Source organism: Centrocercus urophasianus, unplaced genomic scaffold, assembly GCF_019232065.1.
Source record: "Centrocercus urophasianus isolate 14NV4802_14NV808 unplaced genomic scaffold, USGS_Curo_1.0 seq_10, whole genome shotgun sequence".
NCBI classification, from domain to species: Eukaryota; Metazoa; Chordata; class Aves; order Galliformes; family Phasianidae; genus Centrocercus; species Centrocercus urophasianus.
In genome coordinates this window covers 57,731,090-57,803,178 of record NW_024884142.1, presented here as the reverse complement: position 1 = coordinate 57,803,178, position 72,089 = coordinate 57,731,090, and the positions used below count along the sequence as shown (strand labels likewise).

General features: G+C 38.7%; 1 protein-coding gene across 3 annotated transcripts; it reads right to left on the bottom strand.

Annotated features, from left to right (window-relative positions):
• Nucleotides 1–18,731: 18,731 nt before the first annotated feature.
• On the bottom strand, nt 18,732–65,619 carry SHPRH (SNF2 histone linker PHD RING helicase). Of its 3 annotated transcripts, XM_042814218.1 has the most exons (31): nt 65,484–65,619; nt 64,886–64,964; nt 63,259–63,932; nt 62,631–62,760; nt 60,766–60,981; nt 60,368–60,446; nt 59,085–59,235; nt 57,443–57,548; nt 56,606–56,862; nt 55,515–56,204; nt 51,892–52,143; nt 50,237–50,315; nt 48,158–48,321; nt 47,802–48,058; nt 44,934–45,055; nt 42,793–42,881; nt 41,077–41,166; nt 38,384–38,491; nt 37,454–37,596; nt 35,775–35,948; nt 35,163–35,225; nt 33,840–34,065; nt 32,437–32,580; nt 31,956–32,057; nt 31,089–31,160; nt 29,960–30,148; nt 24,871–24,963; nt 24,298–24,384; nt 23,653–23,831; nt 20,720–20,800; nt 18,732–19,459 (listed from the first exon to the last, which is right to left on the bottom strand). In XM_042814218.1, the coding sequence occupies exons 3-31, from the start codon at nt 63,898–63,900 to the stop codon at nt 19,363–19,365; spliced, it is 5,082 nt and encodes a 1,693-aa protein (XP_042670152.1). In that variant the 5' UTR covers nt 63,901–63,932; nt 64,886–64,964; nt 65,484–65,619; the 3' UTR covers nt 18,732–19,362. The 3 variants fall into 3 exon arrangements, with proteins under 3 accessions (XP_042670152.1, XP_042670144.1, XP_042670158.1); XM_042814210.1 differs by lacking the exon at nt 64,886–64,964 and having other exon boundaries at nt 65,484–65,618; XM_042814224.1 differs by lacking the exon at nt 64,886–64,964 and having other exon boundaries at nt 60,769–60,981; nt 65,484–65,618.
• Between the last annotated feature and the right edge of the window lie 6,470 nt (nt 65,620–72,089).

Genomic DNA, 72,089 nt, shown 5'->3' with positions numbered 1-72,089 from the left:
TAAATTAAAACCCAAATTCTACTCAGTTCATGAGGATGCTGGTGTGGGGGAGGGAGGCTTTATGGCTGGCTTAGGACTTGTCTGTCCTCCCCTGAGGGGCTACGTCTGTCCAGTGTTCATCATGCTCCCTGCAGCAATTCAAGAACTTTCTGACTTTGAGACTTTGATCTACAGGATCCTGGAAGAGTTACAGAAAATTTGTAGGTTTCTATGGCCTAAATTGAGGCCACAATGGAAGTTAAAATGTCAGCATGCTAAGTAACCTCAGAAGTGCATAAAGCAATTGAGAGATCTTACAATCTGAAACAGACCAAAGCAAACCCTGTTAGCCTCGCTCCTCATTACAGCAGATGATGCACAGCAGGATGAAGCCATTTGCTCAAAGCCAGACAGGAGGTGCAGAGCAGAGTCAGACAGCAGATGTGGGACTGAGTCAGTCCAAGCCTGAAAACCCAGCATCTGCCCTGGACAACATCAGCTGTCCATGGATGATGGACAGGTAGATCCAGATGGGCTCAGCTGGAAAGGCACTCTTCGGTCAGAAACATCACTTGGCTGCTCTTTTTGGATATCTTCAAGCAGAACAGTTCAATAGCACCAGTTAGGAAAAAAATTACCTGATGTCAACAGTGATCTTGTTCTCCCCATTAGGCCCTTACTCTATATAACTAGAAGATTATTGGCTGATAAAGGTTCTTGCAAGCACATTGGAGAAATTACTCTGTACTGTGTTTGCGAAGACAATATGTGCATCATCAGAAGTCTGAAGGTCAATAAAGAAACATTAGGAGACTTGCCAGCAGTTACTGTTTATGTGAAACCATCATAATGGGAACATTTGTATCACTGCGCTCTGCAGAGCTCCATTACAAGTAATCACCATTAATAACAATTATGTTTACTTTGTTAACGCTGAGATACAAAGAGAGAGCTCTTCTCCCACTGTGCAGAGCACAGACTGCAGACAGCCTGTGCTGGAAAGCTTCCCATCCTCATGTTCAGGTTTGGCTCTGTCTGCAGAAAGAGACAGCATTTTGTCATTTAAACCCCCCAGGAACCAGATAGCTAGAAGGGAACCTTAGGCCAATACTCCAGGCTTGCTTTTGTCCTCACACCAGCCCACCCGAGCACCTCAGCACATTACAGTGATGCACTCAAAGCAGCAGACAAGAGCCTTAGGGAGTAGAACTGCTTCAATCACACCACCTGTCTGCCAGTGTAGTCCTGGTTGCTTCTGAGCCAAGTTCAAGCCATGTCTGATAAAGGTATAGTTCCCAGAGACAGTGAGGTTTCACACATACTGAACATAAAACAGCAAGTAGGTGGAGAAGGAAGTGCTGACAGAGAGTAGTGCCACATCTCTCTTCTCTTTTCCATCTTGAGTGAACTGCTGGCCTGGTTAGCATTGGGCTCACCAGCTACAAGACCGACTGGCCATAGCCCATGGCAGGGTGTGTGGTAAATACTGGTGCAAGTTTTTGAGGGACCAAAAGAGATGTGAGGAAGAGTGGGGGGTATTGCACAGGGGCTGAAGGGAAAGGAGGCAGCAGCATTGGCTAGATGAGGACCCAGAGAACCTTATCTATGGGCTGACATTTAACACAAGTTAGGACCACTAGTCTCCACAGGCCCCACCAGCCCAGCTGCCCTGTGGTCAATTCAATAAATGCTTGGCAAAGGATGGAAGATGCAGAAGACTTGAAAGAAAACAGAACACTGTGGTGGGGGCAGCAACAGAAGCTGATAGTGCAGGAGTGGAGTGGAGGCAGGAGATAAGATGCAAATCCTGAAGGAGCCAGATGCAACTCAAGATGAAAAAATGAACATTCCTTAAAGTAATTTCAGGCTAACTGTTGGCTCCAGACATGATTAAAACCACACATCAGACTGGTTGTAGAGCCAGAAGAACTCAATGACCTTTTTGGTGATAGGTGCCTAAAACTCAGCAACTCTCAAAAAATCCTTTCTTTCTGCATGAAGGATTACCTACAAAGTGGCTTTTGAGAGAATATTTTTCTCTTCATTTCCTCAATATACACATCTGTTTATCCTGATTTTTTTTTTTTTTAAACATATTTCATTAATTTAGATTGCAAATTGTAATTATGGCTGTTAATTCAAGGAATGTAGCTGGAGAAAATGGCTGTTCTTCATTTTATTTTTCTATTTACCTATGGTAGACCTTCTGTATCTGACTTTTTTTGGCTGAGATTCCTTCTTTACTTGTATATTCTGAAGCAACATGTGAAACAAATACATGTTTGTAGAAAGATCAGCTCCCATGGACTGAACAACATCAGCTCTTTGATTATTGTCTGTCAGTACTTCAAAGAAAATTACAATTTCGCAGAATATGCATAATTGCTTTTGTTGCCTAATGCTTTCAGTATCTTACTAATGATGTTATTCAAACCATGCATTAAGTTTATGCGAACTTTTCCTTGTCACTGTACTTTCTGGTAATATCAGCAGTTCTCATGAATGTTAGGGTGAATAATAAGAAACTTTTGCAGAGCAGCAGCAGCAAGAGAAGACAGGAAAACCGCAGAACTGTTTGCTTCAGCATCAAACTGTCTAACAGCAGTCCTTTGTACACATTACCACTCTGCTTCTGCAGCCTGTCAGATTGGTTTTAATGCTGAACACATAAATGGTTCCTTTTTCAGTACCACAACATTCAGCACTGTTCAGGTATAAATCAAAGATCTGGAATAAAACGATCATTTTTAACAGCTTATTATGTTTTATCAGCTCATTTTATATCTAAATGGTCATTATCTTATTTATGCACGTTCCAACCTCTGAAACAGAGCACTTCATTGCTAAGAACGAGAGCAAACAAGGAGCTATTAATTCTAGCCAGGCATTTCAGCAAAAAGCCCCTCATCATTCCAGAATGTTGAAATGGGTGCTTGGGTCTTGTCTTTGTATCAAGTTCTAAACTACTGTGAGACAAAATGTGGCTTGCAGAACCAGAGGATGTACAGCTGATGATTTAGAGCTGCACGGGCAGAGAACAGCAAGTGAGAGGACTTCTGTGTTCCCATTCGCCCAGAACTCCTGCGGTAGTGGCACAGAGCACACAGTTAGGCTCAATGTACAGCCCTGGAGTACTGCAAGGAGAACTGTGATTTTTTTCTTGCAGAGGTTTGCTGTTGAATTGCAAAAAGAGAAGTTCTCATTTCTAATCATCTGCCTGGATTATCTGTACTGGAAGACAGCCATAACACAATCCTCTAAACTTGATTTAGGGAGCTCCAGCAAAAACCTTGCTCCTTTCTTTCTGTGAGGTTTATGCATCACAGCAGTTTTCTTAAATAACAGATGACTTTCCCAATAACTTCCATTTATCAGTACGTTTGGACAATTAAAGACCTTTTGTAATTGACTGCCAAACCCAAGAAAGAAAAAACACTATCAACAAAAAAAAAGCTGTCTGTATAGGAATTAAATTATTTCCTGACCAAAGAAGCAGAGCAACAAACAAGAATGTTTTGAACCAGTTCAAACGCTCACTTTTTCCTCAGGTCAACTCCAAAATAAGAAATCTGATTTTAAAGGCAACTAACATATTTCAGAAATAATCACACACACACATATATATATGTATATACGCTTATATATGGTATACATAGTATACATATCCTATATATGTTTACTTTTCCAGCATGAGACAGGTCATTAATAATGTGGAAGCAAAATATTTCAGTGTTACCATAATTCTGTTTTCTTTGGTTTTGACTGAAGTGCATGGTAAAATTCAGCTTAAACTTGCGTATAGGTCCCCCCCTTCTTTTTATGACACAAAATCCAAGCATATTTGATTGATAAAAGAATAATAAATTGCCCAGCACAAGGTAAGAGATTAAAGCAAGACAGTAAACACCATGTGAAGACAGTAAACACCACATAGGTGTTTACAGCTCCAGCAAAACGCGTGCAAAGAACAGATTTCACCAAATTTGTCATTTACACATCAGACCAGATGGCAAACTGGTCTCATTGTGCCCTATGAAGTCCCTGGAGAGACCAGTCTATATTAGGAGGTTTGCAGGTGAACTCAGGAGTGATGGGGCTGGTACTCTTTTATCACTTCTATTTTAACATCTTCTGTTCTTTCTCCAAGTTGATAGCCTGCAGTTATCTCCACACCACCACGTCCTATTTTTGTTTTCTTAATTACTGAAAAGGGAAGAACTCTAGAAAGAATTAAAGAGATGCTTGTTCATCCTTTTTGCCCATTCTTCTGATGCAAAGATTGCCAGTGAGACATCTACATCCAGATTAAAGTCTAGAGGGTACTGCAGAGCAAGGTCCCCCATGATTGCAGAAATGCCTTGCACAGCCTGTCAAAACTCAGGAGATTTTACACTATTACAGTAATTCCAACTATAGGAATATGCAATCATCACTGATACCAAATGAAAACATACTGATTATAAGGTAAAAGACAGTTGAAAGCATAAAAATACCTGATTTGTTTAATGTGGATGTGCTCATAGTATCATGGAATCATTAAGATTGGAAAAGGCTACTAAGATCACCCCATCCAGCTACCAGTCCACTCCCACCATGCCCACTGACCACATCTCTCAGTGCCACATCTACATGGTTCTCAAACACCCTCAGGGACAGTGACCTCACCACATCCCTGGACAGTTTTTGCCAATGCACCACTACTCTGAGAAAAACTTTTCCTTATATCCAACCTGAAGCTCCCCTATTGCAACTTGAGGCCATTACCTCTTGTCCAATCAAATGCCTCATAGTATATATGGGGTATTTAACCCAGCACTTTAAAGGAAAACAACTAAAAAAAAAAAAAAAAAACAAAAAAAAAACCAAGTAATAAAAATGAAATCCAAGAAACAAAATACCTTTTAGAAGGAACTGGGTGTTGTGTTGAAGATGTATTTAGCCTAGAAATTATACATCAGCTCTAGAAACAGCTCTAGTCTCAACTTACTGGTTATACCTTATGAGTCCCTAATGACATGTAATGTGTGTACAAGTGCAACTCAAGCACAGGTTTTACTTTGAGGAAATAATTCTTTGTATCCAGCCACGATAATCACATCTCTGGGCTAACTCCAGCTGTGGCAGCACCATTTCCTTGTGGTCTGCTTTGCCTCCTGGCAGTGGCCATGGCTCAGGCCGCTCACACAGCATGAGGCAGCTGAGTAGGACAGCACTGGTTTTGCAGCTGCAGACCCAGGTTGCTTGAGTGGGTGACTCAGATTGCCATCATGAAAACTCACCATGCTCTGCCCTAACCTAGCAGTTCCCTACCTTGGAGATTGCTGTCAGGAGATTGCTGCCACAACATGCCAGGAAAGCAGTAATTACTGCCTCACACCTTATTGCACTAAGGAGGTTAATGATCACTGAGACCTCACCGCAACCCACTGGTAGTCGTAGAGACAAAATAAACCTTTTATGTGTGACAGCAAATGACTTTCATCGTCAAAATGGTTCTGTTACTTCATCTTTTCCAAGGCCAGGTTAGATGGGGCCCAAGACAGCGAGATCTAGTGGATGGCAACCCTGCCCACGGCAGGAAGGTTGAAGCTTGAGAATCTTTGATGTCCCTTCCAACTCAAACCATTCTGTAGTTCTATGATCATTAGGCTAATTTTTACAATGCAAGATTTCTCTGATAACTGTTTATGAATCTTTTAGGCCTGATGTCCTCTTTCTCCTTACCCAAACCACTCAGGGTAAGTTCCTTAGCAAAGGATAGTCCATCAGATAGAAGTAACACAAACCTTCTTCGTTCAGACAGCAGTTACAGCACAGACAGCAAGACGCCAGCCTGGCCCTATGCTACAGCAGAGGAAGGTGGAATTGAGGATCAGAGTGGCAGCCAAGGAGTGGCTCAGCTGTTGAGTGGCCCCAGAGTGCAAGATGGAGACGTGTGGCAGCCTGAGGAGCGGCTAAAGGAAAAATATCATCATCTGCTAGATGTAAGCCAAGGTGTTTATTTTCAGTTTCATTAGCACTGCTAAATATACACTCTGGGGAACTGGAAATTAGCTCGGAGAGATCTGGTGTGTTTATGTTCAGTGAAAGAGTTACAAGCACTCGTGTGCCCACATCTGTGCCCAGCACAGGGACACTGTGTGCACCGAACATAGACAGGAATGTGGAGAGCATCCCATGGGTTTCCGGGTCAGACACAGGACATTTCTGTCCAGATCTCAGCAAATGGTGCAAGGAATTAATTGTAATGTGGAGTTCATAACAGGGGAATCATGGTTTGTTTTGCAGATTCTTCCTAGTAGCAATGCCATCAGTGCTGAAGGCAGCTCACACACCAACAGGGGTTTGACTAAAGTACATGAACAGGGGCCATGAGACCCAGAAAGTTCATAAGTACTTACAGCTTTGGCTGGCACAGAGAGCAGACTGTGCTGTTGAGGGGACATTCCTGCCCCTCAGCATGAGATGCTAATTTTGATCAAAGTCCAGTACGGGCAGAGGGGTTTGGAGGCATCCACTCTGACACTGAATGATATCTTGGCATCATTCCATGAGTGCTGCCCTGAAATGCCCTCTTCCAACCACGTGTCATCCTGCCTTACAGGTGAACCAGTAGAAAGGCCACTTGCAACCTACTACCAGAAAGCCTGCTCCGAAAAAGGGCTCCTGGAACAGGGAGGCACAGGCTTGTCCAGAGCAGACTGGAGGACTGTTCTAAATGTAGGAGGAGCAGCTCTTAAGCTGAAAAATAATCTGATAGTGGGAAGTTCCTCCACTAGTGTATACGTGAGTATGTAAGAAAAGCAACAATGAAATCATGCGTTGCATAGGCTGGTGAATAGATAGGTGATATTCAGTTTCATATCACTGTTGTGGCAAATCCAGTTGGTGCAAGAGATGATCTCCAGCAATGGGAGACTGTTACTCACGTTCTGCATCACAGGCTGGGAGGGCTGGTGAATTCAGCATTAAAGCTCTGCAGCCTTCCTCCCTCTAGCATTTATTAAAAAAAAAAAGGGGCAGATTATTTCTTCATTTACAGAATAAGCACCCCAGTCTCTGCTTAGCACTGAGTCACCCACCCAGCACTGACAGACAGCAGTGCACTCCATTCTGCCTCAGCAGGGCAGCTCCTACTTACTGCCAGCTCACCCCTGGCACAGAGCTACAGCACTTCTGCCACATCCTGCTGGTTTATGAGCAGCTCTTGCTGTAACTGAAGCAGCTCATGCAGGCCTTCAGGCATTGTCTTCCAGAATGACATGGTGGTTACTGGTTTTAGACCTGCGTTCTGGAGTTGTGGGAGGTAACTTGATCTGTAACTCAGAATGTCTCTGAACTTTAGACACACAGGAGATATGAAAGCCAGTGCTGACTTTCTAATCAGCATCACTGTCAGTTTTCATCGTAGCTCAGTTAGCCCTCTCTTAGGACAGAGACCCAGGTATTATCAAATCACACGTGCCCTGGTGTGGGACAGGCTCAGGCTGGAATTCCCAAAGCATGGGAGAAGGCTGCTCCACTCCCACTCCCATTTCAGACTTAAGTGTATTACTGCAATTAGAAAATGCAAGGCAGAGGAACTTCTCAAGCAGAGGTTTCTGTACAGGAATTAAGAGAAGCTAATTTTAAGCCTCCTGAATGTAGGTTTTCCTGCAGAACAGAACACTGAGAGCAGATGCTGTCCTCAGGTTCTCAGATGTTTTTCTTGGAAGAAACCCTATGCTCCTGTGAAATGGTCAGCAGGGGCCTGATTCTTCTCTCATTTCTATAAACATCCCAGTGTTTACAGCAACATCCCAATGTTAAGTGTTACTGCACCAAATCCAGATGTCCCAACTCATACAAAACTTTATGAAGTCAACAGGAATGCTTCTGTGGATAAAACAAGCTGCAGCTTGCTGTAGATGGATGTAACCAGAGCCAAAGTTTACTCTCACAGTTGTGCTGGCAGGAGGAGCACAGAAACTCCACAAAACCCCAGATTTAGAGTGGACTGACTGACAGCAAAACGTGTTCCCAGGGTACTGAAACATACTCAAAGGAACAAACTTGTTTTAAACATCCTGATGGAGCTGGCCAGTGGAACACCCTTACTTTCGATTTTTCTTGCCTCCTGAGACTCCTGTTCAGCTTTTATCTCTATCAGAAATGTAGGTCTTCACTTTTCCCACACCACATGAACACCTAACAACTTTTTGTTGTCAGGAGACTGTTGTCCCCTTTGTTTTCTCAGCCTCCAATCACAGCCTTTGCAGCAACACAGCCCCAGCCACTGACCCCTGGCCTGCATGTCTCCAATGCTGGAAGCACCTTCTGACTCAGAGCAAAACCTGGGTATGAAATGGATGTTTTCAGGGTGAACCACTGAAATCCTTTTCTCCCATTTCCATTTCTTCCATTTACATAATCCTTCAGTATTTAAGATTAAATGGACCTCTGAGAAAGTTTGGGCTTATTTAGCTTGGAGAAGAAAAGGCTCCAGGGAGACCTCATTGTGGCATTCTGGTACTTGAAGGGAGCATATAATCAGGAGGGGGAACGGCTGTTTACAAGGGTGGATAATGACAGGACAAGGGGGAATGGCCTTAAACTGATACAGGGGAGATTTAGGTTCGATACTAGGAGGAAGTTTTTCACACAAAGGGTGGTGACACACTGGAACAGGTTGCCCAAGGAGGTTGTGGATGCCCCAACCCTGGAGGCATTCAAGGCTGGGCTGGATGTGGCTCTGGGCAGCCTGGTCTGGTGGTTGGTGACCCTGCACACAGCAGGGGGGTTGAAACTGGATGATCTTGGTGGTCCTTTTCAACCCAGGCCATTCTACGAAAATTTAAAAAAAAAAAAAAAAAAAAAAAAAAAAGAGGGAGAAGAACTCACAACCCTCAATTCCTTAGTGCAAGTGCTGGTACAGACAGCTACCATAAGATACTGTCATCACACTGACAGCCTGTCACTCTCACCAATTATTTTCTTTTCAGTTCAAGGAGATCACCCAGCGTGAATTGTCTACAAGAACTTCTTTTCAACAACCAGACTCCAAAGAGCCTTAGAGCTTTCCTTTATCACATTTAACACTCAGTTACTTATTTAAGTGTCTATAAAATCCTGACCAGCGAATACAGTTGTTTTTGATTGCTGCAATCCTTTGACACAAAACCTTCATCTCCCACCTATTTACATCAGAACCATTTCAGCACATCACACTGTCAGACAGTCTGTTCTGTTAATAGATGTGTTTTTACCAAGTCATACCATCTGGTGAAAGCTGTAAACTAAAGCGTGGTGACACAGGACACAACCTAGCTCTGCCTGCACGCAACAGCAGGGAGCATTGTGAGGAACAACTGAGCGCCTTTGTGGAGTGGCATCCATAAACAATAACACAAACAGCAGGCACAGGGCCCCGCTGTGTGCCAGCAGGCACAGTGTGCAACAGCTCAAGCTGAACACCTCCAGCACTCACTGTGCCAGCAGCACTGTATGAGAGGCACCCCAACATCGATGCATCTGACCTGGCTTCCCATGGGTGAGGGGTCTCCTTCCTCTACAGCAAGAAGGGGCCAGGGCGCAGAGCTTCTCTGTCAGTGCCCATCTCTGGGTGAGTCCTTGAACTCCTTGTGTCCTTCACAGCTTCTGTGTGCTTTGCTCACAAGTCCTCCCTCAGGGGGGCAGATCCTGTAGATCTGTTGAGTCTGTAACTCAACAGAAAACATTCAATCTATCTTAGATTTGGAACATGGATGACAGTCCAAGCATTTGCATAGTGCCCACAGAAACAAGGACATGCTGGAGTGCTGACTTAATGCTACCTGGAGATACCTTACTGCCAATATAACTTTTCACGCTTTGTCAAAATTTTCTCTTTTTTGCAACATTCAGTTATTTTCCTCATTCTTCAGATTGTAACTAAAACAAATTATGCTGCTTTTTATTTTTCAATCATTTTTTAAAAATGTTCAGAGGAATTCGTAATACCTGAGCTGCAGTGCAGCAGTGGATCCAAGAGGACTATTACGACACTACAGTCTTTAAAAAGAAAAATGCTTTGTGCATTGGGATTGACCAAGGATGACTTAGAGTTCTAGGAAGGCAAACATGATACAGTGGATCCAACAGGCAGCTTAATGAAGATGTCTCAGCCCTGGTCTCTATAGAACAGGGGATCACACTGAAGGAACACTATAGAGAAACATTTGCTGCTTCCAGCAAGCAGGCAGCTGTGGTAGAGCTGGGTTACTGATGCTGAAAAACATGCTGAAAAACTATGGACTCTTGGGCTTCTACATACACAAGAACTGTAGTTCTGAAAAGCAATTATTTACATATGCAGAGCATTTTTATTAATTGGTATGCTTTAACAGGCAACATCTATCGCACAACTCAGTGACATACTAAGGAAAACACAGATTACTAAGCAGTCTCTCAGAAGAGGCACCAGCTACTTTCCCACAAATCAGAGAGGAGGAAAGAAAATGTTATTCAACAAATATTAACATGGTCATCAGTAGCATGATAATATAAGACAAAAATTTATGTTCACAAAGACTTTGGAAATAGCTGCAAATTGTAAGTGATGACGTGATGCAATTCTAAACTGAACGCAGAATGAAGGCTATTGGCAGGAATGTAAAATTATTCAGAGACAATAGGAAGATTAAGTTCTAGCTCTATTCATCACTGCTATGTTTCAAATTAAAAAAATACTTTTGCTACTTTGTAGATATATTATTTCCTTAAGTAAAACATTCTGTTGGATGCAAGGAAACAGGTCAGGTAATCCAAATAATCATTCTTGGCTCATCATCTAGGAATGCCAGTCTTGGAATACAATTGAAAATTGCTGCTTTCACTCTCATGGGTTGATTTCTAGAAGTCATTAACTCACCACTGCATAAGTGATGAATTTCACTACCCTAATGATAGAACAATTATACTCTGTTTCCACAAAGAACTCTGTAATTACCAGATAGAAAAATAGAGAAGTGCTTGTAATTACCAGGCAAAATATTTCATAACATTTATTTACATAGAACAAATATTTCCTGTCAAAAATTTATTGACTTTATAATAATCTGATGACTAAAAATATCTAACAAAAACAAAGAGTGTAACTTAAAGAAATATCTGAGGATTAATTTGCAAATACGCATTAAACTTAGCATTATTACAGTAATCAAATCATAACAAATAAATGAAGAACCAGCATAGCTGATACTTAAGACAACCAAACGTGGCACTTCAAAATCTGTTTCTACTTACATCTAAAACATTACAAAGGCCCCAGCTACCTTTCTAAAAGAAGTAGAAAAACTCAGAGGTTATGAAAGAAAATTTGTTTTGGTAATACCTAAAAATGTTCCACTTCCCACTGTACCAATGTGCCATCATTTTTTATCATTACACAATGATAACAGATTTCTATTTAAGTTTTAAACTGACATCTAGACCAGCATTCACTAAACAGCTGGCTCACAGGGCTTCTGCATTGCTACAGCTTCTCTCTCCTCCATGGTAACACCCTTTGTTGATAACCAATGATGGTGTTTCCTTCAAGAAAAATACACAAATCACTCCCTCATGCCTGCATAAGCTGCTGAAGTTAAAGGCATCAGTCCAGAGGCAGGCAGGACACCAAGCAAGCAACATCTGCTAAGCACACCCAGCATCGACCTTCCCTGTGGTTCAAAGCAATAAAGCTAGGACCAATTTGAAGACCTCCCTGTATCTTTGCCCTTCCAGCTGCTTTCATTGGTGGGAGTAAAAGTCAGGTTTGGGGCTTTTTTTCTTTCTTCTTTCTTTCCCCAGCAGAAAGCACCCCTCAAGACATTAAGTCCAGGGTCATCATTTTGGTCTTTAAAACCTCTGCACTGAATGAAACATCTCAAAAAAAAAAAAAAAAAAAAAAGAGCAATTGGTGTCCTGTGCCCTACTGGACTCCTAAAGCTCCTCATTAGGGGAGACCAAGCCTACTCAAAAAGCCTTTTCTAGAACTGATCCCCCAGGACAGAACTCACTTCCACTTGCATATTCTCCTCTTGTGCTACAGCAGCAGCACAGTGTGTTTGTTACTAGGCAAAAGAGAGTCTCCCTCACTTCACTCACCTTCTACCCCTTTTGGTGCTTTAAGCCGTGCAATTCTACCATGGAAGCTTTTCATGAGAGCTGTAAATGAGTCAGAGGCCACCTTGGTTAAGATTGAATAGAAAAAAGAAATACTCACAAGGGAAACAATTTACAGAAAACACATACTTACAAGATGACTGATGATTAGAGCATATAAAGAGGAAAGATTACCCCAAAACATCTTTGAGATGGCCCTCATTGACACAGCAAGCTCAAACCTTTGGCAAGATGCCTCTGCACCATCTCCCTGAAGATGACAGGGCGAAGACAGCTCTGCACTTACTGCCTCCCACATCCACTGCTGATATGGGGGATTGCAGGGCACAAAACTTCCCAAGTGTGGCAGTTACTTAGTCTGCTGTCTTGCCCCATCAGAGACACTTGCCCATTCACAGCAAAAGTGGTCAATTACCTTTCCTTTATTAAAGAGGATTCAGCAGTTTGTTCCAGGAAGCCCACGCACTCATGTGAATTTTAACTGTTATCCTTCACAAATCCATACCGTAAATTTTGCTACGATGTCCTAAAACCTTTCTTACATGCACATTAAATGTCAGGGCTACAACTTCTCAATATTCCTATTTTCTTAGTCACCACAAAGCTGTGTATACTGATATCCCAAGGTTTCAGTAGGAAAATGGCTATAACCTCCAGCCATGAACACACAGAAATGTACCACTGCATTAGATGAACGCTGACCTCCAGTGAATAAGTTACATACAGGATCTGTCACTGTTTATTTATTGCTCATATCAGTGACTCATTCCTCCCACACGAAAACCAGCAGAAGGGCACTCAGATTTTTTTTGTCTATTTGTTTCTGTTTGTTTTTATTCCTTAAAGCTCCCCCAGTCTCCTTTCTTCCCAGCTCCATCCAATCTAGATTCTTGCTCCACAGCAGCAGAGACAACCAGAGCAGCAAGTATGAATGAATCACCACGATTCACATACTTTGCTTTTCAGGCCAGCTGAAATGCTCTGAGATCCTCTGCAAGAGGAGCTATATGACAATGTCTTTTCATCAGATCTAACATTTTCAAGATCTAACAGTGGTGGCAGCAGTTAGTACAGTATAATCTATTTCCACAGAGTCATGTGTTGCTTTAGTAAGACTTTCAAGAACATCAGAAGAGACAATGCAGGTACATGCTCTCCTTGCTGCTGGCCCCTTTTCCTGTGGAAATACAGCCTGTCAAATTGACTTACTGTAAAACTTTAAGTGCATATGAAGGAAACAGTGAAGTAGTGGTTTCATATCAATGTACAATTTTGATAGCAAACATCTGATTACCCAAGACTATACGCTGAATATGTATATGAATATACATATGCTCTATTTGTGCAGAACAAGCCATAAAAAATGGCCAAATGTGCCTTGATGGCTAAGTGCCACTTTATGCTCAGAAACAGGACAAAACTCTACCAAGGTAACAAGAACAGCAGCCTAGATTTTCTTCCTTAACCTACTGACATAGTAAAAAAAAAAACCCAACCAAACAAAAAAACTAGGTACACTGGCAAGTTATTTGACAATTAATGGCAACTGGTTTGCATGCAAAGAGGGCACTTCCCAGTGACATAGTGTGAATCCTAACTCCCTACACCCATGACAGGATTGGAGGAAAAGCAGAAGGAAAAAAGCAATCTAAGACAGCTTACGTTAACAACCAGTCAGACTTTATACTTGGTTGGATAAATACATATAACTAAGGAACTGGGAACTCAAGACCTGGCAGGTTAACATCTTTTACATAAAACAGAAAATGAAGCCAGAAGTTGTCAGAAACAACAGTCAACTTTCAAAATAGTGTTATTCTACTTTTCATTTTCTTTCTCACCTGAGAAAACAGCCACAAGTTGCACCAGAGGAGATTTAGATTAGACATAAGGAAGAACTTTTTCTCTCAGAGAGTGGTCAGGCACTGGAATGGCTGCCCAGGGAGGTGGTGGAGTCGCTGTCCCTGGCAGTGTTCAAGAGGCGTCTGGATGAGGAGCTGCGAGGTATGGCTTAGTGCTTGTGGTAGCAATGGTAGTGGGAGGACGGTTGGACTAGATGATTTACAGGTCCTTTCCAACCTTGTGATTCTGTGATTCTTCCCAGATGACTTAATTTCAAAGCCACAAGTTCAGTTAACTGTGCTCTGTAAAGTGCAACAAATAAAATCACTGCCTAGAGCTGAATACAGTATTGCAGTGATTCAAGGAGTTCCCTATTCTTGGTCCTTCTCTGAAGAGAAAAGGAAAGAAAGGGGAAAAAAAAAACCCTGGATGCACATGGACTTGTGGTAATGGTTCATGCGCTCTATTTTAATCCCAAGCTTACAGATGTCACAACTAAAAACAAGTAAGCATCACTGATTGCTGAGTAATTAGATTACTGGAACTTTTTATATGCAAGTTGTACAACATAAATCCATAAATATAAAAATTCAGACACAAATTAAACATCTATAGTGAAGAACAGAGGTGAATAAAGACATCACAGCTAGCAAACAACCAAAAACCCCAGCAAAACTCCCCACAAAAACAAAACCCACCAGGCTGAAATTCCCTTCCTGCCTGACACTTCTCCTCTGACACAATCAGCCAGTTTTACTGCAGCCATTTCACGGATTGTGACTCACCTACTCTACTTCCACTGAACAAACGCATTGTGTGTAATAAGCAGAACAAGCTGTGAGAGAAAGAGAGGGATGGGATGGATTTCTTGGACCAACTTTTTTCCACAGTTTGAAATTCTTTTAACTTACATTCAAAGAACACAATCTTGTAAAGAACATCCTCGCTTCAGGCAACCAAAAAAGGAAGAAAAACACAACTACAGTAGCTTTGTAGCTGGCTTCAGTGTCTATAGCAAAGCTCCTCACATAGCTCCTAAGCAGAAGGTTTTTAGATTAAGCCTTAAAAAATAAGTTTATATATACTTATATACGTATGTATGGTTTTTTTTTTTTTAGAAACTCATCTAATTCCTTACTTTTAGGGCACAATACATTTTGATGTTAATTGACATTCTCCAATACAAGAATGACCTATAATTTTTCCCAACTCTGACTTACCTGAATAATAGCAGCTATTAAAGGAATAATTCTGAGTCACGTGGAAAGCATATGTAGTCATAAGGACTGCAGAAAGAGGCTGGAAAGAAGACAGCAGATATTCTTTCCAGTGTTTGCACTATTTGTGTTGGAAAAGACATTGGTAGAAAGTTGCCAAATGGTCCTTACCCACTAATTCATACAGAATCACACAGGGGAAAGTATGTCTAATAATGGTTTTAAGCAAGAAACACCTGTACAATTCCACTCACACTCATCTTGAAGTGCACTTTTAAAGCAGAACGCATTTTGCTGGCTGACAGTTTGTCAATATCCAAGTGGAGACTGGTGATGAGTGGCATTCCTCAGAGATTGGTACTGGAACCAGTGCTATTTAACATCTTTATGGGCAACACGGTGTGGGTAAACAGACAGTGGGATCGAGAGCACCCTCAGCAAGTTTGCAGATGACACCAAGCTGAATGCTGCATCTGACATGATAGAGAAAAGGGATGCCACCCAGAGGGACTTGGACAAGCTTAAGCAGCAGGCCCATGCCACCTTCATGAAGTTCACCAAGACCAAGTGCAAGGTCCTGCATCTGGGTAGGGGCAAATGGAAGCAGAAATACAAGCTGAGCAATGAATAGCTTAAAAGCAGTCCTGAAGAGAATGATTTGGGGATGTCGGTTGATGAAAGACTCAATGTGAGCCAGTAACACACGCTTGCAGCCCAGAAAGCCAACCATATGTTGGCTAAGTTGCATCAAGACAAGTGGAACCAGCAGGACAAGAGAGGCGATTCTGCTCCTTTACTCTGCTCACATGAGAACTCCCCTGGAGTACTGAGTCCTGTTCTGGGATCCCCAACACAAGAAGGACATGGAGCTGTTGGAACAGGTCCAGATGAGGTTCACAAAGATGATCAGAGGGCTGAAGCACATCCCCTACAGGGACAGGCTGAGAGAGTTGGGGCTCCTCAGCCTGGAGAAGACGTCATAGCAGCTTTCTTGTACCTGAGGGAGGCCTACAGGAAAGCTAGGGAGAGACTTTTTACAAGGACTTGTAGCAACAGAATGAGGGGAAATGGCTTTAAATTGGAAGAGAGTAGACTTAGACTAGACATTAAGAAGAAATTCTTTACTGTGGGGTGGTGAGACACCAGAACAAGTTGTTCAGTAAGACTATGGAGGCCCCCTCCCTGGAAGCATTTGAGGCCAGGCTGGATGGGGCTTTGAGCAACCTAGTGTAGAGGGAGGTGTCCCTGCCTATAGCAGTGTGCTGGAAGTAAATCATCTTAAAGGCCCCTTCCAACCCAAACTATTCCATGATTCTTTAGTCTTGAATGCATCTACAGACACTGGCAGAAAAATAGTTTTAGAAAACGCATCTCACTAGAAGCATCATCAAGTCCATAATAACAGCATACCACAGTCAGTATTTCCAGATTTCTGCCTTCTGTGGAAACACCATTTCTATTGGCATATTGGAGCTATTAAGACACGACAATGTTCATTTCCAATTAAGATGCTGTCTTTCAAGAGCATTTGCTCCTGACAGAGCGAAATCATCACAGCACCACGAAATGAAGCTTACTCTGTTGTTGTTAAGAGACTATCACTGCAGAGACACAAGCTGCAATCTTGGCAGAAAATTAGTTCATTTCATGAACCACCTTAAAAGCATCTGAAAAATCTTTGTTAAATAACTTAAAGGTTGCAAAAAGTAATTTAATTACATTTCAATCTCCTTTCCAATACTATTCTTTATATTTAATCTATGTACTTAATGTAATGGGACAATTGAAGACACTGTTTTCCTACTGACACTGACAGTATACTCCAATAATTGGGTTTTACAATTGCAAGATACAATGCTGTATCTCCAGACTGTGTGATCACACTCCAGTCCTCTGAAAAGCACTAAGAATTGGCATTGCATGCTGTTACAGAAGCATTAAAAACCACTCAGGATTAGAAAGTGTCATGCACCACTTCATGAAAAACTCTGCTTTTGGCTGGGAATTCCAGCCTCACGTTTTTGTAAATAAACATTCTAACAGCCATCTTTATACAAGCAACCCAAAAACTTGCAGAGCTTGGGAAGTCTCCCACAGAAGAATTATCACTTTGCTTCTTTGCCTTCACATTCACTGACAACTGTTATTCACATCCAGTTATTTAAAATGGAAGCTATGAATGTAAACATTGTTTCCACATTGTTTTAAACATAGATGTATCACTTCTCACAGTGAATAGCAGCTCTTTGTTCAGTCATGTTGCATAATAGATACTAAAATTCACTGAGGATGATGAGAAAATTGGAATGTTGCTGCACTTAGAGTTCCAGGAGTACGTGTACAACACAATATTCACTATACTGCAAAATAATTGAAGCTGAAAGGGATCCATGGAGGTCATCTGGTCCAACACACCACTGACAGTAGGGCCAACTCTGAAGTTATATCAGCTGGCTCAGACTCATTTGAGTTCCAAATACATTCAAGGATGGAGACATCACAGTCTCTGTGCAAACTCTTTGATCAATATCACTGAAAATATAAGTCTGTTACCTACTAGGTTCCCCTCATTACAAACTGTAACCTTCAAGACAAGTGATTTCCATAACAAAAATACATACACATATTCAGTACATGCTATAATACAGGAAATAATAATATACTGTCTGTAAATTTACAGAAATTTAGAACAAGTAATCTTGATTGTTCATCTGGGCCAGTGAGAATGCCAAAGATGGATTTCTTGATATAACATTTTCACGTAATTCAGTTCACTTGCCAGCAGAGAAAAATCTGTCTGCCATGCAGACAGGCCTAACAAAGGGCAGCACTGCGCAACTTAAAACATCGCATACTTGAATACAGTAAGCAAGAATTATATGGCAAGTTTCTCAGCGGACAAATAACAAAAATTTAACATTAATTAACATAAATTTCTTAAGGAATTTTTAATTTCAGTCCCAAGTACACAAAAACCAGTGTCTGGTGAAACAGTAAATATTTTAATCTGAGGCAAGTAGCCTGTTGCTTACGCACAGTTTTCCCAGTTTCTAAACATAAAATGGTGCTACCACTGCGTAACTGAGCTTCCTTGATGGTAAGCAAATGCGTGTCCATAATCTCTGCCAAGAAGTTGGCAATTCAGCTTCCCTACCTTTAGTAGTCTAAAAGTCAATCTTGATTTGTTTTCTAAATCTCTAATAAAGTAAATTGAGGTTGGCTGGAGTGATCTCACATCTAAGAATGAAAAGTTTCATAATAGTTTTAATTTCTTTTCACTGATTACCTAACTTAGACTAGGCACCTACTACTTAGACTGCCTAACAATCTCAAGTATTTTGAATACTTAGATTGCTGCATCTTTGAGGGGTTAAAACAGACAGAAATCAGGATGAGTAAATGTACACAAACACCAAATCATTAAGTTATCAGCAGCTTAATTACTTCTCTAAAATTCCTCAACAAATGATTAAAAAACCCCACAGCACTAAATTAGTAATGGTTTCAAGAGTAAGTGAAAAATATGTACATTAAGCTCACGTGTTTAACTGATTTCCAGACCAACACACATCCAAAAAGCATAATTTAATTTAACATGATTTTGCAGTGAGTGAGCATTAACAATGAAATTTAATCGTCACACAAATCTTTATGAATATCTAAAAGTCTAATACAAATATCCAAATAATTAGTAAAGATTAATTAAAAGTGTTACCAGTAAGACATTCAAGAACATGGCAATAAATGCTAACAACCTTAGAAGCCCTTTCTAGAATATTAATTTATAGTCATTCTTCCTAATAATTCTTTGTGCAGTAAAAAAAAGTATATTTCTGTTTTTCTGCTTCTCTTTTCCACCCCACCACCACAGTTTTGACCTCAGACTGAACCACCAGCCAATCACACCTGATGGTAAAAATCCAGCAGTCCAAGATCTCAGTGTCAGCATCCAGCTCAAATGTTCTTTGGGAATAAAATCCACATTTTTGTTTTAAGTGTAAAGTGCAAGTTTTCTCCAGTGCTATCAGAAAAGCGTGCTGCTAAGAATGTCACCACAGAATATTAACAATTAAAAGACTTATCTACATCCAGTAGCTCTCTTTAGGGCAGTTATTAGATAGTGTTTAAAGGAATAGCAGGTCAGTATTATATACAGGACAGTATTATGTAAGGTACTTTCTCATTTCATGAGCCGATGTCTTCACTCAAGTTCTTCAGTTTCCTCTGTAAAAAGGTCAGCCAGGTCCGCCACCGTCAGAACTGAAGCTTCTGACTGTTTCATGGAAGAGCTTGTGTGGCTGTAGGAGAAAGTTACATTCAGACATTAAAGAAACAATCAACTTAAGTAACAAGCAGTATGCATTGAAGACAGGCCACATGGTTTAGAGGCCAATAACTGGCTATGAGCTAAGCAGAAGAAAACCCTTCTTACTAGGGCAAGTACATACACTGAACAGACACTTCTCTTGCACAGATTGAGTCCATCTACTATCCTTAACTGTGGTGAACACGAAACACTTCAGAGGCAGCAGAAGATGGGATAATCCACTTTGTCGTCTTAACATCTGAGGTGCTGACTTCAGATTCCAAGCATATGTTTGGTACTACTTTCAGAACATCAACTCTCACTAAATCATTACATCACAGTATATTCATCTGAAGTTTATGTGCAAAAGTAGGGCCGCTTCACAGATATGGAAACTGAAAACCATTCTTCCAGGGCTAAAGCTGAAATCTTTCGAAAGTAAAGCCACAGATTTGCATGAATATTTTTTTGGTCTCATCATTTTGGCAGCAAAAAAAAAAAAACAAAAAACAGCACACTGGAAAAGTGACTCATTTTCCCTCTTCCTGGATTTTTTTTTTTTTTAATGTATATACAGCAATGTGTATAGTTAGTGACATACAAAATTCTTACATTATCTGCACAAAGAATGTGAATGCTGCTTTGTTTCAGACTTGGTATTTGTTACTTTGTTTTCAGAAAAATACAATAGTGGAAACTGCTTTCCATCTGCACACCCAACTGATGTATGAGCTGGCATCTGAGCAACACTTATAGTGACTGCAAAAAATCAACCTATCTAACATAGAAGTGTCAGTCGAGGTTTGTTGAGTTTAAAAATAAAGAAATAATAAGGTCAGACATTAGAGCTTACAATACATGCCGTTGGTCCATTGGCACACTTAGTAATATTTCATCTGTATCAATGCTTTTATAGTAACAAATAGGTAAGCTGAAAAGGCAAATCACAATACAACATGTATCAACTAAGACAACTGCTCTTGTCTGAAGTACAATACGCAAAATGTAAACAAAATATTCTTCAGAGAAGTGGGTTACTCTAAGCTTCCAGGTTTCCCAAATTAAGTTAAAAAAAAAAACAACAACAATTTTTCAAGCTCTAAAACTTTGTTTCAATCAAAAGAATCTGAAGGAAAATGAGTGTTCGTTTCTAAGACAAAGAAAAAAGTATCTAATTGTAACATAGGTACGTCCAAGAATCACTTTTTCAATTTCATTGCAATAATAATGTTTCAAAAATTTACACACATACCTCCTATCTACAGTTTTTAGCATAGTCTGCATTCTTTCTTCTATTGTTGCTTTTATCAGGAACCTATGGACAATGGTAGACCTGAATGTGTTTAATAAAAAAAAAATGAAACAAAGCTAAAGTTGTTACTCTCAAAAGTTCAAGATCACTTTTTCTCATACTAATTATTTTTAAGACTTCCCCCCCCCCCCCGGCTGCATTTTTTTATTGTAGAACAAAGACACGGTAGTTTAAGACAGAAATTGTACAAGGTAATTAATAATATCCACTGACATTTAAAGTCCATCTAAGGTCACATGCTTTCACCTGGCTGAATCACATACTAAATTAATATACACTGCACTAACTAAAGTGTTAAAGTAGATGCTGGGCAAAGTTTTACTTTCTGTGTCCCTATTTCTAACAAACAGCCCTAGAGAGTCTCCTGTGTGGTTTAGAGTAATGGCTTGGGCTCACTTTCTATAGGCAGTGTTTAAACTGCATTGTCAGAATTCACTCCAAGAGATGGAGCTCAGTGTAATTACTGAAGCTAGCTTTAATAGCATTGTTCTTGAACACAGCAACATTACATAAAAATTTGAAAGACTCAGTAATTGAAGTCAGTAATCATGACACAGTAAACACCAGAAAAATGCCAAAAGTAAAACGTCAGTATGCAGAGCCCTCCAGAGGAGGGCCTTAAAGATGATCAGAGGGCTGGAACACCTCCCCTATGAAGACAGGCTGAGAGAGCTGGGGCTTCTCAACCTAGAGAAGGTTCTGAGGGGACCTTCTAGCAGCCTTCCAGTACCTGAAGGAGACCTACAGAAAAGCTGGAGATGGACTTTTTAATAAGGTCATGTATCAAGGATGTGAGGGGAAATGGCTTCAAACTGGAAGACAGTAGATCTTGATTGGGTATCAAGAAAAAATTACTTACTGTGAGGGTGGTGAGTCACTGGAACAGGTTGCCCAGAGAGGCTGTGGATGCCCTTCCCTGGAAGCATTCAAGGACAGGCTAGAGGGGACTCTGAGCAACCTGGTCTAGAGGGAGGAATCCCTGCCCATAGCAGGAAGGTTGGAACTAAAAGGTCAACTTTAAGGTCTCTTCCAACCCAAACCATTCTGATTCTACAATCATGTTTCTCTTAAGCATTGGGACATAAAACTAGTAGAGAGCATCCAAAACAGGCTAAGATTGCAAAGGGTCTGGAGGGCAAGGTGTATGAAGAGGCCCCTGGGTTGGCCCAGAGCTGAGAAGAGGCCTCATGGCAGCTGCAGCTCCTCACAAGGAATGGAGGGGCAGTGCTGAGCTCTGCTCTCTGTGACAGCAACAGGGCCTGAGGGAATGGCATGGAGCTGTGTCAGGGGAGGGGCAGCTGGGGGTGAGGGACAGGTTCTTCATCGGAGAGCAGCGGGCATGGAACGGGCTGCCCAGGGCAGTGGGCATGGCCCCATGCTGACCGAATTCAAGGAACATTTGGACTATGCTCTTAGACATAGGATGTGGATAATCTTGTATGGAGTCTGGAGTTAGATATAATGATCCTTGTGGGTCCTTTCCAACTTGAGATAGTCTGATTCTGTGAACTTTCCATTAATTACAATAAGATGACTAGTACTCTAAAGCAATAAAGTGAGAAAGCTATTTTATAGAAATGGTAACTTGCATTATTCAAATAAGATAAACTTCCTTTTAAAAGAAATTATATTACCTTTTCCAGTTGCAGACAAGATATTCACAAAATACCTCCCATATCAGCTCTAAAATACCTCTCCCTGCTTTCAAACTACCAGGAAATATTTTACTCAACAGAACAGGGCAGCTCAAAGTTATAATCATAGCATGACTTCTTAAAATATCTCCTTAAAATAAACCACAGTACAATCATAAGGAGTTCTCTGCATGGAAAAACTATTTCCTATTGTGATTTACTCTTTTGATCCTCATTCGCACACCTCTGAACTTATGCATCCTGTGTTGTTTGCAAAACTACTTCCACAAAAGTGTGAACACTGAATGCTGTTTCCATCTTGCAAGCTTTCTGCAACTCTCAGATAGTTTTTCTATTTTTTTTTTAAACATAAAAGAAAATCTTTCAATTTTATTATACTCTTTTATTAAATTATTTTGAATTTGTATCTATCTATACACAAACACACACATACTGACACACAAACAGTTTGAGCCATTCTCTAATCATATAAAATGAAGATAAATACTTGGAAAAAATACAGTGACAGACACTCTGAGTTGGAACAATTCCTATCTAGTCTACTAATCTGTCTTTGATGGGAGCCAAAGCCAGCAAAAGACTATTTAAAATGTACAGAGAAGGTGTAAAAGACTATTTTTCCCCTAATACTTTCTACTCTATAGCCATAGCCATTTGCTAATCAAGTACTTGAACCAGATGCGGTATTTAGGGATTTCTCTTCTGAATTTTCTCAGTCCCTACTAACTAAGATAAGTAGGGACAGGGTACTAAGCTAAGACAATGATTAGGGCATTCTCCTAAGTGGAAAGCACACTTGAATACCGAGGCAACAAAGGCTGGAATGTTAGCTTCAGATACCCTGGTGAACGCTGCATTTTCTATCAAGAGATTATTCTCACTATAACACCATCAATTGCAAAACAAACGTTATGCAGCTTGTAATCTGGTGCTGGGAATGACCAGACAGAATGAGCTTCTCAAGGAAACCTGAAAGGGCAATTCCTGAACACAGCCCCATATGACAGAAACATTGAGTTGCGCCGACCTGCAAATCTGAGATGTTTCTGGACACGTCTAGAAGTACAACTTCAAAGTTAAAATCTAAGGCTTCAAAGGCAAACAAATTTCCACTATCTCCAAAACTGAGAAATTCAGAGAACTAGATTTATTCTGACTACAGTACATGGCTCTATTCTGAACCATATCTAAACCTCTTAAAGCAATTTTAATTCTTACTTTGTCTGGCCAATACGATGAACTCTGCCAATGGCCTGAAGCTCATGTGCAGGATTCAGAATAGGTTCCACAAGGAGAACGTGAGTTGCTTCTATTATGTTTAATCCATTGGAACCAGTGTGAAGAGGTAGCAGCAAAATATTTATCTTGGGATCATATTTAAATGCAGAGAGATTTTCCTGAAAGGCAAAGATCACAGTGTGATAAAAACTGCACAATAAAGACCGTGGAGGACAGCTTTATATTTTCAAATAATTATAGCAGATATGACAAACCCCATACTGACAGCCTTGCAGCATGACTGATTGAAGACCAGTCATCACCAAACAGATGCAGGCAGGTTATCAGGAAGGCAAGCAACACTGACCAGCATCTCATCCTTAACATTTCAACACCAGCATGAATATGCCAACATTACTTTTCAGGAGATAACTTAAAGTTTTTATCTCCAAAGGCTTTCAATTGTGTTTTTTGGTAAATACAATTTTTAGAATTAACTATTTGGAGATAAAAGATTCTGCTAAACACATTTCCTGCTCTTTCAGTTTCCAAAGTGAAACAATGAAGTAGAAGGATCAAATTGATTTCTGTGACTTGCAATTTTCTCCCACTGAAATAATCTAAAGAAAAATATCCTTTATGTACCTGAAATTTACTAATTCCATTGATTTGAGAAAAAGTCATATTGTTGTCGTACAAAGCTTTAGCAATTATGTCCAACACATCTTGCCACTGTAAAAAAAAAAAACAAACACAACAGAAGTAACTCTATTACAAACAGTAGGGACAGCTTAAATATACTAAGTCTATTAAAAGTACTAACATTTAAGGTTCAAAAAAAAAATAAAAAGTTGTGTGGGAGAAACCATATCTTTCCTAAATCAAAATAAGAAAGGTAACTAAAATTCAGCTTGAATAAAAGAAACTGTCAGTCTCAAAAATGGTCTTACGATCTATCAAAAATATACGAACGTCAAATTTAAAGACATACAGAATTTATAATTTCTAAACTTCTCCCATTCAAGTGTTTGTTGACAAGGATTATTGATCATGCTTCAGGAAAACGAATAGTTCTACAAATTCTCAAAACCATCAAGAGGCTGCAGAGAATGACACAGTGTTCTGGTACCTAAAACCAAATCCCTGAGAACATTATGACTGTTTTAAACTCACAGAAAACACATACACAAAGACAATATAGAAAATGATAATCAATACCGTTGAGAAAACCAAAGACTTAGCCCCTGGATCTTTAAATTGAATTCTCTTCAGTGTTCGAACCACAGCTTCCACTTTGGTGGAATGACTTCCCTTCGAAAACAAAAGAACAACATTAGCAGAGTAGTATGTTAAAAAGCACCTTCTAAATCCATTCTTTTATTAAATAATTCTGTATTAGGACTCTTACATCTCAGAAAGAGATTGGCAAACTGTTCCATAAAGCTGTGCTTTTTAAAAGAGAAAAAAGATAATACTTAAGTTTTGAAGATTCCTGACCCATCTAGATGACAACCCTCCCAGTCAGAAACAGGAAACAAATTTAAACGTTGCCAATCACAGAATCACCAAGTTGGATAAGACCTTCAAGATGACCCTGCCCACCTCCGTGAGCAGCCCATTCTAGTGCTTGACCACTCTTTCAGAAAAGTAGTATTTCCTAACATCCAGCCTAAATCTCCCCTGAAGCAGCTTGAAGCCATTCCCTCTGGTCCTATCACCAGTTACACGAGAGAAGAGGCCAACCCTCAGCTCACTACAGCCTCCCTTCAGGTAGTTGTAGAGAGCAATAAGGTCTCCCCTGAGCCTCCTCCTCTTCAACTTGGAAGAAGGATAGGTTAAGCAGCACTGAACAGCTTTTAAACCTTTCATGTAATACACTGTTATAGGATCAGTGATGTATTACAGTACAAGCAGTAGCTAGAAGAAGGCCTACAGATGTATGTGCCTAATTCTGGATGAGACAGAACAGACAGCCCAGGTAAAATAACCGCACTAAACATGACAGCTAGGCTTGCTGAGGTTTAAATTACCAGCACGTTCTTTACAAAGTGTTCCAAACTGACCTCCCCCTCCCTTCAAACTTATGGAAAGGTTTTCACAAAAACAACCTGCATGAACCTTTTCTCTGTTGCTTTTGTTTCTCACTCTGGCAACACTAAAGTTACACTCAATACTATAACGCTGTCTAATTATCTCAAAATATTAAGAAATGAGTATGCATGATGAATGTAATTATTGAAAGATTGCGCACTGCCATGAAAACAGATTCTGCATTTGTAAGTAGTTCAGTGCTTAAGGAACTCAATACTACATTCTTCTCCTTGTTCACTTTTGCTTCTGTAATCTTCCCTTTCCCAATAAGCTGGGAAAAGGATTCTAAAAAAGTACAAGGAGTTCTTTAGTATCCCCCTGTATTTCTTTCAGCATGCATTTTGTATTACTGTTATTTTACCATATAAATATATGCAATGTAAAAAAATAAATATTAAGCAGCCCTTATTTAATTGCTTATTTGTCCTTACACGCATAGCAATTTTGAGTTGAACAAGATTCAACTTGACGAATAATGTTTTATTTCTGTCTGCACCTGTCCTCTCAACATTGAATTAACTATGTTGGCTTGCTACAATGATGGATCAAGTTTACTTAAGTTATGCTGCTCACAGAACTGGTGGGGAAGGATGACAGCAGTCTAAGTACAAGTTGGAAGCCAATGTTTGCCTGTGTGGTCATTCATGTGTTATGCAGTTAAGTGAATGCTCCTGAAGACCTTCTGTAGGCTGATTTATCAAGAACTGCAATAAACAATACCACTGTCCTTCTGAAGGTCTTCCATAATGATTGCAGCTCTGTGTCAGAGACACAGTAGCAAACTATTTTCTTCATGACACCTCTGTTACTCCTGGCAGACATGAACACTGTTTTCAAAAATTGAACAGACAATTAACAAGGCTTAGGTATTATGATCTGCAAGGATGAAAGACATTTGCAGTCTTACAGCTGCTGCATAGCATAACCATCTTCAGTTTGAAGATCTGAAGCTAACTTTAGGCAATTCCAATAGTCTGCAGGATGATTTTTGTGTTTTTCTGAAACTATCTGTATGTAATTCACTGATGACAATTCTAGCTAATCTACTCCAAATAGGTTTTCCACAGGTACATGAAAGAAAAATGAAACAGAAGGAAAGGGCAACCTCTTCATCTTCAGACCACATTTTATTTTATCCTGTTCATGTAAAACCTTTCACACAATTAATGAAGTTTGTATAAACTTAGTGAACAATATAGTGAAGTTTACTCTAACAGCATCTAACTCAATTTTAACAAATGGCTAAGTTAACCACTTATCCTTACCCCAGTATGTTTCTGTAAATTAGTATAGTTTTGTTACTTCACATCACTTTACTTTGCAGAAACTGCATTTATATTATTCAGAATCTTCCACTGTTTGTAAAGCAATTATTTTTTTTACATACAACATCAAATCTGCTGAGAAATGAAAAGCAATTCACTAACCATAAACTTCTGTTAGTAAGAAAACTACTTGCTGGAAGCCAATCCATGGCTTCCAAATCAAACCAAATCAATGCCTTCTGTGCTCAACCTGCATACCTGTGTAGACAGAGCAACCTTCACACTCTTCAAGTATCAATCTTTCCTGCTGATATTCTTCATTAGGATTACTTGCCTCAGCATTCAAAGCTAGACACTGATGGCGAATACATTTCACAGGCTTGAATTCCTACAATACTGAAGTCCTGTGCCCTCTCCACAGGCAGGGCACGAACTAAATTTCAGCTAGTCATTATTTAAGTGTGTAAATAATCTTTCCAAGCTTTTAATACTCCAGTTTCTTTTGTTCATTTTGGCAAAAATACAAGTCAGCTTACACTGTTTTTTCTGGCAGTTTCTTGCTGCCTGTAAGTTCTACCCCTTCCTCTAAAGAACTCCCACAACCTTATCAAGTCCAATTTTTCCTTTCTAGAAGACACAGTAGCTGTAGCCACTGTTGATTTTTCCACCCATTAAACTTCCTGTGACTCACATGTTACAAATCTGACTTTGTACACGATCAGTTACAGGAACTATGATGGAGAAAAAAGCCAACACAGTACAACACTCTAAGTGCTTACACTTTTTGCTCTATTTTTTAAAACATAATAGCAAAGTACAGAAAGCTTTTCGCCCCACTGCTTACATCATACTAGAAAATTTTAGACCTGTCATGGAACCAACAACTGACCAAAGCTTTGGTTCACAGCACACACACACAAAATGAATTTTGTTCTCAATATTTACAGTGAGGTGATAGTAATAGAAGAACCCTATTACAAGCACTTTGTAAAGGCTAACTGAAAAACAAAAGTTACCCAACTCATTAATCATGCACCTTGAAGTTTGTTATTTTCTTGAATATCCAGGTAAGAATACATAAATAGATGAGCCAGTTCTAGTTATCAAACAGGACCCATTAGAGTCAAAACTACAATGTCTCAGGTGACAGACTAGCAATACCCACTGTAACACTAACCAGAGAGTGGAAAGAGAGTAGCAAAACATACAGTAAAGCTTTTTCTCAGTATAAAACATTTGCTTTCACAGTAGTCCTTTCAGGTCTAATTTAGTAACTTCACATGGCTAATGACAGCAGAAAGTATCAAGATGTATATGGCAAAAAGGAAAAAGAAGTACTGAATGTTGAAAGAGATCAGTGACTGAGAACCTCCAGATGAAAGCGTCAGTGCTGAATAAATGACAATTGTTATACACTGCAGCTGAAGATATTAATCACAGCCTCAACATTTGACAGTAACCATGAGTTAGTTATCTTTTGTCAACAACTGTCCTTAGAGGAATACAAAGTGAAAAGTTAAAAATAATTCTGTCTGATTTGATAGTAGATACGGTTAAGCTACAATACAAATTGTTCCTCTTTAAATGAGGTAATACAAAATGCAAATTCATATACCTCAAGTTTCTGATGCAAACATTTTATGTTTTATGTATTGCAGCAGATGACATGCTCCTTCTGCATTTTGCTCTAGAAATTTAGTTATTTCACTTTAAGTTGGTTATTTTACTTTAAGTAACTTACCAAACATATTTGAAGTTTTCTTGTTAGAATCAAGATACTGTATCAAGACACTCAATAAACAGTATTTTCAAACATGTCTAAAGTGAGGTCTTCAGAAGCAGCACTTCAAAAATGCAGTCTATTTACTCCCCCTGGTGCCACATGCTGTCAACTACCTTAACTCTAATAATTTCATTTATGAAGTATCTACTTAAAAAGAAATTCTAGTTCAGCATGAAGGCTGACATAGAAAGCACGAGTACGGCAGCGTTAACTTCAGCAGAAGTCAGCAACTCTAGTATACCCACAGGCTTCAATGAAGAGTTGCATAGGTAACATGGAAGTCTCTCAGCACGTTATTACTTTTAACTATACTAACCAAATAAAAACTATGATTGTTACATCCAGATGTATTATAATCACATTTCAGAAAAGACAGCAGTATCCAGTATCACCTAAATCAAAATATTAGTGTCTTTTACCTTTGCATTTTTAATCCAGCACAGCCAGAGTCTCCCTTCATGCTTTCAGTTTACATTTGCCCACATTTAAAGAGTTGCATTTTTTCCCCCCGTATGATGGTTTGTATAGCAGACATTTCATTGGTAATCAAAATGCAAAACAACTACTGTATGCAGGAAGCTCAAGAAGCATTTCAGATGACTTATCTTTGGTTCAGAAACAGGATTTATATCCTCTGGCTAACTATGAAGTTTTAATCAATTAACCTAAATATTTTTATTTTAATAGTCTCATCACAGAATCATAGAATGGCCTGGGTTGAAAAGGACCACAAAGATCATCGAGTTTCAACCCCCTGCTGTGTGCAGGGTCACCAACCACCAGACCAGGCTCCCATATCCAGCCTGGCCTTGAATGCCTCCAGGGATGGGGCATCCACAACCTCCTTCCTCGGGCAGCCTGTTCCTGTGCGTCACCACCTTCTGAGTGAAAAACTTCCTCCTAATATCTAACCTAAACCTACTCTGTATCAGTTTAAAACCATTTCCCCTTGTCCCATCACTATCCAACCACGTGGACAGTGGCACATATAGCAAGAAGCTAGGTGAGAAGCTTTATTTTAATTAGCATGTAATTTTTAATCCATTTACCAGGCACGCTTAAAAGACTATGCATCCAAAATATATCCTCTTTCACCTCACTTCATGTTTTGCGCAATAAAACATTTCAATGCTAAGTTTGGCTTTGCGAGCTTACATAAACGTTTTACCTTTACAGGAATATCATCATCTTGATTTGCAGTTTCAGCAGTAAAGACATATGATATTTCTTTATGAGATGTTGTCTGCCTGCAAATGGCGCACTTAATTGAGCTCCGGCGGGTGCCAACACTGTACTGCTCTATGATGATAGCTATACACTCATTACAAAAACAATGCCCACACGTCAGCACAGCCCACTGTACAGGGAACAGAAAAAAAGAGCAACAGTTTCACCTCAACGTGAAGGAAAAGCAGTTCCTTAATACATATTAAATTACATTTTCATAGCAAAATTATTTCCATTGAAGTCATCAGATTAAAAATGAAGAATTTTAGAAATGTTTTCAGGATTTTAAATTAGAAGACATTACAGTCTCATTTTCATAAATGGTCACCTCTAATGCATAGGCAGAACAAGAATTTACAACCTTTTTAAAAAAGATCATGCAAATGTTAACACAGTAAAAGTCACAGTGGTTTGGGTTGGAACCTTTCAAGGTGCCACAGGCAGGACATCTTTCACCAGATCAGGCTGTCCAAAGACTCATTCAGCTTGACTTTGAGCACTTTCAGAAATGGGGCAACCATGATTTCCTTGGGTAACTTATTCCAATGTCTTCAACTATACTTTTTTTTTTTTTTAAATAATAAAGATACAAAAGAAATTAGAACATCTTTGGATTTTAAGATTTTGAACAGAGAATATAAACCTTTTATTGACAACCTTTTATTTCTAATGCAGAAACTGTTTTTCACTTGAGTGATTAGATCTACATCTCATCTCTGACCTTCCTCATCAGAGAAGTAATTTGTAAAACAACCTTTTTGTGCTACGAATTAGAGTCTGAACAATTTTTGTGAGTCCAGGAAGCAGAGGGAACTAACAGAATGACTGACAAGCAAGAAAGTTACATCTGAAGCTTTGCGAGGTTTTTCCAATTAAGTGAATGGAATTAGGACTGCTCACAAATGAGAAAGATGTTATTTCAGGGGAAAGGATGGCACATTAGAAGAAGGGTTTAATTCCCATTCCAACACCACATTCAGTTAAAACTATATGTTGAAAAATTGACATATAACTGATTCAGCTCCAGGTAGTCTTTATAAAAGCAAAAACTGCTGTCTGAAGTACCTTACCTGTTTTCCCAGTTGACGTGCACAGATAGGACACGGTTCTGGATTAACTCCCCCAGTAGTTTTATGTTGAGACTAGAGTACAAAAAATAGACTTTATGAATTGAAACACAAAAAGTTAGTCTATACTTACAAGTTTCTAGAAAAAATGAATGCTGAAATCCTTAAAGTGCATACATACATTCAAAAATTTCACTCATGAAGAACTAACTCTATTTTGAATTAAAAAAAAAACAACACAGTTCACAGTAAATAAATGAAGTGCTGCTCATGCAGCAGTCTTGCAGATGGCATTCTGCATCTCTACTGCAGCTTTAAAAAAATCTGAGCACAATGGAAGCTTTAAATGAGATGCTCCTCGTACTTTGCATCAGTTTGATAGTGTGAGAAAACAAACATACTTGATCATGCTTCCTTAAGCAAAAATTGTACATACTTGAACAGTAAGATTAACACTGCAACACACATGGAGTTTGATTTGTCTTTTTTTATATTCATTTGATATATGAAGCTGCTTTTCCTGTTTAAGGAGATAAGCTCTTGGTAAAATAGAAAGAGTACTTGACGAGGCATGTAATTTTACAAGGCTTCTACTGAACATAGTCCAGTTAATTTAGAGTATTTTAACTGTAAATATTTCATAGTTTTATGTTTGTGTAAGTAAGTGAATGGTCAAAACATACAATGTAATAACTACGACAATACAGTAACGTGGAGAATAGCACATTTTTGACACATACCGAAGCACTTTCAAAAAAAGTTTTCTGTAAAGAAAGTTTTAAATGAAAATTTTAAATGAAAAGTTTCTTCAGCTAGGAAAATACAATGCATCGGTTTAATTTGGTAAAGAGCAAGAGCCATAAACCTTACTTTCTCCAGATTAGTGAGATATAGAAGTTGTCCCAGTTTCTTTTGAAGCTGTGATTTAGCAACTGCCTTATCGTTCAGAAGTTTCACGCGGTTTTGCTCCACCTACGGAAACAGTTTTAAACATGTATAAAAAATTGGAAAGAACACACAGATGGAATGTCTAATTTCCAGCAGAGAAAAGAAGCTTTTTTTTATCTAACACTAAGAAAGAAAAAAGGAAAATTTCTATTTTTGCAAAAATAATAATAAAAAAAATAGGAGGTTGAATTAACCCATCATTTTCTTTATGTTCATGAATGGAAAACTGCCCGTACATTTCATGTAAAACAGTATTTTTCTTTGCTCCTCTCAAACATCCCAAAATTGAAACAGAGACATGCTATAGGCCTTACGTACAGATCTTGATACATTTTGCTGCTGTTTAAGAAAGTCTTCATTTATTCTATAAAATATATATATTTTTTCCTGTCAATGTGTTTACCTCATGCGGCTCTATGATGTGGAGAACTGGTGGATTTGGTTTTGGCTCATCAGGATGACGCACCCTCAGCCGTTCTGTAGCCATTGCTAGTTCATCAATAGCAGATACGTGATCCCTTAGTACCATCCAATATTCATGAAGTAACTATAAGAAAAGCCTAAACAAATTAGCAGCAGAACTGAGTTGAGATCCCTTTATACGAGTCCACCATACAATACATATTATGAAAATATTTTTGGAGTAAGAGATGATATTTCTTTACAGAAATTCAGAGACCACAACAAAATATGAAGGAAGACAAGATTATCCCTATATCTTTTGCTTGCTTCTCCGGTTTACTTATAAAACAAGTATCTCTTATTTCTTCTATGACTACTACTACAATAGGTAATACAATGAAAAATGCAGAAACAAAAAAGCAAACAAAAAGCATTGCAGGACTAAGCAAATACTGAATAAGGGGAAATTTTTGAAGAGTTAGCTATTACAGTACAAAGATCAAAGGCAAAGCGGAGAAGTACGTTAACAGTGGTCTCGATGAAAGAACAGACAAGCAAAAGGTGAAGATTAAATCAGACTCAGACCTCTCAAGCAAAAGGAAGTGCTGACTTCCTATAAAAGAATTACTAGGAAAATCAGAAAATCTACCAGTTTACAAATTACTGGTAATACTGTAAAACTTATTCCCAAGCTTTTCATAATTTATGTACTATATCAACTTGTCCTTATTGACCTTACTGAAATTACAAGATTTTTTGCAAATGCCAAAAATTACTTTTTATTGATCAAAAATGAGAAGAGGAAACATTCAAAAGAAACACTTTTCATTGCATCTAGTTAATGACACCTCTGTGAACAAAAGCTCACCCCCTTACTCTATCACTTATTTACTGCAAGGAAACCCAGTCATTCAAGCAAGCGTGAATAGAGCCATAGAATCCTCCAGTAGTTCCCTCTAGAAGAGGGAACATGAGACCAAAGGCTTTAGGTTATACTGTTTGGCAAACAACATCTAGGAAAAAAAGCAGTAGTGATGGGACATCTGTAAGCAGAAGACAACTGAAGTTGAATTAAAGAACTGAAAAACATCTGATTTGTGAGCCTCACTACAGTCTGATTTAACTAAATATAAAAATGCATTTAATTATATCTGTGTACACTGTCCTAGGAGCAACAACAAAAGCACTTACTAAATTGCTTAGCTACCAGTATGGCTCTTTTAAAAATCCTTAAATCAGATCTATATCATCAATTCAAACTGTGTAATAAGCACCATGAAAATGCTTTGTGAAGACAGACTTTCAGGAGCACAACTTAGATAATTGTTCATCCACAGCTTAAATTTGTTTATATTATATAAAATGGACTATACAACTGTTTCTTTGCCATCTCATTTACTATACCTTATATTCCTTTTTCCATGCTTCAAAGAGTTCCAGAAATATGCTACCTTCTTCAGTTAGCTTAACATCCAGCCGGTGTGCTTTGGCAAAGGAGAGAATAGCTTTCAAGGCACGCTCAGTTTCACTAGCTGCCCACAGTCCTCTACTTGTGGTGGGCAAACGATCATCAACAAGCCCTTCTTCATCTTCTATCATCTCTTCAAATATAGCCATTTGGCCTTTAACACTTAAAAAAAAAATCAAACCAGCAAGTTAGCACTGATACAGAACTCCATATCAGTTTCTAACTATTTATCATATATTTCAACCTTCTAATATTTGATTAAAGGAAAAAGCAAACCAAACAAGTATAGACATCTATTTCACTACTTGATATCTCAAAAAACTTACTTCCAACACAGCAAATCCAGCACCAGCAATTAAATCACTGTATGTGCTATTTCTCAACTCAGATTCATTAATGGCTTTTTGTAAATGCTTAGACATCTTAATTACCTTCATTAGTTAAGAATGATTCTAGAATACCACATTAAAAGAAAACCAACTGACTTCTTTAATCAGCAGCAGAAGCAAATTCTGAAGCAAAATAAAATGCTGCGCACTGCACAAGAACAGCATAGCTTCTCTGTTCCCTCCTTAACAAGCAAGGCCTATTCAGAAAACACCCTAATGTTTCTTAATGATCCCACTGATCATAACAGAACTCCCACTAGCGCAGCAATCTCAAGATATTTGACTTTGGTTTTGTCATTGCGAGGGATATAAGAGAGAAAAGTTAAAAAGGACTCAGAGGGCTGTAATCCACATCTCTGCACTGCTGACTATGTCAATTTCTTTCAGACCACAGACTGGTGTAACCTTTCCTTCAGGTCACAGCTGCATTCAGACCTTTGAGGTTTTAGTAAAATCGTGTTGAGTTTGTACAGAGTAATAAAAAAAATAAAAATCAGAAAGGATATGGTATTACATGATTTATAACCAAACTGCAGACAAATACTTGTACAAACAGGAAAACCTTAATTTAGTATATCTGCAGTTACAACATCCACTTTCTGAATACTTCAACACTGCGTTTCAAATACACTACCAAATTATAGCAGTCTAAGAAAAAGTGGCATGTATTTGCTCTATCTACACAACTTTTTCTAATCAATTTTTTTTACACAAAAAAATAAATCTGAATAAAAAGAAATTGCTATTGAGACAACAGGCAAGGAGTTGCCATAACCTGTTCATAAAGTATCCCACAAAACGTAAAGCAGAAAAATAAGACAATCCAGTTCACTTCTGTTTGTAATGAGAAATTTATAGTTATGTACTTACGTATGAGAAAAGAGTTTTGACTCATATTCTGTGAACAACTCATCAGCCTTACAAAAGACACAGCTGCAATACAGAAGATTGGAAAAACCCACTCAATTTGATCAATTCTGCAATTTCTTATTCCAAAATAAAAAAACCCACAGAGGGCCCTCAAAAAAAAAAAAAAAAGCAAATTAAGTCTTATCTTTACACAGTATAGCATCTGATGAGAAAGCATTTCACAGGCATAGCATTATTCTATCATTCTATAAAGTTCTCAACTGATAGGGTGGCCAAGTACAGGAACAAGCTACCCAGGGAAGTGGTCATGGCCCCAAGCTTTTATGTGTTCCAGAAGCATTTTGACAATGCTCTTGAATATATGATTTAACTCTTAGGCTGCCCTGTGTGAAGACTGAAGCTAGATTTGATGACCATCACGGGTTTCTTCCAGCTTCAGATATTCTATGACTCTATAAAGACAACATGATTCTAACAGTTAGACCTGTGATGTCTATGTACGTAAAAATCCTGAATACAAAATGAAAACTTGAATCTTTTTTCTCATTTCAAATAAAGGAAAAAAAATCATTAAAACATCTCTAAAATGTATTTTACATTTCCTAGACATACTTGTTAAGTGGAAGTCTAACAGGTCGCAAGTGGCAAATAGTGGCAGCCTCAATAACCTCCTTTGAGGGAGGGCCTTCTAAATTTTTCACTGCTTCTCTTACAATCTTCTGGAACTTCTTCACTTCATCCATCTGGGTTGTGAGCAGGTATTGAAGGCCTCTACAGTCTCTGAATCTGATACAAAGAAAAAGGGAACTAATAGCACACAGTCACCTAATCCAAATTTATTTCAGTATTTTGAAGAAGGTAAGTAATAATATTTGACAACATATCAAGTTCAAACAAATGCTTACTGCTAATGTGATGCTAGCTGTTAGGAATCATTCTGTTGCATCCCTTGAGATGATGCCTGGTGTTTATTGAATAGAAAGACTCTTCCCAAGGCTCAAGTGAGACCAAATGTTAGTAGCCAACACTAACCAGCAACATTCTGAACCACACTACAAATCTACTGAATGCGAGCAACTATGCATTCTCATATGTCTTGTTTGCATCTGTTGGCCAAACTTATTTTCAATAAGCTGTGTAGTTCGCAGCGAACACATGCGTTCATTGCAAGAAGTACACTGCTCATTAAGTAGTTGACTTACAAAGAAAATCATTAAAAATGGACATTAAAGTGAAACATTTTCCTGGAAACATTCCATTTTCCATGCAACATGAACACCAGTAAAGTACTTCCTATACTGCGTTTTTCCTGTGGGCTCCTTTACTGAGGGTTCACAATGTCTGACACTCATAAGCAAGACAGTTTTGCAAGACCGTGCTTCTGTGCCTTAAGGAAAGTTTGATCAAAAACATCCTTTTTGTAAAGCGAGGAGAGAAAAGCAAAATGTTTGCCAGCACTACTGAAGTTTGGATTTCAAAACAACCTAGTTAAGCAAATATGAGTTTGCTTAACCAAGTAGCCTAAAATTATACATACAGTGGAATCACAGGTCTACTGTTAATAAAATCAGCTATTTAATATTCCAGATTTACCACATGGGAGAAATCTCCATACAAGTTGATGAACATAAATCTCTGAGCAAGAGTTGGAATCTATAAGCAAGGAGGAGTTCTGCTAGGTGACCTCCAGATGTCATTCCAATCCATTATTACATAATTTCACAAAAACTGGAATTGCTTCAGAGTATCACACAAATACTACTAACTGCTTGACCTGATTTTCCATATCAGAAGTTCCATTCTGTACAAGTACAATAAAGAGTACCCGGTAAGATAATTTGTTTACATAACATGAGCTAGTAAAGCACTGCTTCCCAAGTTCAGATTCTTTCTAACATAGTGATGCTATTTTATGTTGTTAAAGACTTTCTGATACAGTCTGTTCGCTTCCCATTTCTGTGAGTCCGATTCTTCTAGACGTCATCCAACTTTAATGTAATGAACATTCAATCTCTCATCCAGCAGTTGCTATAAAAACTATAAAACCACAGTATGATAATACAGAGGAACACTTTAAAGAATGCTTATCTAGGAAAAAAGTGTAATTCTCCTGTTTTTCTTTCCAAGCCTAGGTAGTTATGATTTTTTGGACAGTAATTGAAACTTAATTACAGCCTAGATGCTCTGAAGCCTAAGTGCCTGCTATTTAACTGCAACTGTTAGCAAAAACTGATTAGAAGACTTGAGCAGACATAACTGTATTCATTAGCCTAATTCAGCTATTATCTTACTTATCTGCCATGGAGAGTTTATTTGTCTGTTGTTTGTAGTTGCAGGTTATTTCATTTTGCACACGCTGAACAAGCTCTTCATCAATGGCGTACTGTATTGCTGTCTGGATGACATCCAACCACCAAGGAGAACTAGAATGTATCTGTCCACAAACAAACATTTATCTGTGAGCATTCAACAATCAATTTACACCTTGTGGCAGAGGCTTATACTGCTCTTTAAGCTACACTTCAACACAGAATCGTATATTCCCACTCTGATATATACGTGGCAGAGAGGCTAGCGCCATGGTAGGAAATCTGGCTTCTTTGACCCTGGGGTGATTTGCTCGGTGCCTGTCCTGAAGGCTGCTGATGGGGCCCACCTAGGTCATAGGGGGAAAGAATTTAGGCCCAGGAAATGTCTGGGCTCACTGACAGGGCTTTAAACTAGGTTTGAAGTGAGAAGGGGTGATAGTAGGGTCACCACTCAGTCACCTTAACTAAAAGTAATCAAGCCTTCAGGATAACAACTAAACGCACATCAGAAAAGAGAGTTCCTTTAGAAATAACTGAAATACCATCTGACACGTCACAGAAATGTTTCAAGGGCAAAACCTGCAACATACTGACTAAAACTGTATGTGAAACACAAAATTAAAAAAAAAAAAAAAACCAAAAAAAACCCAGCATGGTATTAAACTTTACTAGAATCATCTCACCACTACCCCGTGTTTCTTTCCTAAGCCATCTTTTCGTCAAGCATTGTGAACCTCTTTGTGCAGTCAACAGAATATTTTGAAGCTCTGTGTATATGCACATACTGCCTAAGTCTCACTACAAACACAGCTTCAGAGAACTGTTATGGACAATAAGAGACTGGAATTCTGGATAAACTAATTTAAATAGTTATAAGAATATCCAGTGACTAAATATGTACAAGGTACCTGCCTTTCTCTGGAGCTCCCGAATGGTCTGTAGAACTGGCTGTAAAGCCTGATGGGCTTCTGCAACTTCTGCATTGGATTTACTCATATAATGCTGTCGAAGTTGTTCTGCCTGTATGGAAATGAGAGTTTAACTTACTTATCCACAACTCATATTTATGTAGTAGAAAAACGCAGAAACTCCCATGTTTCTTTCTCCAGCAATATTTAAGTTTTTTCTCCCCCCTCTAGAATCAAGCATTTACTAGTAAGTCCAAAGAAAACACTTGAGAAGTAAAATTATTGCAAATATACTATGCCATTTTGCTTTTGGACTAGCCCTAATAATACACTAAGAATACAGTGAATTATAAAAGGAATGGGAATTTAACTCATAATTCTTACTTCTCTGTATATTAAAATACATTCCGTTGAAGCCAAACAATAAAGAGATCCTAGAATAATGAGAACCACACAATTTAACTTCACTGACATACAGAACACTTACATACAGGTTTAAATTAACGGTTTAAATTTTATTATTTTTAGGTGCATTTGATTTTTTTTTTGTAAATAAGTTACTTTTGACAGTGAAAACCTGTTGCGATATGCATGATACTCTGCATGCTATCATCTCTGTGATATTTTCAGTACCAGCTTACTTAATATCTTACTTAAAATCTGATGAACAGAAAACTCTGCATTGAAAAGAAAAAAAAAAAAAAAAAAAAAAAAAAAAAATCAGAAGATATCCAAATACAGAAAACTGATCACCGTGACACAAATGGAGATGCTGAAAGAACTGGACTTGTGTGATCTAGAGCAGGAGGACTCAGAGGGTACAAAATAGCAGATTTCAAAAAGCAAAACGGGCGTCACCAACAACAGGGGGCCCGTCACATTAATGAAGTACACTGAAGTGCCACAGGGAAAGTGAGGATTCAGGATAGCATAGGTTGTGTATAATCAATGAATATACAGATGTTATAATTATGAAATAAACAAGAGAGTTTGGCTAAGCAGGTTATTATACCAAAAAGAGAATAAATAGAGCGCTTACCCTTCTCTTGGGCTCACTGTAAAACTCCAAAGGAGAGATCTCCAGAAGAGATCCTTCCCCACTGGTAGCCAGCTCTTAAATGGGTCTAGGAGAGATGGAGCCAGGCTCCACCCTTTCCAGCAGTACAGGTGAATTGCCTTCACCTGTGCTCCCATGGCTGACTCATGGCTCGCCTCAGGTGATCAATCAGAGGTTCAGGCCGTGACTCAGCAGTTCCCATACAGCCCATCAGGAAGAATCTACCTCTGAGGTGCCCTCAAAGCATCCTTGGGCATATCACAGTTGAATTACTGCACCACATAGGTTGACCAGGCTGCAGCCTGGTGGTCTCCCTGCTCCATGAACTTTATGCAACTTACACTGGCACCACAAACTCTCACAGACAAACACAAAGGAAGCAAAGGAGTGCAAGTGCTGCATGAATTCAAGGATGATGACATATGCTAGAAACTAACTGGAACATAAGCTGACTGTGAGCTCATCACAAGCACCAGATTTAGTTAGTTTGAAAGGACTGAGTACATAGCATAAGAAAAGGCACAATAAGAAGGAGCCACATATTCTCAGTGTGGATTCAGACTCGCACTCAGTTGGCCTCCAGATCAACAGCCCACCCACCATCAGTAGGGAGGACCCTTCTGCCAAATGCCAGGGGATAAACGAACACAGCAGGGCTGTTTTCCCAGAGGAAAACCAATACCAGCAGGATGGCTTACAGGACGTGGGTAAGAGCAATAATTTTTGCATCTGTGTAATCTGGAGAAAGGCCTTGAAGAATTAATTGTAAATACCCATCCAGCTTCATCAAAGAAGAACTAAACTTCTCCTTTTTCCCCACCATCTCTCCTTGTTTCCTTTGTTTTTACTTGGCCTACATTGATGGGGCGTGATTAGACCCAGAACCAAAAGAAACCCTGAGCATCTCTTTATTATTTGTGAGTCATACAGGGCAAAAAAACAGCCATAAGTTGATATGGGAGGATCCCACACCAGCACACAATACCAGCTATTTCACCAGAGATTTCCCTGATAAGGATACAGTTTAAAAAAGCTTATATAGGATGATTTTCATGTGATTGTCATGCAGTGACTTGCTTGTCTGGCCAAAGATGGTCAATTTTTCTGGACAGGGAAGAACTTGCTACAGCAGGATGTGTAAGTACAACGTAAATAATACAGGGAATAAGAAAGCAGTAGATTTTATTTACTATAAGACAGGGAAGCTTTTTTTGGAATTGAGGGGACCTGTACAGGAAAAATAAACTTCATCTACATAGAAAAGACCGACTACCTGCATTTAAAATTACAAAAATTAAGTGTAAGGAAAAAAATCAGGAGTCACTCTTCATCAGTAACATCTGTGCAAGTTATTTACATGTGAATATTGTAGGGGTGGGGGAAAATCATAATTCAGAAGGGTCAGAACTTCTATAAAACACACTCACAACATAATAAGTAATGAAGCATTAAGAATAGTGTCATTTTGCTGGTCATTTCTGTTCATATCTCACACATCAAATATCATTTGATTTTACCAACCTGAAAAGGAATGCATGCAGTTAATTTGAAAGTTTTGGTTAGAGAAAATATTTAAGGATAAAAAAAAAATAGAAAGGTGCTCTTCAAAATGTATTTATATAAAAACGAACGAGATTTACCTCTGCTGAAAGCTGACTGTCACGCAAAGTTGGAGGAATTCCTGTGTGCTTTGCCAACAACTCCATCAAGTTGTGTGTGGAATGAAGTCTCTAAACAAACAAAAAAGTCACAGTAGTAATGGAAAGATACATTGCAATAACAATGACAGGAGATGCTTAATCAGTAATTAAATGTAACAGCAAGAAATCAGTATTCATTTAAATGATTTCTCTCCCCCCCTCATGAAAGTGTATTATAACAAACACTGTTTTTCTCATTTTACTAAAGATGGAATGAAAGTAGCAAATCAATAGGCAAGTCTTCAGACTGTGTCCTGTACTCATCCTCTGAATTAAAACTGCCTTTGACTATTAAGGAAAACAAGTTATTTATTTATCTTACAGCACATTCTTGGTAAATTATTCAGAAGTTTATATGTAGATGTCACACGATCTACTAAAACAAACAAAATATAAGGGAAAAAAAGCTCCAGAAAATTTTAACCATTTTTTGTAAATAAAAGGTGACTGCATAAAACAAATCTTTTTGCTTACTTTTCAAGGAAGGAGGAAACTACATTATTTCAAGACCACTCTCTTCCCTCTTATCCCAGATTCATCCTATCTGTCCCAAATCAGACTCCTAATGTTATGCTGCCTGTATATTCTGTAAACTTCAAATAACCTCCACATATTCTTGTTCCCTTCTCACCCCCTGGATTCACTTCATTTTTGCCTTATTACTGCATTAAGCCATTGAAGAACACCAGCCAGCACAGCAGTGGCTTGCTATTTTCCTAGAGTCAAAGCTGGGAAGCACTCAATAGAAGGAGAATTTTATTACACAGAGTCAATAATACTACGCAATGTACATTAAAAAAAATAAAGTTACTTCATATTCACTCCTGTAAAACAGATTCATTAACAACCTTGTTACAGGTTACTTAAATTTATGCTGATATGGTTACATTAGCTGAAAAGAAAAAAAAAAAGCCTCAATTTTACAGAGATCGAAGAAGTACAATGCAAGCATCAAATAACCAGATAAAGTCACTGAAAGACTGATTGAGTTGCTTAATGGAGTAAGCAAAGTAAAGAAAATAGATAACTGATCACACTTGAAATCTGTCATACTGAAAAGAATTTTGGTCAATTTAGAACTGATAATTCTTGAAATATATAGCTGTTACTAACATAACTGTTTATTGATCATTAGCATATATTCATATTTTTATATTGTATTCAAAGCATTTCGTGTTTTAACTGAAAATTGATTTCTCCATGTTTCAGTACAATTTCAGAGAACATCTTGTACAGTGCAATAATTTTATTGCCTACCATTTGGGACATTAATATCATTCTTAATGTCATCCCAGCATCCTATATTTGCACTAGTATGTAAAATAACACCATTAATGGGAGCAGTCATGGTCACATACACAAGTCTGGGAATTCAGCTTGTTAAGTTTATTACAGAACAGCAGGTGGAGATCACACACTGCTTTTGGGATATCATTAAGACTGAGAAGCAAGAGCTTTTTAGAAATACAACAGCTTTTAAAAAAAGACAACTGAAGGTCACTAGAGAGATTCCTAGCTAAAGACCACGATAATGACAGCTGGCTGTAAGAGTCAATCAGTACATCGCTTGGGAAAAAGAAAGGCATAACCTGTTAAATTAAATCTAGAGTATTCCAATTATTAACCATGTCTTTCTATGTCATAATGTTCACTCACTTGCAAGGAATCTGTTTTGAGCTTTTCTTTGTGCTCTTCAGAAGAACGTAACACTTCTCGGTACAGCTCTGCAGCTAATGTGTATTCTCCTGGATTAAAAAAAATAATAATAATCAAAACAAAAACATCTATATACACACACTGTGTCATCTTTAAATATCCTGGCTGCCAGGACTGACTATCCATCATCCAAAATTAACTAAGATATTTTCAGAGAGACTGTATAACAAACAGCTTGCTGTCAAACAATCCATGCTCATTCTGCTTGCCCCAAAACTAGAAAAGACAAACAGCACTGTATCTCACACAGAGCAAGGAAGTTTCTAAGCTAAGTATCATTTGTGACTGCAAGCTTTTAAACTTCGTGATCTTAAAATATTAATCCACAGTTGCCTACAAAAAAAAAATCTTACACATCACACTGAAAAAAAAAAAATCCACCATCTACAACTCACTGCAGGTATTTAGTTATAAATGTGCATTACACGTGTTAGTCTTTCAGAGTAGTAACTACAATTGGTCATGCTTCAGAAACAGAAATAATTACATAAATGCTTACACCGTAACTGCAGATGGAGCCAGCATCACAATCACTTCTCAGAAGACAAATTAGATAAACTCATTTAAGAAAAAATACAAAATTAATGCTGTGTACATAAAACTGGAAACATTAAAGAAAGTGGAAACTGACAATCAGCACAATACAGCCATAGTCTGATACAGAATACTGGCTTGTTACTGATGTCTATGTAAATAGCTCATTCTACAACTGAAATCATATACAGAGAGAAATGCAGGCCTAGCACAATAGCAGAGGCTTCGTAAAGATACAGGGTGCAGAATAGAAGAGCACAACAGCCATGGCATAATGCACAGGCTTGGCAGAGAATAAGGAAACCACGGCTATGAAAAAAATTCACAAGCAGTTGCAAAAAATGCAGACCTAGAAGTGGGCAAAACTGTTTTTAGGGACAACAAAGATAAGGAGAAATAGTGCATTACATTAACGAAAGGCATTAGCATTTACTATAAATTTGGTACTGAAGTGAAGCTACAGGCAAATGAAGAAAAAGAAAAGTGCAGAAGCATGACAGCAGACAAAAAAGACCCTAACTGCATCCTTGAGAAATCAATACACTACATTCCTTCCATGGAGAACTTCATATGCTGACAACTAGCCTCACACCTCTCTTCCCACCAGTATGAAACCACCACCAGCGCTGCAACATAGAGAAACAGCGGGAACCAAGTGTGACTACAGCAATTTTAACTACATTACTCTTTTTTCTGCCCGTAACAATTCAAATTAATAATCATTAGATTCATAAGATCACAGTTACACTAATAATCAATGCTTAAGTAAAAAGGTATGCTTCCTCCTTGCTGATCAAGAAGACAGCATAACAGCAATTCTGGGGAAAAAAAAAAAAGACACTAGAATAGAGCTGTCTGACTTCTGTTTCCAATTAATGCTTTTTTTTTTTTTTTTTTTTTTTTTTTTTTTTTAAATCAATTTGCTCCTCAAAGAAAGTGAGCTGGGAAAAATTCAAGCATCTTCTCAATTTTAGAGTAGTAAGTACTAGGCAGAGGGGCATTTCTTTTACATCCATGCCACTCTAATTTATTATTATTTTTGTTTTCTAGGACATTTAAAAATAATACAATTGTTTTTGTTTTTCATTCAAAGCTTTTTTCCTCCTAACTCACATTAAACACATTGACAAAGCTGAACAGCAGGCAGCACAAATTTAACTGCTAGGCAAAAGCACAGACTTTGAAATGCAGCAAGTAGCCTCCAGAGTTTATTAAGACTTGCATGTGGTAAGGGGCACATAAGAAGCCAAGAAAGAAGGGTGCTGATAAAACATAAGCAACTTAAGCAGAGTTATACATGTGATTTATTTTATTCTCCCAATACATGTAAAAATGACAGAAAGATAGAAATAAAGAGGAAATAAACAGGAAAATCAGAAGTAGTTTGCTCTGTCATCTAGGAATGTTGGTTTTGTTACAAACTCTTTAATAAGACTCCATACTTTTCCCAGGGTTTCACACATGAAAAAGCCCCAATTTCAAAAATGCTATCAAAACCATTATTGGCCACTAAAAGACTTAAACACAGAACAGATATCCAGTCTTACCTTTAATGATATGGATACCGGCTAAGCCATTAAGAGCACACACCAGCTGTCGGTGAGCCTCCTCACACTCCGTTCTACATTTCTTCTGCAGAGATGTAAGCAGCTCTTCCATGGTCATGGTGCTGGAACAGAGACCAAGTGACTCAAGTTTGAAACTAAGCCACACGTATGGGAACTGTTGAGTCACAGCCTGAACCACTGGTTGAGCACCAGGGGAAAGGACCTGGTCAGCCCTGGGAGCACAGGTGAAGGCAATCCAGTTGTGGGACCAGAAGGCACGGAGCCTGGCTGCACCTCTCTTAGGCTTCATTTAAGGGCTGACAGACACTGAGGAAGGATCTCTTTCTGGAGAAAGCTTTCCTGTAAACCTGGAATTTTCTGATATCGGAGAGCAACCTTCTTCCATTCCTTCATAGTACCTTTCTTTTATGCTAGTTCTTCCATCATCACACCTTTGTTGTTATGTCTTTCTCATTATATTGATCTGTCCAACTGCTACACCACAATAATACAGAATTATAATTGCCATGCTGTGTAGCATGAGATACTACATTACGTACAACAGTGGCTGCGCAAATATTAATTAGAGACCAAACATTAACAAATTTTTTATCAGCTGTTCTTTCAGATATAATTTTCCCCTAAACTGAATATGTCAAGAGATTGAAATCTAGTAAAAATAGGCAGAATTACGACAAGAAAAAACATCAGAACCAGGTAAAATAATTTAAGAGTGCAAAATATGTTGCTCTGTTATAGTAGAGAACTGGAAACAGTCAAAAATAGATCTCATTTTGCTAGAAGATGAGAGAACAAAATGAGAAATGAAAACAGTCATGAGAAACTATATTTCCCTCTCCATCAGCAATTAAATATACAAAACGTATTAAATATTGAGGTAACGTACATGTGGAAAGAAAACAGCAATGATTAGCAAGTACCATTACAGACTTCCTTTTCTACATTTGTTTGTAATTGTATTTCTTCAGAGGAATTCAGTTAGAAGTGAATTAGCTGAAAAGAAAAATGAAGGAAAGGGAGAGATAAGAACAACAAGTAAGAAAAGAAGAAGTGAGAGGGAAGCATAAAGAATAGCTTGAAGCAAGGCCAAGGGACAAATTCAGATGGGAAGAAGAATTATGTGAAGAGACGAGAAAGTAAAATGAAACAACAGTTTACTACATCTGACCTGAGGCTGCTTCTATGACCAACTAACTACTGCTAAAACACCCTTCTACCCTCCTAGAGATCTGCTTCTCACTTCGTTCACTTTATGGAGAAATATTTACTATTTGATGTATGTTGTTACAGAAGAGTAAGGATGACACCACTTGTGTGCAGTCTCTGCCCAAGCATGCAGGAAGGGTATCCCTGACCATGACTTTAAGTGACTTTTCTTGCAACATCGTTCTATTTACGTAATTGGTTCCCCGAGTTCCTATTCTGGTATAATAGCAGAGCAGGCTTTAGATTACTATAATCATAATTTACAGTTAGCATAATTCTACAGATGTACTAATAAAGACACAACACACGCACTTCTCACAGTCTGATCCTTCTACCACTACTGCCTCCCTTTCGTTCTCAAAACCATCGGAGGCTTCAAGAAAAATTACAAAAACAACGATAATAGCAATAGATTTGGTTCACCAATACATGCAAATAGTGCTTGGAAACAAGTTTTCATAGTATATATCATCCTGAGATAGATTTAATTTAATTTTCATTGTTAGCTTTTTTTTTTTTTTTTTTTTAAACCCACAGTTACTACGCAGCTGTCATTCCTGAGGCTTGCCACTAGAATCACTACAGCTCCTAAGCCATTTCCAACACGCAGTTTTACACATTTCTTTTACACTCCACTGGCACATCTGAATACAGATTATGTTGCAGGGACATTGATTTTTCTCTTGTTCTCTTCTCTTGCTTCCACATTAGTAGAATGCGAGACAAAGTGGCACAGCACAGTCACTACTGTTGGTTCCTGGTGAAATAGCTGTGAAGTCAGTTAGAGCTGCTTAGACACTGAAGGTGCCCTGTATGAGGAACAGGAAGGAAGAGACACAACACTTCACAAGAGGATGGAAAGAAATTGAAAAGATGACCAAACACAGGAAATAGTAGAAATAATATTGCTAGTAATGAATACATGTTCTTCCTTGCTTGTAGCTTAAAAATGAAACAGTGTAAGGAGTGCTCTAATATTTTAAAATAGAAACACCTTGTTCTCAAAAGCCTCCTCCAAAGGCATAAAAAAAAAAAAAAGTAGCCATGTTTTTCAGAAAGCGCTAGCAACATAGTTTAGGTCTAATAAAGACTAACACACAGCTGGACGCTATTTGCAGAGCACCTATGAAAAGGGTGATCATAAAAGCATGCAAAAAAAAAAGCAGCTTTCACATTCTGATCTACATTTACTAGTTGTGCAACCTCACATTGAAAAAAAAAATTGATTAAAAGAACTAATCCTGCTTATTCATTTTCTTGGTCTCATTCTCAATGAAAGCTAGCTTTGTAGGAAAGAAGAAAATTGGTGTTCTAGTTTAAAACTGAAAAAGAATGTTTCGTTTCACACTGTGTCACCTGCAACATCCTAGTATGCAATAGCATCATAAGCCTAACTTGTTACTGCACAGTCAAGTGTCTCTCAGTACCATTCATGTTCTTTAGCACAAGAATTACACTAACTACTCTACTGTCTTCAATTCAACCTCTGATGTCAGTTAGCTGGACACTGACATAGTTGCATAGTTAACTAAAGAAGCTTATTAGGCTTGTTTAAAAGCTGTACAAGATAATGCATTGTTAGGGACAACTGAAGTTTTGCTTTAGATAAAGCAAACCATTTAGGAACTGACAAAAACTCACCTCTTCTGTAAGGGCAAGAACTCTCCTCGAACAGCTTGTGGATGACAGCAGGCCTGCCTCAGCCGCAACAAAGGGTACAGAATGGATGTCACAGTCCTTCTATCTAGGCTACTAAGCTTAAGAGTCCAATCCGAAATCTTCCTGAGTTTTGCCAATGCATCCTGGCAGCACACCTCATGCTGGCGATGGTAGAAGTGTCTCTCCACAGGAGAAAAGTGAAGCCAGTGTATATTTTCTGTCTGAGGGGGAATTTGAATCTGCAATTAAAAAGAAAAAAAAAAAGAAATTTGTAAATAAAGCTGTAAGTCATCTTTATAAATTTTAAAACAAACAAACAAAAAAAATCTCATTCTTACTTGGTCAATCACATCTTTCTTTGCTGATCTCCACATTATCTTGGCAATCAGACTATAGAGAGGCTGGGAATTTTTCCTACAATAAGGTCGATACAAAAGTTGGTCCCACCAATGTTTGACCCAGTAAGGATCAATTCCAAGGAAAAGGACTAATCCATATAGATCTGCCAAGAAAAGGAAGTTTTACATGTTTTTAGTATTTCAGAATATGCTTTCAAAAAAAAAAAAAAAAAAAAAGTCAATTTTCACAGACAGTTTACTATACCTGAAGCAAATATATTTTTTTAGCCATCACCTTTTCCAGTTATTCCCTCAAAAAAATAGTTCCCAATAGGAGGTAGAGGACTAGGTGTGGAAGAGGAGCCTCTTCTCTGGTTAGCTGTTGATTTTTATACAACTTGTTGGAATATGGCTGTTTGTGAGACAGCTCCCTAACTTCAAGTTCAGCTGAACAGACTGATGAATCTAAATCTACTCAAAGTACAGGTGAGAGGCAGAAATTACATGATGGCATATGGTTAGCTAAGTTTGCCAGCTTTTTCTCAAACAATATTGCTCAGTATTATTACTTTACAGCCTGCTGTGCGCCAACTGTCTGCTCACCCTCCTAAAGTGGCTGTAATTCAGGAGACGTTCACTCTTCAACTATAGCAGCAGAAATTAACAAAATACATTACTATTGTTTTCTTACCTTGACAGAACAGAACTTGCTAATTCTGCCTAATTCAGAAGTCCATCATTTTGAGAGGAAAAACTTTTAGAACATGCTAACTTTAAACTTGTACCTGAAACTTACTACAGGAGTACACGGGAAAAGTGCTTCACGTGAACAGCACGGAAACAGACACACGTGACAGTACTCTCAAGTTCTTTAAGACCTGGTAGTGGCTACATTCTTTACTCTTTTAGCTTGATGATAATCTCAGTATTCAGCTGAGAGCCGTAAGACATTCACCATATACATCTTAAGGGATGGGAAGCAAACTCCTGGAACCTGATCTGCACAAGAAGAGAGTGATTCTTACTTTATTACACCAGTGGCAGGTACAGATTCAAATTAGCAGTTTTCATGTCCTGTGTGGCAGGGGCCCCTATATATAGCCTGAGTGATAGACCAGCACATATTACAGACAGTATGATGTTTCAGATATGTATCAAATCAATCCTATCACATACAAGGGACTCAATCAAGGTAATTGAGACAATCAAATCAGTCATTTTCTACTACAGTGTTTTCTTTATTAATTATGAATGCTCTAATATATGCATTATAAATTTTATTCATAATTCCATAATGGATTAATATCAAATACTGACTTTTACAGTGATTTCATATCTTAACAATAGACTAGGAATGTACATAAATGCTTACACTGATTCATCCACTTTCAAACTGATTGCCTCAATGTGTAGCCTTTATTCCTAAATCCACCAGAGAACACAAGGAGATGAGAAGATTCAGTTAGTTCCCTTTCTTTATTCCTATGTTTGCCTAAAGCCTGTCTGCAAAAACTGAGGAAGAAGACCAGACAAATGACACCTAACATACAGCTCCCTACTCCACAACTTATATTAATTCATTAAGTCCTTATATAGACTTAGAACAGTTTCACGGAGCTTTATTTTAATATGATTTCTAGAACTTATATTAGTGGTTGGTAAGTACATAGCAGTCAGTGCCCACAGTATTTCTTACAAGGCTACATAAAAAGCAAATACAGCATGACTTGCTGTATTTGACAGATTCTACAACCAGAGCAAACTCTTTAGTTATAATACAGAGGTTAACAGTTATCCACTCTTATATGGAAGAAGAGGCCTGAGACATCTGCTTGACACATAGCTTCTCCTTTCCAGAAGTACTTTTCCTAACCCAGGGAAATGAGATCTCAGCTCTGCAATTTTTATATCAATACATCTATTGACGACTTTATTACATATTTACAGTTTCTGACTCGCAAAATCAGAGTACAATGTAAATTCTGAGCAAAACTTGCAGACATTTCAACTGTTTCAAACAACTGCCTAATCATTAGAACAAGGAAAAGTGACAGCTGACATTGTGGCATTAAATCTCACCTTCTAATCCTCGCTGCACGGGAGTGCCACTGACACACCAACGATTGATTCCACTTAAACGGAGTGCCATTTCAGCAGCCTAGACAAAAAGGCAGAACCAACAGGAAGGAAAACAAAATATTTTCAGACTGTGTTCCCCTATTTCTTTTTGTTCAGAATACATTTTCAGTCTAAAAAAATTAATGTATCTATAAGCAGCATCAGTACAATATATTATGAAAATGTGTCCACTTTGAAGAAATCAAGTGCAATCAAATGTTCACAAGAGACAGTTAGCAAAAGTGGTGTACATAAAAGGAACACTATGACCTATACACCATTATGTAAGCAGCATTTTTGTCTTCTTATCTTGGACAAAGACTGGAAAAGCACTATTTAAAATTATCTGCCTCTGCAGACCTAAGAATTTCCAGAGACACTGTAGATTATTTTTAACTTCTAGACCCAAGCTACGTATCTAAGCCTCTGAATCATGTTACAGAACAGGCTAGCATTGTTTGAAAATTATCAAACACTATATACAACATCGTGACCTAGTTCTTTGAACTGTCAGTATAGATTAGGCTTTTTTGAGCTGGATATATTTCAGTCTGCTAAAATTTCAACAGAAAAACATTTAATAATAAAAATCTCCAACAGAAAATGTACTTTGAAAGAAGATGATACAAGGACAAATGACCCAAGCAGAGTGAATGTTAGGAGCTGGGAAGGCTAGTTTAATTACTTTAATAAGCCTGTCAAAACCTTTTCATAGAATCATAGAATCGCTTAGGTTGGAAAAGACCTTAAAGATCATCAAGTCCAACCATGACCTAACCATACTACCTCAACTCTAACAACCCTATGCTAAATCATGACCCCAAGCACCACATCCAAATGGTTTTTAAACCCATCCAGGGATGATGACTCAACCTCCTCCTGGGGAGCCTATTCCAGTGCTTAACAACTCTTTCTGTAAAGTTTTTCCTGACATCCAATCTAAACTTAGAATGGCACAGCTTGAGGCAATTTCCCCTCATCCCATCAGTGATGTGGGGAAGAGACCAACCCCACTCTGGCTGTAAGCACCTTTCAGATATTGGAAGAGAGCAATAAGGTTTCCCTTCAGCCTCCTTTTCTCCAGACTAAACAGCCCCAGTTCCTTCAGTCTCTCCTGGTAGGGCATATTCTACAAGCCCTTCTTTGGACCTGCTCCAGCACCTGAATGTCCCTTCTGTACTGTGGTGCCCAAAACTGAACACAGTACTCTTGGTGAGGCCTCACCAGCGCCATGTACAGGGCAGGATGACTTCCCTAGTCCTGCTCACCACACCGTTCCTATGTATTGCCTGATATAAGCCAGGATGCCAACGGCCTTCTTGGCCACCTGGGCACACTGCTGGCTCATATTCAGCCAACTGCCCACCAAGGTTCCTTTCCATTAGGCAGCTTTCCAGCCACTCCTCCCCAAGCACATAGGGTTGCCTGGCGTTGTCGTGACCAAAATGCAGGACCCAACACTTGGCACTATTGAAACTCATGCAGTTTACCTTGGCCCATCAATCCAGGCTATCCAGGTCCTTCTGTAGTGCCTTTCTCCCCTCTGGCAGATGAACACTCCCTCCCAACTTGCTTCAGGTTAAATAACACATGACTGGGAATATCGTACATCATACCTTTGCAGTTGTACATTCAACCATTTGTGCTTCATCAAGGCAGATCCTCCACCACTCCACTGCTACTAAGGGGCTCGGGATGGCCATGTAGCGCTTCTGGTTCCTGAAACGGCGCCCATCTTCGCTGTTGCTATGGGGTATGTCCACATAGTTCAGTTCAGTACGGAGGACATCGTACGTTGTGATAACCACATCCTGCTCTGCCAACATGTGTGGCTGCAAAAAGCCATGCCTCTTCACACCTTGATACACCTACGTTGATTTGTTTGCAATAATACATGAGAAAAGAATTCAACAATAATAATAAAGCAAAAATATCAGTATAGCTTAACACATGCATACTTTCAGAAGTGTTCTTATAAAATAAGACCTGTATTCATAAAGTAACATAGTGGAAAAACTTTAATAATACAGGTAGTAAATGCAATACATTGATGCAAATTTTTATGTATAATTATTTACGTATGTACAAGACTTCAAACTTTTTTTTTCTCCTCTGAAAAAAAGAAATTTTAGGATTTGCCACAACAGTTATTTGTTGGGGAAGTTGCAGGCAAGATTAAACATCCTGTTACACTGCAAGAAGCATTCTGTCAGTCAGCGTCACACACTCTATCCTCTCATTTACTGCAGCTGGACATTACCTTTCTCCTCTCATTGCCCTTATCATCCACACCACAATAATTCCATTAGGAAAAGGCAAAACCAGTGGTATGCAGCAAAATAACAAAATAGTTGAAAATGAAGTGATACTTTGGGTAATCCCTGATCAACAAAAACAACCTTTAAAGAGAGTCATAAAATGAAAAGAATACCCCAGTGAGAAACAACCCCTGTGCACTGATAGAGTTGTATTATAAATCCTTCATAGCAGCACTTGTTCCAGTATCAGCATTTTTCTAATCTCCCTCATCATTTTAAGTGTAATCCTTTTTGAAACAAACAGTAGTTTAAAACAAACAAACAAAAAGTTACAAGTTAAATCAAACATTCTACTATGTTTCCCCATGATCTCACTCTATATCTAAAAGAAAACACACCTAATATTATGTCTCAATATATAAGAATATCAAAACATGATAATGTGTGGCACAAGAGACAATTTAACCAATAACCAACAACAGAAACATGTTTTGTCATCTTCAGTATTTCTAGCTAAGAGCAATTACTATCACAGATACATAGCAACTGATTTGTTATGAGGAAAAAACACATTATTTCTCTTGTTTTTTATTTATCTCAGGAATGTACCTCAAAGCAACAGGCATCCATTACTTACTTCAAAAATTTTAGCAATGAGTATATCTTGCCATTCACCTAGACCTGTATTACTATTTAATATTAATCCTAATATTAAAATATTTAAGATTTGCTTCTCATAGATAAAGGAATATCCCCCATCTTCATAGAAACAATTTATAATTCAGTTTCATCTTCAAACAGTAATTATCTTCTTGTACTTCTCTCATTCTGAGATTTTATGATTACATAAACACTTCAATCAAGACAGTTTGTTCTCAACTAAAATTGTCTATGAACACTTGTTTTTATTAAGCATACCACATTGCCTCCCTAGTCCTTCAAATCACAACAAATCTTTAATGTGCTCTTAAGGCAACAAATAGTTAAAAATACCAATCACAGAATCACAGAATGGCCAGGGTTGGAAGAAATCTCAAGGATCATGAATCTCCAACCCCCCTGCCATATGCAGGGACATCAACCTCCCCATTTAATACTAGACCAGGCTGCCCAGGGCCCCATCCAATCTGGCCTTAAACACCTCCAGAGATGGGGCATCCACAACCTCTCTGGGCAGCCTGTTCCAGCACCTCACCACTCTCTCTGTAAAGAATTTCCCCCTGACATCCAACCTAAATTTTCCCTCCTTCAACTTAAAACCATTTCTCCTTGTCCTGCCCTTGTTATCTAACCTTTCAAAGAGTTGATTCCCCTCCTGTTCACAGGCTCCCTAATACCAAAATTCATTTGATCCTATGAATCCTTAATTATTTACCCTCCCTCTTCAGCCCCGATCTGTTTACTTTCCACTGCTGACTCCAGCTGTTTATTCTCACTGTCACACTGCAGTAATCTTCTCGTTCCAAATTCCTGCTTATGGCAACAAAGTTTCTGTCAACTGAAATAAATGCTTGCTGAAAATTCTTGTTCAGGTTAATGCACATGAACAAGGGAGAGAAAAAAGACTAAAACCAAAATGCTGAAACACAGCATACTCACAGATGCAACTGTTAAGAAAAAACAGCTATTAAAGTCTAATGATCTCTTCTCAGCATTTGCGAACAGACTTTCTGGAGATCTGTAACTTCACCAAGCTTTGGTTGTTTCCACAGCAGCAGGAAAAGACAACCTGCTGCAAAGCAAGGCCTATGGATAAATTATAATTCCTCATTCTATTATACAGAATCATTACAATTTCATATAGGTCATAAGCAGTACAAAATCTGTTAACATGGGAAAGTAGTTCTTTGAAATGCCTGCACTCTTTTCATGCCAACTTCATAGAAAAAAATAAATGGGAACAGCACCAAAAGCCAGCGTGGATGGCTTACAGTTGACAGTTAAAAGAAAATGTAAGCTGTGTCTTAGAATGCAAGATGCCGCTACTTTAAAGAGCTGACATCCAGTATTTCATTGGCTTTACTGCTACTATTCTGACAGTTTTCAAAGCCAGTACAAAACTCAGACTGGGTCCCAGGAAAACTGCACGTTATGCATTTGTTAGCTGCAGCACCAAAGCTAGATGTCTAAGCTAGTTATAGACTACTCACACAAACAGCTTACTGGTGGCCTTGATTTCAGTTGTACTTTGGACATCCATGCAGATATCAGATTCATTCCTGGACGCAAAGATTCCTCTCCTTATCAACTTACAACTACTGCCATTTTATTCAAAAATGAGGGACCTGTGGTTCTCTGAGCCCTTCACCATTACAAACATTCTTGCTTATTATAAATACAACGGACAAGACTTGACTACATCATTAGCCACCTAATAATTTGCATTGGAAGGGACTTTCCAGACCAGCAGTTCAATTATTTGCCTGATCTAGAAATAAATTAATTCTGATAAAAGATTATGCTTACTCTTTAATACTGTAGTAAGTATATATATATAAAAAAAAAAGTACACTCTTTACCTACGGAAACTTTTTTTTTTTTTAATCTGGAACTGAGAAACAACTGTCAGGGAGCTATGGGCATAACTACACAGTTGATTGCTACAAGTCTTCTGTAGCCAGGTCTCTATAATTCCCTTGGTAATTTTTAGAAAAAAAGATGACGTAAGAGTTTTCCTTCTTAGAAATTAACTTGTTCCTACTACATGAAATTTGTTTCTGTAACATAAAGACATCTAGTCCACCGTACTGTCTCCCAATGATCAACTAGTATGAAAAAAATAGAAGAACTAAATGCAAATAGTTTGTTCTGGAAGCAAACAACCCCTGTGGTGCCAAAACAAAAGTGTTGGTCTAATAGGAAGAAATACAGACTTCTAGGAGAGAAAACAGACACTTCTAAAATTTACAAAATACAGAGACAGATAGGAAACTCTGAGCTGTGATAAAGACTCTCCAGAATACGAGGTTATCTCCTCTTACCAGAACTCGAAGAGATGATGATCTCACATGCCTGTTGATCTCATCTACCCACTGATGACAAATTGAACTTGGAGAAATGATCAGAGTCGCTCCTGTGGAAACTGGTTTCATTGCCACAAGGCAATGGGGACAGTAAAAGGGCTTGATTTTCAAGTTCTCCTCTTTATAGTTTACACATTCTGCATGCTGCCATAAATGGCATTTCAGGCACTGCACACGAGCTTTATAGTCAACCAATCCAAGCTCGCCACAGATGCATTCAAAACGATATTCAGAGGTATTAAATGGAAATACAGAGCTGGTCCGTTGCACGCTACTGCTAGTATGTTCTTGTGAATGTGAAGATTGTGGGATTTCCTGCTGGGCATCAGTTGCGCTTTTAGAAACATCAAAATCAGGATGACTGCTAATGTCACCAGAACTGAGGAGCTTGCCATGCAAGTCCGGAGACTTGGAGACCACAGCTTTCTGCTCAGTGTTATTCTCCTCCACAGAGTTCTCATTATCTGTTTCAGATTTCCTGTCATTTTTGTTAGTTGCACAATAATCATGTTCTTCTGTGGCAATACTTGTTCGTAAAGGGATTTTAAGGACATCTGTAGAAGTGACATCACTGTCCTTTGATTCTTTGGTTTGAGTATTAGCATCAGACAACTGCTTCTTCTGAATCCTTTCTGAAGTCTTTGCTATCTACAAAGTAAAATTAAACAAGTTTGTCAGACTTCTTCCTTTATTTAAAGGAAGGAAAAACAATAATATCAAGGCATTGATCTTAACATTTTATATAACTAAACCCTGAAACCAGAGATTTAATGCTTACTAGAATTTACCACACAGCTTCCTGGTAAAAGCCAACAAACCTGCCTGCTTCTACAGCAGTATTTCAAAAGTATTAGTTAAATGTTTCTATGCCAGATTTAACCTTCTTACAATCTCAGCTTCTTGGCAAAATTCAAAGCAAATGGTGCAGCTTTTGTTTTTACAAATAAGCTAGCATCACAGAACCTGCACACACAGGCAAGTGGTATGCAAGCAATAGAAAGATCTGTCTTCACAACGTTCTTTGAAATAGCAACTGAAGCAAGTTGTACCTGCTCTTTGGTTCTCTCTCGTCTCTTCTGCTCCTTGTAATTCTTTCCCAGCTTGAAAGACCCAGCCAGACCATGTCCTTTCACTTGTTCTACTACTTGTTCTGCTATTAGTTTTTCCAGTGTTCTTTTGAGAAGTCGTCTATTTCTCTGTACATCATATCTATATACAGCACTGATATACTTAAATATTGCAAAAATGGATGCTCCTTTCTTCACGTTCATTTCCTTCACAGCTGCTAACACCATCACTCTTAAACCTGCATTGTAAAATCAAAGCAAAAAAACTAAAGCTCAGAAAATTAGAACGACCTTGGAGAATGAATATTAAAGGATCTCCAAACACTGTTTGTGCTTATTGAAAGGAAAGCAAAAAAAGCGTACAGGCAACAGTTTTAATTATGTGCTTTACTTGAGGTACAAAGCATTGTTTTGCATATGAGGCATATGCACTCCAAGACAATACTAACAATAAAAGTCAGTCCCTTCTGATTTTCTTATTGAAATTTATTAAGACAACGTATCTCAGTTTAATGAATAAACTATATGATGAATAAATATATATATATTTATATATATAATGATATAGAATATATATATTTATATACTACAATGAATAAAATATATAATAAAAGACCTCAAGGTATATGTAGTTCTGTAGCACAAGCATCTGAATTAGTAACTTTTAAATGCAGATCACCTGTTTGTAGTACACAATCTTCCACCACAGTGCAAAAGAACCACTGCATTCAGTAGAAGCAAAGAGCACCTCTGAACTCACAGCCAAAGGCCATGAATTATGCCAAGAGCAAAATGTACTAAGTAAGCAGAAATACTTACTGGGATATTGTATTTTTTCCTTCAATTTAAGTTCCATCTCTCTTGGTTTTTTCTTTTTACTTCCTTGTGAAGGTTGAGGTGGAACAAAGAAGTTCACAAGTTCACCCTAATGCAGACAACATTAAATAGTGTTATCAGCTCACGCCTTTTCACAGTAACTCCAAACTCAATTTACTCTTTTACATTTGGAAAAAGTCTTGAGCCACTACAGAAGTTTGTACTCTTATGATTCGCACTCACTAATTTGCTCAGCTCATTTTAAGTATCCAGAATGATATCCTACTCCATTCAGCTTGATGTAAATAGCGTTCAGCATTCTACTCTGATAACTGAAGTGGAAGAGCAGCCCAGCAAGCCTCTTGAGTTCTCACCCACTTCAGAACTGAGCAGCAACAATCTACAGCTGTAATTGATCAATGTTACTGATGAGGAAGGGTAGGGAGAGAGTACAGTATATATTTTATATATAGCCAAAAAGAGACAGAGGGAGACAAGCAAAGCAATACAGGTTGAAAAGCCTAAATTATTTGAATAATAAACAAGTTTATCTTTTTAGCTTTTGCCCTAAATAACATTTACTCTGTTATTACTGATTCAAAACTAGTGATTTAAGTTGATGCATACTCAAGAATCTGGATATAAAAAAGAATCCCCAAATGAAAACAAATCAATAGGTGCCAATTTTTCTATGGTTAGTTGTTACACAGACACATGCTCTGACACTTCATTCACATCATACAACTTTGTTGATAAACTAACAAAATATTAGCTAAGATGTCTATCCCAACTAATTTTAACCTCTCTGGGCAGCCTGTTCCAGCACCTCACCACTTTCTCTGTAAAGAACTTCCCCCTGACATCCAACCTAAATCTTCCCTCCCTCAACTTAAAACCATTTCCCCATGACTCCTTGTTATCTACCCTTTCAAAGAATTGACTCCCCTCCTGTTTGTAGGCTCCCTTTAGGTACTGAAATGCTGCAATGAGGTCACCCCACAGCTTTCTTTTCTCCAGGCTAAACAAGCCCAGCTCCCTCAGCCTGTCTTCATAGGGGGAGGTGCTCCAGCCCTCTAATAATCTTTGTCCCTATTCTGGACCCTCTTACTCAGAGAATAAAGTCTTTGACTCATAAATTTGTAAGCAAGCAGGAGATCATGAACAGATGTGCAACAAAACAGGCTGCCATGAATTCAAAATAGGGGATCCCATAAGAAAGGTGAGAGTATACAAAAGGATAAAGGCTTTCTTTCTTCAGAAAAAAATGAGTTTTTTTTGTGAAATATCAATTTCACAGGATGCAGGACAACAGAAATAAAAAGACAAGAAAATTGTTGCTAAATAAACCCATCTATTATCTAAGATTGAAAGGAAGCAGAAATCTTAAATTAGAGTTTAAATCATCCTTATTTCTGCATAAAATGTGTGTCTAATGGATGTTTAATACTCACTAACAGAAAGAATGGAACGGGAGGGATTTCCAACATTGGAGACTAAGTTGTGTATTTATGCTTCCACTGTACTTGAATCCAACTTTCATTCTGGACTTCAATAAGCAGAAAACAAGGTACTCCAGGAAAAAAAAGCATTTCACTAATTCTGAAAAGTATTTTCTTCATAATAAATATTCCCATAGTTTTCTCACCTCAGGTAATGTCAGATCATCTTGCTTAATGTCTTGTCGGGTGTGAGTCAGAATAAGAGCCAACACTTCTACTGTTTTTCCAAGACCCATCTCATCTGCCAAAATGCCACCAGGCCACTGAGGTCCAGCAAATGGATATTCACGAATAACACTGAAATTCAAGTACGTTCCCAAGTGAAAATCAGCAACAGAAAGGTGTGACAAAAACACGTTTTGAGACAAACACACAGTATAGCTTCAGAAAAGCGAAGTTACTAATAAACGATGCCATTCCTTGAAAAGCTGAGCTGATAAGAGCTAGCAAGCTTGTTGGGTACTCAAACTTGATAGAGATGTATGTGTATGCCATGTATGTTTGCATTTTTTCCCTCTGAACAGGCCTTATCTTGCTAAACTAATATATTGTAGCATTAGCCTCTCTCTCTCAAATATTATATAATATATATTTATTAAAAAAAATGAAAATTTACTACAACAGCAAAAAAGCAAACTAGCAAGACTCTTCTCTAACCAAAGTAAAAGAGCTAATATGTAGGCTGCTCCAAAGGTAATGCCTCCTATTTGTTTCCTTGGAAAACGTAACAGATACAAAGAACACAATTACACTATTTGATAGAGGAAATTTTCAGCCACAAACACTTTTTCAGCACAGTCAGTACCATTATCTATGTATTTCACCAGCCATGAAAAACAACCTGCATGCAGCACTTGTAAAAATCTGCACCAGTGAACCCACTGCCTTACTGTGCTGACATCCACTATTTGGTCTCCATTAGTGCTCAGGAAGCATGAATGAAATATCAATGGGAGCAAGTTTTCTGCAGGGAGGAATTCAGTTCCACACCTTGGCTTCATCCACACTTCTGTGTCAGACACCATTTTGGTCAGACTGCCCCTCCGCTGCCATCTGTCACATAGCAACAAAATTTAACTGAATATTGGTGGGAAGGTTCAACCTCTACAGCCACACAATGGGCCGACATAAAACAGGAGGTGTTACTTTCAGAGCAGCCCTCATAAATGCAACATCCAGTATTAATAGAAAACATTATATTGCCTCCATCCTTTAGCTTTTAAAAAAAAATTAAGTGAAGGCTGAAGACTAGCATTCTTTTCAAATTAGAGCACTAATCTTGTAAATATACATCTGTACTGAAGTTAATACAAGCAGCAAGAACTATGTCCTTAAGATTTACTTATTTAGCCATGTGTTATATAAGCCAGTTTACCTTAAAATAAAATATTTGAAGTGTTCACAGAAATAGATAAGCACAAAAACATACCAGCCAGTAAAGGGATTATAGTAGATTTTCACTCCATCCAGAGTGTTGACCTCTCGCCATAAGAAATGCAGTGCATTTTCTACAGAGAAAGAGGTCATGTTACTACGACAAAGGTTTCTCCACAAACAGTATGCTAATCAGAAGTGCTGAGCCATACGGTGACACTTAAACACAAGGCAGACATCTACTTTCACCATGCTTGATGAGCAACAAGACCAATCGCCTGCAGCTCGAAGCAGGTTTATTTTCTCATTTACTGCACTACCCAACAGCTTTTATAAAAATGGTAGTAAAACAATTAATGAAATTTCTAACGAAATAGCAAGAAGACATTACACTAACAGTGCAATGCCATTTTCCTTGCTTATACAAGTTTTCCAGACTCATCTACTTGTCACCACCTGGAGTGCTTGTGAAGTTCTCTCGGTGAAGCATCCAATTCACAGCTTCACTTTGGTATGGCCTTAGAATGGGAATTAAGGCAGGATGCTGCACATCCTCTCTCAGTAGTTGCACATCCTGCTGATGGGTATGCCTTACAAAGTCATAAAGCTCTTCAATATTTTGCCGCTCTAGCTCCATGTCAGATTCTTCCTCATCTTCCTCCAACACATCTGCATACACAAGAGATGCAGTGTCATTCACTTTTGGTCAACATTCCAGTAAGTTTTGCTGCAACTTATTTAGATAACACATGAAAGCAAAGCCTCAAAACCCTTTTTAAAGATAAGTCATGACTGCACCTGACTCAGCTACCAGCAGTTTCCTAAAAGCTAATGTTAACACTCTATGGCCATTACACAGATGTATGTAACTGGCAAAGCTCTTCCTTTAAGCACTGGAATAGGCTCCCCAGGGAGGTGGTTGAGTTACCACCCCTGAATGTGCTTAAAACCCGTTTAGATGTGCTGCTCAGGGACACGATTTAGCAGAGGGTTGTTAGAGTTAGGGTAGTATGGTTAGGTTGTGGTTGGACTTGATGATCTCCAAGGTCTTTTCCAACCTGAGCAATTCTATGATTCTATTCTATTCTTAGAATTCAGGGATAGCATGACTAGGTCTTATTTGATAACCACCTTCTTAGAGAAGGAGGGGGGGAAATAACAGTGGGCAAAAGATTCGTACATTTTTGAAGAAATAAGCCCTTTCTTGATAAAAGAACATATTTTAAACATCAAAAAAATCTACTCAATCAGCTTAAGTATTATTTTTAAATTATTTATCTGGTTAAAAAAAAAAATGGCAACACATGAGTCTCACCCTTTATATGAACGTAAGAAATCCAACAAATCATACTTCAGAAATTATAATCTAGCCTCAAGAGATGTATGTCTAGGAGGCTTAGAAAGATCTTGTATTTTGAACAAAATTTGCAAGTATGGGCATATGCAGAACTTCAGAACCATACAACAAATATTCATGCAAAAATTCAAGGGTCAAAATTTTAGGAAACTGAAGTAAGATCAAGCAACAAACGACGTAAGGACAAGTTCCAACAGTGTTTTAGGTCTCAAATAAAAGGAATGGTACCAGTAAAACAGCTTCTTGTACTTACCTGGGAACAGGTGTACAACTCTACAGCTCAAAGAAAGATACAAAGCCTAGCTAGAATTGGAGGGAAAGCCATAGTGTAACATTCTTCTCAGAAAGCTAAAATTAAACAAGGACATGAACAGGATGGGTACACTGAGGAAAATAAATACATAAAAACAAAATGTAGGGATAGGGGCAGACATCTCCTTATTTGGAGATTATTTATTATCCAAATATACATTTGTGTGCAAATCCATAATGCAATTTTCATTATAGTGACTTTACAATAAAACCGTAACAAAAATTTTGTCGCCACAGTTGTGTGTTGGGCACCGACCTATGAACAAATGTTTAATGAGTTTAATTCCTCTGTGTTTTTTTTTTAAACCTACATAACTTGGATGAGTCACCCTACATCTAGTGAAACAATTCACAAGAATTAATGAAAGTTGCATTTACTCCCCAAACAGTAAGCTCACAAGCTTCTATATGCCTCAGTACTTTATCTGCAGAGAAGAAATGTTATTATGTATAACTTGACCATAAGTTAATTAATATATGATTAATGATCAGATTCTAATACAGGCAGACATTAGCTAATATTACCACCTAAAAATACAGCTGCTCTAGAGGGCAGGAATAACTTTAAAATGCCCCTTACATTTAAAATTATTAGAGTGACATTTTTATAATTAAAATTATTCATCAACATTCAATCAAACCTCATTACCTGGAATCATAAAACTATGGAACTTCTCCATGAGTTTTTGAACTAGCTGATTAGCTTTTTTGGGTCTTCCACCTCCATCACTGAGAAACTCTGGTTTACTTAGCCCTGCTTCCAGAAGGTAGATTCCAACCTGAGAAATGTTTATAAAATTAATCATTTAATAAGTTATCAGAACACCAAGAATATTATAAACAGAAGAATATGAAAATAACAGTGCTAACCATAACCACCAAATTTTCAAAATTAGCAGAAGCAAACAGGTGTGATGAACCTACCAAAACAGCTACGTGAAAGAAACAAAATGTCACAGGCAAAAGTTCCCTTGATTCCTTTGAGTAACACACTAGTAGCAGTGCAACAGTAAAAGGTAATTTTAGAAAAAAAAAAAAAACCACAAGTGAAAAACATTTGCATAAGCATGTAGAAACTATATATGTCATCACATTATAAAAATACAATAGCTGCCAGACTTGTTAGTGGTTTTACTTTTTTATATATATATATATATATATATATAAATAAAATATATATAATACTATTAAAAATATATATATACACATATATATATATTTTAATAGTTCCAACAACAACAACAAAAAGAAAACAATACAAATATAAGAATCAATACCTTTAGAGTTTGACCCTCTCCAGGTCTTTGATAAAGTCCAATTATCTTTTTATTTTGCAGCCACCTCAAGCCTTCTAATATTTCACCACCTAAAGTTGGTTCCACCAAAATAGTCTGCCCGTAAGCACCCAGGCATTCTTTTGTTCCATTACTGTACTCTTCTTCACTTCTTTTATTGACACAGACCAGCAGGTGATTGTCAGAGTCTCCTCTCATTAACGTAAAGCCCCTTTCATGGAATTCCTCATTTACATCTTGCTCAGCAGGAAGGTAAAAAGCAAGTTCTCCCAATAAAACTTTCCAGGACCCATCTGCACGATATGGCAGGACTACAATATTTAGCTGTACTGACATGGGAGTTGAGGTGGAATTAGAGTCTTCACCATCATTAGCTGTCAAAAACTTCTCAGATTTTGAATGACTGTCATCTTTTCGAATGAGATCTTCATCAATGCTATCGTCATTTATATCAAAGAAGGATGCAGAGGAAGTGCTAGGACCTGGAACATCATCCTCAGTAGTCAATTCATCATCTAATGTCATCAACTCATTTCGCCGGTCCTCGTGCATATTCCAACAGAGCAGTTTCTTCTCCGCCTCATCTATTTTTGATGGAGCAGCACGCTTTCGACGACTACTCATTTTGTTGTTTTTCTCAACTGTATTTTCAGTCTCTGTGAGATGAATTAGTATTAGTCAGTGATAAGTAAAACAAAATCAAATGCCCACACTGAAATTTCACTGTGCAAGAGCCGCTAAATTCTTCAGTAGATTGTTTTACAGAGCATCTCCTGCTCCCATGCAAAAAGCTGGACACAAAGCACTTTCTTTGTGCTCTATTTTATTCTGCCAGACAGTTACAGAGGAAGATCAACAAGAATGATGCATTTCAAAGCTGCTACTCAGAATCTTGTGGGACAGATATAAAAACAGAAGCAGTGGAATCTCTCAATGGTAGGGGTGGTGGGAGACAGTAAAATAAACACAAATAACCACGCAGGATGAACAAGAGATTTGGACATGGGACTGGGGAGAAGACACGCATTTCTCCTTTTCCTTCCAAAATTACATGGGAATTATACTCATGGGAATTATACAAACTCAGCAGAGGGCTTTGTCTCCAGCCTTTAGTTTAGAGCCTAAACTCTGAAATTCTGTCCTTAGAAGTCCTTACTGGCCTTCCTAAAAGCATCAAAGACTCGATCTTTTCAAAAACTTATACATCCTGAGACCTGAATATGCAGACTGCTTGCAGCACAGCTCTTACTTAATCCACATGCATTTCAGTGGGACCAATCAGCAAAGTAAACACATCTTCTTACTGATTCTGACTAACCACAAAGCTACACCCAGGTACTCCTCCAGCTTGGACACTAAAAACATTTTCAATGATAAAATACTAGAAAATAAAGGATGTATACTAAACACATAAATTGTTTGTGCTGAACAAAAAGTATTTATGTACAAGTAAGCAAATGAAGGAATCTATCTGGGAAGTAACTACATACACAGGACTACATGGTCATGCTTAAATACAGATTTAAAGAGTTATTTTTTTTAAAATACTACTTTTTGACAGGTGTAGAGGTTTTTCTACAGAGCTTGAAGACAGTAATACATTTCTTACCTCACATTACAGCACTTTCTTCAACAGTAAAGACAGAAAAATACTTAGACATCCATGTCAACTCAGCTTCTGCATATGACTGTCAATGAAACAAGGCACAACTGCTAACAAAGTGTTGGAAGATGAGGATCTAACCTACTAACTCCTGCAACTCTAACGTTACAGGGTAATTGCCAGAAAAACAAACAAACAAACCACTTGACTTCTGACAAACCTATAAAAGCCAAACATCCTTCGTTTGAAATGGAGGATTTCCTTACAAAGAACTTCAGCAATTGCGGCGTTTGAATTTCAAACGCAGGATAGAATTTTTCCAACATAGTACTCAGGTGGGACGGGAGAGTCGCTGACACTTAAAATCAAGCCCTAAGGGGTAGAGTATATCATAACCGAAGAAGGAAGATTCCAGCCATCGGCGCGGCTCCTTTGCACCTGATGTTCCCCAGCAGGCTCCAGCCCCCCCCACCCCCCAGAGCCCAGCAAGCAGAAGGCCCACTCCCGAGAGGCCGCCCAGCCGGGCGCTACGCGATGCCAGGCGGACTTTTCCCACAGCGAGGACTCGGGAGGGCCCCCAGAGCACAGCCAACGGCCAACGCACCTCAGGGTGAGGCGGCGTTCCGCCCTCGCGCGCAGCTCCTTCCCTCCGCAGAGCAGGGCCGTGCGGCCAACGTCCGGCAGCGTAAGACCACGGCGGGGAGGGGCGCCTCAGTCGACTGCGAAGTAGGAACGACCCCGAACAGGGGGGGAGGCGGGCACAGGGATGCGCGCGCACCCGCCCCGGCCTGCTGAGCAACCAGTGGGATCCGCGGAAGGTGACAGCCCGCCCCTCCTCGCTCACGGACGTAGCAGGCAGCGTGACAGCGACGGTGCTGCGCAAGCGCGGTCAGCCCCCGCGGGGTAAGGGGGCGGAGAGTTCGTTGTTTGCCCACAGAGGGGCGGAGCGAGAAGAAGGCGGTGGCGTTGGGGGCGGAGTGCGCAGGCGTGTGGGGCGGGCGGTTTGTTGGCGGTGGAAGGGGTGTGATTTACGGAGTGCCATTAAGTCGTGCAAGGGGTGTTGTCTAAAATGCGTGGTTTTGGCTGGTTATCGCTGTAGAAAAGCAGCCCAACGGATTTCTAACTGCAAGTATTATTTCAATAAAAACTAGGAACACGTTTATCTTCTTGTGAAATAAGCAGATCCACACGCTGTAAATAAAGACGTTGGAAAGCCATTTAAAATTAGTACTTCTTTTTTCCTTAGGGCAGCTGCTTAGCCCATTTGTTAGTCTCGACGAATGAAGCCTACGGAACTGCTTTGTGGCTGATTCTCCACTGCTCCCAGCCATCGGGCTCCTGCGCTTACAGAAGAGCTGCCCAGCACTGGGTAGGCAGCACAGAAGGAACTTTTTGGATGCTCACAGCCACGTGACAGCGGGTTAACTGCTTTATTCCCCAGCACGTGTGTTGCTGTGTGGCCGCTTGGTGCTCCTGCATGAAAATAAACTTCAAAATCATCATTTAATCACATTTTACAACTGTAAATTTACAGTGAAACGGACAACTACTTCATACTCCCTATTGTACATCTGTAACCAAAGTAAGATAGCAAAGGAGGTGAAGAGGAAATAATCTGCTGGGGACGTCCCTTCTAACAGCTGAAAATGGAGTTGTCAGGGCTGCCTGTGGTTCCATTAGGGCAGGGCCTGCAGCCCACCTTGTCCCTCCCCACCCACCATGGGTATGGCGCCAGGACACCAGACACCTCCCTGGGGCTGAGCCAGGCCATGGGCTTGGAGTGGGGCAGGGCTTTGGGCAGCTGGAGCCCAACCCTGCTATCACCTTGTTAGGACAGGAACTGGTGGCCCCAGGCTGATGGAGTTGTCCTGTTAGTCTAAAAAGCTGAAAGTTTGGATAATTGTGAGTGTAGCTCATCACAGTACCCATGATGTGATCTCTGGCTGGGAGAGCAGTGCCCAGCCCTGTGAGTGAATATGTGTGAACATGCCCTCAAATGGGGCCTGGGCACTGCCACACACACACGTCCGTGGTGGTGGCTTGGAGTTGCTTTGGGAGCCTTTCTGTCTTTTCATGACCAAAAAGTCTCATCAGATGATCTTTTATTGTTACTGTTTTTAAGTGTAAGCCTTGATTTTCTGGATGTGCCTTTTTGAGAATTAGCTGTTAACTCAATAAGTGAGAGAAGGGACAATTCCAGCTTGGTGCTTCCCTAGGAGTTTCTGAAGCTGCCATGTTCCACTCCCATATCCTGGCAAGCAGCCATATTCCTGGATAGATTGTTTACACCAAGGGATGACACCCAGGGTCACATTGCAAGTGGTGAACATCAGGTTTTCCTGTTCTTAAGTGTTCTTCAGCGAAAGGAGCTAGAGCAGTTAGAGAACAAATCCCTTAATGGCTACGGCAGTGTAGGGGCCATGGGAGTGCTGTGCTGTCAGTCTGGGACTGGGGACATTTCCTCAGATGGAACCTCAGACCTCAGACTCCTCGTACGAGCTTTCTGCACCTGCTGTTGGCAGGAAAGATTGGGTCTCATGGTGGGCGCTGCTCTTCCACCTCTACTGGATCAAATATGGATTACACCAGCACTAGGAAACAGAAAAGAGAAGGGAAACCTTCCAGCTGGAATAAACCCTTTTCCTTTAGTCCCTAGCCAAAGGTATATGGGAATATGTGGAATATATAATTTACTCAGTTCGCTATGGATCATTTGCCCTTTTATTTTGTATTTGGATGTCTCTGAAGTTTTGTCTCTGATCTAGCATTAGTAGCATCAAGCTTCCTGACTGTCCAGTTGTTGAGATTAGAGACCAGATGTTACATCAGGGCTGTGACCTTATAAAGACAGTGCAGGGGCATTCACAACAAGGAGGGGCAAAATATGTTTCAGGATACTTCTCATGCTGAAGGTCAGTCCCGATTAAATGCAAACTGGCTGCAGCTCCTTCCTAAAGGCCTCAGATACAATATAGGCTGTGGCACTTGGCCAGGAACTGGCCTGTATCCACTGGCTTGTCTGATAGAGAGTATACGTGTGCAGCCTGAAGGGCTACCTGTAAAGATCCATAACTGCTGTCAAATCTAATCCAAGGCTAGTAATAGGAAAGTGTTATTAATGTCCTGAGGTCTACAACTAGCTATAAAGCTAACAATGAACACTGCTATGCCTTATACTATTATAAATCTGTAAAGCTTTCTTGAACATGATGGATCTATCCTGCCAACTCGTATTTTTATAATTCGGGATTTTCAGCCCTCCATAAACTCTTTGTTAAGTGAGTATTTTTAATTTCTGAGGGAGCTGTAAACTTCTGGCATGGGCTTCTCTTCTGCATCCAATAGGTGATGAATCATCCAGAGAAATTTTCCCAGACTCCTTCAGACTGAAAAACCCACTAGAGATGTAATTTTCTAGCAGTATCAATTTTACCTAGCCCTTACTCTAGTTCTCCCAGGACATGATGACCAACAAAACTTAAAACCCTTCCCACTAAATGTGCAAAGAATGCTTCGTTCACTTGGACTTCTCTGATAGAAATATATGGCAGCACAAACAATAGCAGACAGAAATGCCTAACCAAAAGATCACACCAGATTCTCTGCAGGATTATCTGTGGGAAAAAAATGAAAAAATAAGCTACACACAAAAATCACAGATTGCAGTCAAGTCACTCACCCATTATTAGAAACTCAGCATACACTTTAAGAATCCATGTAGAAAAAGCAGGCAACAATCTGTGCTTCAGCAAGCTTTGTTCACAGGCTAACAGCTGTGAATCTCTTAGTTCTCATCCTTTAATTAACGTTGTATTTCTTTATTATGCATTTCTTCTCCAGACTTTGTATTTGTACTTTGGTTTGCTGGGCACTTTTTGCTTTTTTTTTTTTTCTTTTTTTTCTTTTTTAATGATCCTGTTTTTTGAAGACTATAAATAAAGAGCACTTGTGAAAGTGGTGAACATGAACTTCATTTATCATCTTATCTGTATGTCATCATAAAATTTGTAAGCTTTCTGCTTACAAATTTAATCTAAGAGGAAGCTTTCTGCTTTCAAAAGAGGGGATAATACAGTGGCACCAAGTGAGTGCCTATTATGCACAATGATTTCTGCCCAAGTCTGTGTTTTTCTCTCACTCCCATTCTGCAGGAAATATCTTCATTCTCAGGATAAACGAGCTCTATTTTGAAATAAGGGTCAAGAGCAAGTGGAAGAATGCCCATTTGTATTCAGCAGCTAATAACTAAGGAACTAAATGATTAGTACCTAGTAATTTGCCTCCTGTTCTAAAGAACATGGATGCATGAAAGAAGATAATTGCCATTAAATTTAATGAAATAGCAAGGAATTATATAAAGAGAGGAAAACATGACATAAAAGAAGACTGTGTGGGTTTTTTTGACCACAATTGAGAACACAGCCTTTCTTCTTTGTGGATACAAATTCCGCTTTGCTCTCAATAGCAACTTTTAAATCCCAGTAAGCTTATAAAAGCAGCAGACATGCAACTTTGCAAGCACTTTCTTTTTTGAGGGTGGATAGAGAAGAGAGAACAACATGGTAGTCAACATACAATATTTTAATCAAAAAGACAAGCAGCAGTTTTCTAAAAGAAATCTAGATTGTACTTTTCTCTAAATTGGCTGTGGCAGCAGGAAGCGTGAATGGTCGCAGTACGAGAATAAAATGGAGTGTAGATGTAATGTGGTCCTTGTGCAGCAATGACTGTATAATGCTGAAGAGCTAACTGAGCTTCTGTGTGCCTCAGCAAATTAGGTAAAGGAACACTCACTGTGTTAATTGGTTACTTAAGTAATAAGAGAAATCTTTTGAGTCCTATAGGTGAAATCACCATATAGAGGAAGTGAAAAAATGAACCACAGCAGAGGCATAGTCTGTAGTCTATAGAGGCTTCAATCTATTCCAGATCAATAAACGAATAGTCTGTCTGCTGGTAGGAAATTATTTGTAGATTCAATTCTACCCAACTTCTATGGTGTTTGGTATTTCAAAGTAATGTAGCTATCATAGTGGGGTTTGTAAGTGTTTATCATAGAATTGCTGCCATTCACATCTATAAAACTGCTTCAGGGAGGAGTGGAAGATTTAAATATTTTTCTGCAAAGAACAGAGTATTTTTGTTTGCCAAAAGCGATCGTGTAAGCCAGTAGGCTAACTCCCCAGCATGCACAAAACAATACCAGTAGCCATGGGATTACAAGCCTCTCATTTTTCACCTTCAGGGCTTCACTTCTGTTTCCTCAAAAGAAAAAAGTTTAATATATCATCATGTCCTTCTACCTCTTATCACAGCATCTCCTGGAGGAGCCCCTCTACACCCCACAGGATAACGCTGTTTGGGCCATCTGTCTCGGCTCACGCGTACACACAGTTCTCGTGCACCCTTGTCCATCTGCTGCACAGCTGAGCTGCGTGCTGGTTTTGTGGAAAGCAGGTGACGCACCTGACCTCAGGACTGACAGTAGCAGCTGATCAGTCGCTGATGGGAGTTAAGCCCATCTCCCTTCTTCCAAGAGAAGAGGACGGTTAAAAAGACTGTCTAAATATAGAGCAGGAGAAAAAAAATAACCATGTCATTGCATCTAGGACATTGCTGGAGTTACAATCTAGGATTTAGAATCCAGTTCTTGAAGTTATTTAAATATATGCATAATAAGGTTATTTCACTGCTATAATATTGCTCTTAGGAGCCTTTTTTTTTTTTTTTTTAACATAAGAAAAATTGCGTAAATAAAAAGTTTGCAGTTTCTGAGATAAAGCAACCCCTCCAAATAAGACAGAAATTGAATAAGTAAATATTTACTATAAAATCATAAAAGGCATTTGAAAATTTAGAGTCAAAATATTGGCATTTATGAAATGATTAATGACACTAGGTTAGAGAAGAACACTCGTGGCACATATTTCAGACATTATCTACTTTTTTTCACAGGTTTTTTTTTGTTTTTTTTGTTTTTTTTTAGTCTGAGAAAAATCTTCATTTTCACACCCTAACAAGAGAGGATTTGAATTCACAGCTGACTCTGATATGGAGATTAAACCTTAAACTCTCTTTTATGCAAAATTCTTCTGTGTGGTCTGTGCTGTGGGTTAAGAGACAATTCAAAGTGAAATTGAAGGAAAAATGTGCAATGTGGGACAATTTTCCTTTGACCATTTCCCTTTTTAAAGAAGTGATAAGCAGTCTTTGCATCTTCTGTCAAAGAAAACATAAATTTCACCAGTGATCAGGTTATTTCCTTGATTTATAAACTGAGAGGTACACTAAGATCTGCAGTACTCAGACTGCCAACCAATGCATTTAAACAACACAGATGAAAATCTGCCAATAAATGTTTTCCCTAAGTTAAACAAGGTTTGGACGTAAAATTAGTTCATAAAGATTGATGTTGCTTCATGAAAGATTAATAACAGTTCTCTTCAGGGTAGCATTGTACTTAATTATCTGTCCAGAATTCATCTTTGATCCACCTGGATTATTGCACTGACTCAGGCGAACCATTTAGTTTTATATGGTAAGAGGTGAGATCCACACTGTACAGCATTTGTTTTCATTCTCAGCTTAGGAAAGAGGTAGTGTTGATTCTTATACTGAGCAGCCCATAAAACAGCCAAGGAGATGCTACAAATCTGTCAGCACACTACCCCATGCTTCAGAGTAGTTGTACATTATCTCCACATTGTTAGTGCCAAGCAGTACAAGACAAGGATATTTCTAACTACAGCGGATGGTGTAGTGAGATAAAAGAAGCTCACGTGGCACTACACAATTCACAAGGGAATTTCAGCAAAGCAGGCAGCAGAACTGGCTGCCTTGCACTGCTTATGCAATGAAATCTGGTCACTTATAGTTGAGATATAAGTTAAGAGCCCAGAAGCCTCCAGCCTCCTGTCCCCTGATGCAGTGTGGACCCCTGGAGCAAGTCTCTTGTCTCTTGCATTTGGTCTGGTGGAAAGGAGCCTGAAGTATCCTGGACATGACCTTTTACTTTGGCTTGGGGCATTAAATTGCTAAGGCAGCAACCCTAACTGATGAGAAAGAGTAATCTTCCTGGATGTAAATGTCCTTGTGCTTCCAACAGTGTATACACATATGCATTTATTAATCAAACCATGTTTATGCATGTCTTTGGCCTAAAGTGCTCTGAGAGTTTTGGTTTTGATTTACTTTGCTCTAAAGTGTTCTC

What these genes read in the sequence shown, in the direction of transcription:
- SHPRH (XM_042814218.1), bottom strand. Translation starts at nt 63,900, where the DNA reads ATGAGTAGTCGTCGAAAGCGTGCTGCTCCATCAAAAATAGATGAGGCG. An exon ending in CTTCACAAGCACTCCAGGTG is followed by an intron (nt 60,447 to 60,765) that starts GTGACAAGTAGA and finishes CTTTCTCTGTAG; the next exon opens with AAAATGCACTGCATTTCTTA. An exon ending in TTCGGGAGCTCCAGAGAAAG is followed by an intron (nt 37,597 to 38,383) that starts GCAGGTACCTTG and finishes GTTTGTGGACAG; the next exon opens with ATACATTCTAGTTCTCCTTG.